Raw genomic sequence first — 72,089 nt, forward strand, 5'->3', positions numbered from 1 at the left:
TGATTGATTCTTTTTTAATTCTTTTATCTCTGTGGTAAAGGTCTCACTGATGTCTTCCATTCTTTTATCAAGCCTACTGAGTGTTCTATGATTGTTGCTTTAAATTTTCCATCAGCCATGTTTCTTTTATCTATTTCACTTAGATCTCTGTCTGTGACACTATCTTGTTCTTTCATTTGGGTAAATTCCCCTGTCTTCTCATTTTGTCTAAGTTTCTGCTTTTTTCTCTGCATTAGAAAAGCCACTTGTGTCTCCTGCTTCTCAGGGTAGTGGGGTTATGAAGAAGATGTCATGTAGTGCCCAAGGCTTGACACTTCAGAGTGTCTCCAGAGTGTGTACTGAGTGGCTTCTACTGTTATATTCTAATTTTTGTATCCTTCAGATCAGTTATCTTCAGAGACTCTCCTTGTGTGCTGTGGGCTGTGTTTGGTGTTTGTCCTAAATGTCATGAGTTTTAACTGATTGCGCTCTTTTCTGCTTGTAAAATGAGACCTGACACCACCTCCACAGGACATGAGGCCCCAAGAAATTCTCTGGTAGGGGACATAGTGTGGGCAGGGGTTTGTGCTGGTCTTCTAGGGACAGGGACCGCTGCAGTGGGACTGAGATTGAGAAAGGCAGTTCTACTGGAACACAGCGGGGTAGGGCTTAATGTAAGGCAATAGGCAGCCAGTGTGCCACTGGGATCTTTTCCACAGTTGACTCTGTGTTTATGCTGAGTAGGGGAGGGAAATGGTGCCAGGCAGTTCCATTTTTTTCCTAAAGACGTTTCTCTGTGAATGCTGCCTGTGAGGGCACACTCCAAGAATGGCAAATAATCTCTTTACCTTGTGCCCCAGATGCTATTCAGATCATTCTTTCAATGTTGTATATCCTCTGGTTGTTTGCCTTTTTCCCAAGAGCAGTGCAGTGCCCTCTAGGTTCTATCCCAGCCAAGCCCACTGAACTTTAAAACTCCAGGCTTTAAGCCTCGCTGGTTGCAAGGAGTCACAAAATTTAGCCCCTCTCATTTTCTAAGCCAATGTCAATGGGGAAGCTTTCTCCTGCATTCCTTCGTGTGCTCCTCTCTCTCTCCCTTTTCTATTTCCATGGCTCCCTCCCCTCTAATGTAGCCAAGATCTTTTTTCCCCCTAAAACAGGTCTCTGTACTTCCTACATTGTTTGACGTGGCTTCTTTTCTCCGTTTAGCTGTGGAGTTTTTTTCTGTCAGTATTCAGGTCAATTTCTGGCTAATTTAAGATGATTTGATAGTTATCTAGTTGCATTCATAGGATTAGGTGATTTTAGGGTCCTTCTATTCCACTGCCAAGTTCTTGTCTTCTATTTTGTATATTTTGGGAACCTCCATACTCTCTTCTACAGTGGCTGCATCAGTTTGCACCCCAACCAACAGTGCACAAGAGTTCCTTTTCCCCACGTTCTACACAATGATATTTCTTGTGTTTTCATTTTAGCCATTCTCACAAGTGTGAGGTAATATCCTATGGTTTCCATTTGCATTTCCTGAATGATTAGTGATGTTATGCATTTTTTCATGTATTTGTTGACCATCTGTATATCTTCTTTGGAGAGTTTTTGCCTTATATAAAGCAATGCTGTAATGTTGGGTGCTTAATTATTTATAATTTTTATATCTTATTGATATGTTGACTTTATCATTTTATAATGACCTTCTTTGTCTTTTTCTTTACATTTTTGTTAAAGCTGTCTTTTCCAGACATAAGGATAGTTACTCATGCTTTTGAGGGATTACCATTCGCTCAATATATCTTGATTCCATTTTTTCACTCTACGTCTGAGTGTATTTTTAGTGCTAAAACGGTCATTTAAAGGCAGCATATTGTTTGATGTTGTTTTTCTTATCCATTTAGATTCAGCCATTCTATGTCTTAGAATTGGAGAATTAATCAGTTTAAATGTTTAAAGTCATTATTGATAGTAAGGACTTACTGTTTCCAGTTTCTTATTTGTTTTCTGGGTATTTTATAGATTTGTTTCTCCTTTCTGATTTCTTTTTCCTGTGTGTGTGTGTGTGTGTGTGTGTGTGTGTGTGTGCGCGCGCGCGCGCGCATGCATGCGTGTTTGTCTTCTAGGTTGAGTATACTTTGACTTCTTTATTGTGTTCTTTTTTGTAACTTTTAATTTTGTAAATAGTTTATTGTCAAGTTGGTTCCATGTAACACCCAGTGCTCATCCCCACAAGTGCCCTCCTTCATGCCCATGACCCCCACTTCCCCTCCCCCCACCCCATTAGCCTTCAGTTTGTTCTCGGCATTCAAAAGTCTCTCATGGTTTGCCTCCTTCCCTCTCCCCCACTATTTTCCCCCTTCTTCTCCCCCATGGTCCTCCTTTAAGTTCCTCCTAATCCTCCTATACGTGCAAACATATGGTATCTGTCCTTCTCTGCCCAACTTATTTCGCTCAGCATAACATCCTCAAATTCCATCCACTTTGCTACAAGTGGCCAGATTTCATTCTTTCTCATTGCCATTCGGTGTTCCATTGTATAGATAAACCACATCTTCTTGATCTATTCATCAGTTAATGGACACTTAGGCTCTTTCCATGTTTTGGCTGTTGTTGAGAGTGCTGCTATGAACACTGGGGTACATGTGCCCCTATGCATCAGCACAACTTTTACAGAATTTTGTCGTTATCATGAGGCTTACATAAAATATTAAACTTGTGAAACGCCTGGGTGGCTCAGTTGGTTAAGCGTTCAACTTGGGCTCAGGTCATGATCTCACGGTTCATGGGTCCGGAGCTCCACGTCGGGCTCTGTGCTGACAGCTCAGAACCTGGACCCTGCTTCAGATTCTGTGTCTTCCTCTCTCTCTGAACTTCCCTTGCTCACGCTGTCTCTCTCTTTCTCAGAAATAAGTAAAACATTAAAAAAAATATTAAACTTGTAATATCCTATTTGAAACTGACAACTTATATTCAATAGAATTTGTAAATTTTACACTTTAATTTATCTTTCCCTCACATTTTAGGTAACTATTGTTATAATTTCCAAGTCTTTTTTTATATTGTGTAATGAGCAACAGATTACTGCAATTATGTTTATTTTTGTTTGATTGATTTTTTAACATTCAACTAAAGTTGTAAATAAATTAGTACCACTCTTACAATATTGAAGAATGTAACTGGGATTATACATTCACTATTACCAATGATATTTACATTGAATTTTTATATATTTATAATGTCAGTTAGTGTTCTTTTCTTTGCACTTAAAGTGATCTCTATATATCATTTGTTGTAGAACAGGTCTGGTGCTAACGAACATCCTCACTTTCTGTTTGTTAGGGAAAGTCTTTATTCCTCTTTTTTTTTTTTTTTTCCCTAAAGGACTACTTTGCCAGACGTGAACATCTTGTTTGACAATTTTTTCCATGTTTTGAATATGTCATCCTATTCTTTACTGCCCTGAAATGTTTCTGCTATGAAATATATCTATATCTATCTATCTATATTTAATTTTTTTAGAGTTTATTTAATTTTGAGGCAGAGAGAGACAGAACATGAGCGGGGGAGGGGAAGAAAGAGAGGGAGACACAGAATCTGAAACAGACTCTGAGCTGCCAGCAAAGGACCCGATGTGGGGCTCCACCCACAAACTGTGAGATCATGACCTGAGCCAAAGTTGGACGCTTAACCATCTGAGCCACCCAGACCGCCGTGCTGTGAAATATATTGATAGTCTTATGGAGATTCATTAGCATGTAACATTTCTTTTTTCCTTCTGCTTTTAAAATTATTTATTTGTCTTTTACTTTTTTTTTTGTCTTTTACTTTTGACAATTAATTATAACGTGTCTAGGTGTAGCCCTATCTGGTTTCAACCAATACGGTTTTCCTTGGGATTCATGGATCCAAATGTCCATTTCCCCCACCCCCAGATTTGGAAATTTTTTAAACATTGCTTTCAACATACCTTGTGTCCCTTTTTCTTTCTTTTCCCTCTCTGGAATAGCCAAAATTTGAATATTGTTTCTCTTGATTATGTTCCACAATTCTCCTAGACATTATTTACTTTTATCTTCTTCTCCTACTGGGTGAATTTCTATGTCCTATCCTCCAGGTTGTTGATTCTTTCTTCTGCATGATAAAGTCTACTTTTGAAACTCTTTAATTCCTCAGGTCAGTTATATTTTTCAATTCTAAGATTTCTATAAGTTCTGTGTGTGCGTGTGGGGAGGGTTTGATGGTTGCTATCTCCTTTTTGAACTTGTTTAATTTATGCATTGTTTTCGTAATTTCATTTAATTGTCTGTATTTTATTGTAGTTCACTAATGGGATTATTCTATAACAGTTCATAGATTCTCCATTTCTTTAGAGTCAGTTATTGGAGTTTTATTAGTGTCATTTGGTAGTGTCATTAATTACCTGACATTTTGTTCCTTGATATCAGAGCATTTGATTAATTGGCCCCTTTTCTAGGCTACATATTTATTTGGCAGAGACAGTTCTCCATCAGCCAGCTTATAGGATGTTTAGTTGTACTTATAAAATCCTTAAGGGGGAGTGCCTGAGGTCTCAGTAAGCTAAGTGTCTGACTTCAGTTCAGGCCACGATCTCATGGTTCATGAGTTCAAGCCCCACACTGGGCTCTGTGATGACAGCTCAGAGCCTGGAGCCTGCTTCAGATTCTTTATCTCCCTGTCTCTTGTCCTTCCCCCACTCACACTCTGTCTCTCTCAAAAATAAATATTTAAAAAATCTTTAGGTAGATGAGGTCTACTATTATGGTATATTTTTGGATTAAGTAACTGAGCTCTGAGAGTGGGAATCTGGGGGTATTCCCCTGGTTAAGAATGGTTGGATAAGGCTTCTGGCTGTGTTTACTACTGAGATGAGGTTGGGTAGGCTATAGGATTGTCTGCATACTCTGATAAGACTTACTAGATAGTAAGGATTGGGTACTATATTTAATAGTAATCAGGGCTATGAATTAGCTTACCTGCCATGACCAGGCAGCAACATGGGACCCAAAGCCTGTACAATTTGTTTGGGGATATGAATCAGGTCAGAGTGTGCACTTAATTGGTTAAGTGAGGACACTGGTTGTGCTCTGCAGAGATGGGAAGCCACAGGTTTTGTTCTCTGTTTAAGTGCTACTGTATGTACAGCTTTTGAATGGGCTATTCAGATTCTTGTATGTTCTTTTTATGTTCCCTGGTTAGACAAGGTAGAGGTTTATTCAGCAATAAACAGAACTATAAATTAAATTCTTTGCCTGGGTACAGCAGGGGAAGTAGCTCTGAATCTTGAAAAGTTCTTTGATGTCTTAACTCAAATTGACCCATACCCTGTGTTCCCTGATCAAAAAGAGCCCCTATTTTTGCTCTGAAAACGACCAGCTTTGCTTGCCCACCTCTTGGTTCATGTGACATTGGGCTGCACAGCTTCCTGGAAATGCACTAGTCCTTCTTGTCAGTGGGGGGTTGAAAGATACCAGTACATGGGACTATGTCACAGACTCCTTGTCTAGGCAGGAGGGGAAGGAGTATTTCTATGCTAATTTCATTTTCCAGTTTTTTTTTTTAACATAGGAGGTGCTGGGAGCTATTCTTAGCCCTGGTTATGAATTAATCTCCATACCTGTACATAGCACAAGAATGTTTCACATCTGGCACTAGCTTTGCTCTGGGGGAAATGGGTTCTGCCTTCCTGCCTCTCCCCTTGAGTGCTTGTGGGCTGCATTACTTCCAGAAGTTGTTTTCAGCATTGCTGGGGCTTAAAGACATTCTCCACTGCAGATAAGGTTGTGATTTAGCTTCTTGCATGGGTATAAGCAAACCAGGTTCTAGGGTGTGCAAAACTCCTCATCTGATGATCCAAATCAGGCATATCCAAACCGTTCAAAGCTCCTTAGTCAGAATGTGCCCCTGACTTGGTTCTGCAGACTAGCAAAGCTACTGGTTAGGATTACTTCTTTGACTACTGCATATATGAACTTGGTCTGCCAAGATCTATGTACTGGTTGTTGTAAACCCCTCTCCTCTCTTCCATCACAATCAGATGCTCACTGCTTGAACCATGCAGATTCTCCTGCAATCCCCATTGTTCAAAATCAGGAGTTTCCACAAAGCAACCCATAATGCTAAGGTGGGCTGGTTTTCCTCCTAGATTCTTTCCCATTGGAGAAGCCAGAGACTCAAGAGAAACTCCTCAGTGTAGTAATATGCTGGCCTGGGAAAGGGACAATATGGTCAATGTGTAGCCAATTCTCTTACTCTTTTAATATAGTCTGTCTTGGTCTCTGGGGTGTAGGAGAGTGCTTCAGTTTGACCCCAGTGATCTCAGATCCTTTTATTATTTTCAAATAATTGTTAGTTGTTCTTCTGGTGAGGGCAGATGAAATCAGGAACAACTTATGTCACCATATTGGTGATATTACTCCTGCTCTAAATTGTTTTGTGGCTACCATGATGATTTCGTGTAACAATTTATATTTATAATAGTCTATTTTAAGTTGATAACAACTTGAGTTTGAATGCATTCTAAAGCCCTACACTTTTGTTCTCCTCCCATGTATTATGTTTTTGATGTCACATTTTACATCTTTTCATCTATCTTATATAATCTTTAACTAATTATTGCAGTTACAGTTATTTGTATTACTTTTGACTTTTAACCTTTATACTAAGTTTATAAGTGATTAATCCATTATATTTATCATATTTATTTTTATCAGTGTGGTGTATACTTTCATGTGTTTTCTTGTTGCTCTTTTGTGTCTCATCTATTCAACTTAAGGAAGTCTCTTTAATATTTTTTTCAAGGCTTATATAAAGGTGATGAACTCTTTAGCTTTTCCTTGTGTGGAAAAACTATTCATCTCTCTTTAAATTCTGAATGATGACTTTCCCAGATTCGTTTTTCTTTTCAGCACTTTTAATATATCATGCTACACTTTCTGACCTGAAAAAATTCTGCTGAAAAAAATTTGCTCATAGTCTTTTGGGGTTTGTTTTGTAAATAAAAATTTCTTTCTCTTTTGCTACTTTTAAGACTTTTTCTTTATATTTAACTTTTGACATTTTAATTATAATCTGTCTTGGTGTGGGTCTCTTTGTGTTCATGTTATTTGGAAATCTCTGGACATTCTATATCTGTATGTTTGTTTCCTTCCTCAAGTTCAGCCATTATTTTTAAAATGATTTTTTACATTTATTTTTGAGAGAGAGAGAGAATCAATGGGGCAAGGCCAGAGAGAGAGGGTGACACAGAATCTGAAGCAGGCTTCAGATCCTGAGCTGTCAGCACAGAGCCCAATGCTGGGCTTGAATTAATGAACCATGAGATCATGACCTGAGCTGAAGTCGGATATTTAACCAACTAAGCCACCCAGGCAACCCAACAGCCGTTATTTCTTTCAATAAATTTTCTGTCTTTTTCTCTCTTCTCCTTCTGGGATTCTTACAATCTGAAGGTTAGTATGTTTGATGTTTTCTTATAAATTTCTAACCTATCTTCACATTTTCTTTCTTTTATGCAGCTCTAATTAGGTGAGCTCTTCTTCCTTGTCTTTCAGTTCATTGATCCTTTCTTGCTTTATCTACATTGCTAATTATTCCCTCCAATATATTAATCAGTTGAGTTATATTCTTTAGGTCTATGACTTCTGTTTGGTACTTTGTTTCTTTCTTTTTATTATTATTATTATTTTTTTTTTTTGGAAATAGAAAGAGCAGGGTAAAGGCAGAGAGAGAGGGAGAGAGAGAATCTTAAGCAAGCTCCATGCCCAGCATAGAGCCTGATGTAGGGATCAGTCTCACCACTGTGAGATTAAGACCGGGCCAAAATCAAGACTCAGGCAGCCAGGTGAAGCGGCAGTGGCGCGCACGACATCGGCCCACTGAAGCGGCGGTGGCAGCGACCCGGTGAAGTGGCGCCGGGGCCCAGTGAAGATGCAGCTGCGCGAGCGAAAAGCTGCCTGCTGAAGAGGCCGCAGCTGGTAAAACGGTTGTGGCGGGGTGAGGCCACGCGGACTCTGCAGACCTGAAGTTGCTACGTTCCCCAACCGCAACGGGTTGTATTGCTGCTCGACCCCCGCGGATCTGAGGCTACGACACTTTCCCCACCCTCGACTCAACTCCCGGCAACGGGGAGGCAACAACTACCGAAACTGTTAATGGCAGAATAACAAAGCCTCTCAAGAGTAATCAGACTAGAGATTCCCTGGATAACACCACCGTCTTTCTCTCACCTCTCCAACCATATTCCACGCTTTAGCTCTTTGAAAAAAGCTTCTTATCCCTTCTGCCTGTTCATTCTATCTCCAATTTTGCCACATCTCCGCCCTATTGTCTCTCTCTTTCTCTAGGCTCTTCAACAAGCAATGCATGCACCCAGCTATTTAACTGTAGCTGAGAAATCTGGTTATATGATTTAAACCGATATTTGTCTATCATTTTTCTTCTTTCTTCCTTTTCTTTTCTTCTTTTTGACTTTTGTATGTATTTTTGTTTTCTATCATTCGCCTTCCTCCTCTGTCTTTTCTCATTACTTTTTAGTTTTCCCTCTCGGTTAGCATGATTCTTGGATTTGTCTGTGTGTTTGTGTCCCTGTGTTCCCTGGGTGTTTGTCTGTCTGTTTTCATCTCCAGGGCTACCTCAGGAAACAAGCCAAAGTACACATGGTGGAGAGTCCCAAATACCACTACGAGTAGGAGAATAAAATAAACAAGGTCTCAACAAGAGAGACCAAGAGATACAATCCAAAGAACACTTTCTGAAAGGATAGGCCCTGGACAGTCAAAGAGTCTTCTTGGGTACAGAGCGCTCACAGGTGCAGAGAGCATTATAAGTCTTTAAAACTAACAAGAGACAGAAAGCGAACCAAAATGACGAAATGAAAGAGCTCTCCTCCAAAGAAATTCCAAGAAGAATTGACAGCTAAAGAACTGCTCAAAACAGATATAAGCAACATAACGGAACAAGATTTTAGAACAATAATCATAAAAAATTTTTTTAATTTTTTTTTATGTTTTTTATTTTATTTCTAGGAGAGAGAGAGACAGCGTGAGCAGGGGAGGGTCAGAGAGAGAGGGAGTCACAGACCGAAAGAGGCTCCAGGCTCTGAGCTGGCAGTCAGCACAGAGCCCGATGCGGGGCTCGAACCCACGAACCGCGAGATCATGACCTAAGCGAAAGTCGGACGCTTAACCGACTAAGCCACCCAGGCGCCCCAGAACAATAATCATAAAATGAATGCCTGGGCTTGAAAAAAGCATAGAGGACATCAAAGAAACTATGGCTACAACCAACATGGAGAACAAAAATAGACATGAGGAATTAAAAAATGTGATAAATGAAATCCATAATAAACTGGAGGTGTCCAATGCATGGCTCAAAGAGGCAGAAAAGAGAATAAGTGATTTAGAAGACACCATTATAGAAACACAAGAAGTTGACAAAAAAAGACACAAACTGATCCAGGAACATAAGAAGAGTTCGAGAGATCACTGATACAGTCAAACGCAACACTATCCGTACCGTAGGAATCCCAGAAGAGGAAGAGAGAGGGAAAGGTGCTGAAGGACTCCTGAAACAAATTATAGCAGAGAACTTCCCCAACCTGGGGAAGGAAGTAAACGTTGACATACAACAGGTGCAGAGTACTCCCCTCAGACGTAATTTGAATCGATCTGCACTACATATCATAGTGAAAATTGCAAAATATATGGATAAAGAGAGAATTTTGAAAGCAGCTAGGGAGAAAAGGCCCTAACATACAAAGGAAACTTATCAGAGTGGTACAGACCTATCTACTGAAGCTTGGAAGATGAGAAAGGAATGGCAAGAAACCGTGAATGTGATGAACAGAAAAAATATGCAGCCAAGAATCCTGTATCCAGCAAGCCTGTCATTCACAATAGAAGGAGAGATAAAAGTCTTTACAAATAAACAGAAATTGAAAGAATTTGTCACCACTAGGGCAGCCCTACAAGAAATCCTGAGGGGGACTCTCTGAGGAAAGTATTGCAAGGGACGGACACACCAGAGACACCACAACAAGCATGAATCCCACAAAGGACAAAATGACTCTAAACCCACATATTTCAATAATAACACTGAACGTAAATGGGCTGAATGCACCAATCGGAAGACATAGGGTAGCAGAATGGATAAAAAAAAAAAATCCATCTATTTGCTGTCTACAAGAAACGCATTTTAGATTGGAAGATACCCTCAGATTAACAGTAAGGGGATGGAGAAATATCTATCATGCTACGGAAAGTCAAAAGAAAGCTGGAGTAGTTATACTTATATCAGAAAAACTGGACTTTAAGTTAAAGACAATAACAAGGGATGAAGAAGGGCATTACATAATAATTATAGGGTCCATCCATCAGGAAGAACTAACAGTCGATGCACTGAATATGGGAGCACCTAAATATTTAAAACAATCACAAACAGAAACAACCCTATAGATAAGAATGTGCTAATAGCAGGGGACTTAAATACTCTGCTTACACGATGGATAGTTACACCAGACAGAAAATCACTAAAGAAACAATGGACTTGAAGGACACAATCGACCAGATGGATCTGACAGATATATTTAGAATTCTGCATCCTGAGGCCAAGGAATTCACTTTATACTCAAGTGCGCATGGCACATACTCCAAGAGAGATCCCATAATGGGACATAAAGCAGACCTCAATAAATATAAAAGAATTGAGATCATACCATGCACACATTCAGATCATGATGCTTTGAAACTTCAAATCAATCACAGGAAGGAGTCTGGAAAACCTCCAAAAACATGGAGGTTAAAGAACACCCTACCAAAGAATGAATGGGCCAATCAGGCAATTAGAGAAGAAATTTTAAAATATATGGATACAAATGAAAATGAAAATACAACAATCCAAACTCCATGGGATTCGACAACGGCAGTCCTAAGAGGAAAGTACATTGCATTCCAGGCCTATTTCAAGAAATTAGAGAAAGCACAGGTGCAACATCTAACAACTCGCCTAAAGGAACTAGAGACAGAGCAACAAGAGCACCCCAAACCCAGTAGAAGAAAAGAAATGGTAAAGATCAGAGCAGAAATAACCAACATAGAGACCAAAGAAAGAATTGAACAGATCCATGAAACCAAGAGTTGGTTTTTTGAAAAAATAAACAAAATTGACAAACCTCTAGCCAGACTTATCAAAAAGAAAAGCGAAAGCACCCAAATAGACAAAATCATGAATGAAAATGGACTTATTACAACCAACCACTCAGAAATACAAGCAATTATCAGGGAATACTATGAAAAATTATATGCCAACAAATTGGACAAATTAGAAGAAATGGACAAATTCTTAAACACACACCCACTACCAAAATTCACACAGGAAGAGATAGAAAATCTGAACAGATCCAGAACTAGTGAAGAAATCGAATCAGTTATCAAAAATCTCCCAGCAAATAAAAGCCCTGAACCTGACGGCTTCCAAGGGCACTTCTAACCAGACATTAAAAACGGAATTAATACCAACTCTTTTCAAGCTATTCCAAAAAATAGAAATTGAAGGAAAACTTCCAGACTCATTTTATGAAGCCAGCATCACTCTGATTCCCAAGCCAGACAGAGACCCAGCAAAAAAAGAGAACTACAGGCCAACATCTTTGATGAATACGGATGCAGAAATCCTCAACAAGAACCTTGCAAATTGAATCCAACAGCACATATAAAGAATTATCCAGCAAGATCAAGTGGGATTCATTCCTGGGTTACAGGGATGGTTCAATATTCGCAAATCATTCAATGGGATACATCATATCAACAAAAGAAAAGATAAGAACCATATGATCCTGTCGATAGATGCAGAAAAAGCATTTGACAAAATACAACATCCCTTCTTAATAAAGGTCATCGAGAAAGTCGGGATAGAAGGAACTTACTTAAACATCATAAAAGCCATCTAGGAGAAGCCCTCAGCTAACATCATCCTCAACGGGGAAAAACTGAGAGCTTTCCCCCTGAGATCAGGAACATGACAGGGATGTTCTCTCTCACCACTGTTGTTTAACATAGTGCTGGAAGTCCTAGCATCAGCCATCACACAACAAAAGGAAATCAAAGCATCAAAATCGTGAAAGAAGAAGTCAAACTTTCACTTTTTCGCAGAGGACATGATACTCTACATAGAAAGCCTGACAGACTCCACCAGAAGCCTACTAGAACTGATCCAAGAATTCAGCCAAGTTGCAGGGTACAAAATCAACGTATAGAAATCGCTTGCATGCTTATACACCAACAATGAAGCAACAGAAAGAGAAATCAAGAAACTGAACCCATTCACAATTGCACAAAAAACCATAAAGTACCTAGGAATAAACCTAACCAAGGATATAAGAGATCTGTATGATGAAAACTATAGAAAATTTAAGAAGGAAATTGAAGAAGACACAAAGAAATGAAAAAAACTCATGGATTGGAAGAATAAATATACATAAAATGTCATTACTACCCAAAGCAATCTACACATTCAATGCAATCCCAATCAAAATTGCACCAGCATACTTCTCCAAACTAGAACAAAGTATCCTAAAATTTGTATGGAACCGTAAAAGACCCCGAATAGCCAAAGTAATACTGAAAAATAAAACTAAAACGGGAGGTATCACCATCTCAGACTTCAGCCTCTACTAAGAAGGTGTCCTCATCAAGAGAGTATGGTATTGACACAAAGACAGGCACATAGACCAGTGGAACAGAATTGAGAACTCAAAAGTGGAGCCAAAAGTATACAGCCAACTAATCTTTGACAAAGCAGCAAAGAGTATCCAATGAAAAAACGACAGCCTCTTTGACAGATGGTGCTGGGAGAACTGGACAGCAACATGCAGAATGAAACTAGATCATTTTCTCACACCATACACAAAAATAAACTGAAAATGGATAAAGGAACTGAACGTGAGACAGGAAACCATCAAAACCCTGGAGGAGAAAGCAGGAAGCAAACTCCTTGACCTCCACTGCAGCAACTTCTTACTTGACACCTCCCCAAAAGCAAAAGAATCAGGAGCAAAAATAAACTGTTGGGACCTCATCAAATTAAAAGCTTCTGCATGGCAAAGGAAACAATCCATAAAACTAATAAGCAACCAATGGAATGGGAAAAGATAGCTGCAAATGACATATCAGATAAAGGGTTAATATCCAAAATCTATAAGGAACTCACCAAATTCCACTCCCCCCAAGAAAAAACAACCCATCAAAGAAATGGGCAGAAAATATGAACAGACACTTCTCCAAAGACGACATCAAGATGGCCAACAGACACATGAAACGATGCTCAGCATCCCTCCTCATCAGGGAAATACAAATCAAAACCACACTGAGATACCACCTCATGCCAGTCAGAGTGGCTAAAATGAGCAAATCAGAAGACTCTAGATGCTGGCGAGGAAGTGGAGAAACGGGCACCCTACTACACTTGGTCGGAATGTAAACTGGTACAGCTCCTCTGGAAAACAGTGTAGAGGTTCCTCAAAATATAACAATGGAAGTCTCCTGTGATGCAGCAATAGCACTGCTAGGAATTTACCCAAGGGATACAGGAGTGCTGATTCATAGAGGCACATGTACCCCAATGTTCATAGCAGCACCCTCAACAATAGCCAAAACATGGAAAAAGCCTAAGTGTCCAGCAACAGAAAAGTGGATCAAGAAGATGTGGTTTATCTATACGATGGACTACTACATGGCAATGAGAAAAAATGAAATTTGGCCATGTGTAGCAACATGGATGGGCCTTGAGGGTGTTATGCTGAGCGAAATAAGTCAGGCAGAGAAAGACAAATACCATGGTTGCATGTATAGGAGGATTACGAGGAACCTAACTGAAGACCAAGGGGGAGAAGAAGGGGGGAAATATTGGGTGAGAGGGAGAGAAGCAAACCATGAAAGACTCTTGAATACTGAGAACAAATTGAGGCCTGATGGGTGTGGGGGGGAGGGGCGACATGGAGGAGGGGAGAGGGAACATGGAGGAGGACACATGTGGGGATGAGCACTGGGTGTTATATGGAAACCAACTTGACAATAAACTATTTGTAAAAAATTTTTAAAATTAAAAAAAAATATTTCCATCGTGTAAGACCCAATTCAGATGGAATTTCTTAGGTCATGGAAATTTACTCCCAGAACATCAGGAAATCTGCTAGCGTATATTTTCTGAATTTTGCTACCCTCTTTCTTTCTATTTAGTATCCAATTTGAAATTCAACTTCTGCAAACCAGCTGTTCTCTTTTCATTTTATCAATTCTGTACATTAAAAATTCTGCACGTATAATTTACTTGGACAACGTAATACCTATATGAAAAATGGAAACCAACTTTCTATTCCAAAAACAAAATTATGGTTAATGATTAAAACACCAGAGAACCAAAATATCTTATTATTCATTGGTGGTAAATTCTGAACTTTAAGAAATTAACTCTTGCAGAGCCTTAGAAGATAATAGTATACTTTTACTTGTAATTACATATTGAATTTATAATTCACTTAAAGACACAGTATTAGGTCTAAAGAGTTAGTATGATACCCAAATTACTTAGTACTCAAAAGACAAATGAGGCTTTAAATTTATATTATAAACACTAATGTTACTTTTATGATGGGTTATATTCCTGGAAAATGTGCAAAAGAATGTAAGGGGAAATTGATTTTCCCATAGCAGTAATTTTATTGTAAAGAAGTTAAATTTTCAAATAGGAGCATTATGCTTAAGATTTTTATAGAAATTACTACATACTACATAAGAATAATCTCTTTAATTTTTGATATGTGTTGTATCTTTACTCTGTGCTAGTATTTAAAGCTTTCTAAAGGTAAACAGCATAACCAATTATGCACAAACTGCATTTAAGGTAATAGATTATTGCACAATGTTATTATATCTCTAAAAATATCTATCTTCTTTTTACTGAAACTATCAGGCTAAAGAGTCTTTTATCAGGGTTATAAGATCCAGAATGTTATCTAATCAGATTTTGACAAGTATCTTGCACAGATGTGGAGGCAAATAGGTAAAACATTTTATGATAACTTTTTAAAAAGCTGATTCAAGGAGATATATTTTCCTGTCCTATTTGTCTTGGATGATATCTCTGTAATAAGCATACAGATAAATGTTAAGATTGTTGTTCATTGTAATGCCTTAAACCAAACTCACTGATTTATTGAGCTGTTATCTCATAAGATCAAACATTTACCTTTCCACCAGCATTAAACAAGGCATCCCAGCATTCTAAATTCAAGAACATTCGTTCCTTATTTTAATGTCATGTTTTTCTCTCTCCCTACAATAGGGATTCATATGTCAAAAAAAGCTCAAAAATTCCACTTTTATGGTAGCCAAATGAAAGATACATAAATTAATTAGACCACAAATCCTTGCTTGTAGTCAACAACTTCAAAGTAGGTGTTAGTATTTTGAACTGAGATATCTTTTCTCCATAGACAGCAGAATGTATAATTCCAAATAATTTCCTTTCCAAATCATGTCTTTAGAGTGGGACTGTCTAGACAATCATTCTGATAATGCCTCCACTAACTCCAAACATATCTGGAAACCTTTAATCAGTGCTTTCAGATGAAGGTTAATAAAATAAAAGAACACCAGTTTCATTGGGGCACCTGGGTGGCTCAGTTGGTTGAGCATATGACTTCACTCAGGTTGTGATCTCACGGTTCATGAGTTCTAGCCTTGTGTTTAGCTCTGTACAGGCAGTGTGAAGCCTGGAGCTTACTTCAAATTCTGTGTCTCCCTCTCTCTCTGCCTCTCTCCCCTACTCTCTGTCTGTATCTCTCTCTCTTTCTCTCCCTCTCTCAAAAATAAACATTAAAAAAGGAAACCAGTTTCATTAATCTATAATCACAGAACTCTCTTCCTTCTTAGAAACCTTGTCCTTCTTTCTTTTAATTTCTCTTTTTTAAGTTTTCCCTCCTTCTTCTTCCTTAGCCAGTCTGTTCAAATGGATATTCTGAAGATAATCATGTTCCTTCTCCTCCTTGCATGCAAATAAAGACTGTGTTATTTAAATTACAGGCATAAATGATGAGAATGAGGTATTGAGCTTCATACATGCCAACCTGAGAAGCTGAGGATTGCTTATATTGAAATCCTCCATAATGGCTCTGAAATAATTGACATAACAACCAGAAAAATAAAGATAAGGAGATTTCCAGAAAGAGTACATATATTTCTCTCCCATTCATTTACAATGTGATACTATTTTCTCTTTCTAATGAAATTCTGTGAGCCCTACTCACAGAACTTTCTTAATAAACACAAATTTGTTCAGTGTTGTATAGTAATGTGTAAGAAGAAAGATATTCCAAAAAAGTCCCCCCAAATCTGAATTTCACAAGATGTTCATCTTTGAGCTTTTATTTTTTTGCCCATCCCCTTCATAACAACATTTTTATAGATATGTCCACTAAGGCAAGGGGATAAAAGAAATTTTGCACAGTGAAATAAACCATCAACAAAACAAATTAAAACAAACTACTGAATGGGAGAAGACATTTGCAAATGATATATCCAATAATATCCAACATATATAAGGAATTTCTACATATTACAACTTTATAACCTTCTTCTTTCATCTGTTTATGAGTTTTATATAACCTACATTAAACCCTAAAATATATTTAGTAGGAAATAATGAGCTATTTGTGTCTTTTATATCTCTGATCATTAAGACTGTAGATTCAGACAGTATTAGAACAACCTATCTGTTTATCATTTGATACTTTGTAGCTTGAAGCCTGATATGCCATCCCAATAGCCCAGAGTTTTCAGATACTCTCAAGCAAATTATGTAGAAATGGTCTTGGTCTCATGAAGCTTAGCTTTGGTCTGTGTCTTCACCTTTAATGCCAAGTTTAATATTGACCTAGTAAAAGTAGCAACACAAATAGAAGGAATAACTTAAGTATATATGTGTATCAAGAAAAATTTTTGGCTCACCACTGTTTATCCTCAGGCAAGTTTTTCACCTCTCTGAGGTTCTATTTATTTGCTTGTATTGGAAATTTCCACAAGTTTATTAGAAGGGCCAGATGAGGGGACCCTGGGTGGCTCAATTGGTTAAGAATCCGATTTTGGCTCAGGTCATGACCTCGTGGTTTGTGGGTTTGAATACCATGTTGAGCTCTGTGCTGACAGCTGGGCACCTGGAGCCTACTTCAAATTCTGTGTTGCCTTCTCTCTCTGTCCTTCTCCAATTCACACTCTGTCTCTCAAAAATGAATAAACATCAAAAATTTTTAAAAAGGACCAGATGAGAGGCTATATTGTTAAAGTACCCATGAAATTCTGGTAACCCAGACTACAATAGTTATCCAATGCATTTTTAGTGAGTAAGCAAATTTCTATGCCCATTATTCAGTAATAGGTTTGTGGTTCTGAAATTTATGCACACATTGCTTAAATTGTTATCCCCTCTTTACCTGTGCATTTATTTATCTCTTAAAAAGATTGAAGAATTTTACTCTCACAAATAAAATTATTCATATAAAAGAAATTTACTTTTACATCTTGGAAAAGATTCATGTATTTATTGTATCTTATTAACAACATATTTACTGAAGAAATGTTTAAGATAAAATATACAATCTCCATTTGGTTGAAAACATCTGTAAACATCTAGATTTCTTAAGAAAGTATCTTGAATTTCAAAGAGGAAACAGGCAAACTCTATCTTTCCTTCCTCTCCCACATTTCTTACACTCTGCCTCCAGGATTATATCCCTGGGACCACAACTATCACACAAGAAAATTTCCATTGTTCACTAATTTCCATTAAACAAATTGTCTGGCTGGTCATTCTGGCCTTTGGATAAAGCTAGGAAACATAGTTAAAGTCACAACTGAAGAATTATTTTATTTTTAGCTAATCATTGATGAACCACTCTCCCTGCTCATAAGGCGGGAACGGGTCACAGAGTTGCCATGGCGAGATAGTTGGTCACGAAACTCTGAGGCCATGAAATAATAGAGAATTGGATCCAAAAGACAACAGAGACTTGCAAGGCATAGACAAAAGGGGTGGAAATACAGTGTGCTTTTTACAATGGGACAACTGCTAATGATGGTTTCCTTCACCATCGTGTAAAAAAAAAAGTTAATATGATAAGGAGTGAAGCAGATGAAAAAGACTGCAGCACACATAAAAACCATCCGCAGTGCTTTCTGCCTCTCACTGATTCCTTGGAAAGCCATTGGTGGCTGCCTCAAGGATATAGTAGTTTTCCAGGTACACCATGCGATGATAACTACTGGGACCACAAATCCTGCAAGTTCAGCAACTGTAATCATTCCAACCAAAGCCACTGTATTCATTTTCTTGTAACCAAGATCAGCAAAACAGGACTGATTGTTGTTGGATGAGTAGGTGCTTCTCAGAAGGGGAAATGGTAAGCAGGCAGTTCCCACGATGATCCATATGGCAGCACTGATGCCTACGTCATACCTACGCTTCCAGTCTCTGGCCCTAAAGGGCTGGAGGAGAAAGAAACATCTCTGAAGGCTGATGCATGTCAAGAAACAAATGCTGGCATACATGTTGAGATACTTCAGGTAGAAGCACAGCAAGCAAAGGGCCTTTGGGAAAGGCCAGTGGTGGCTGATGTAATAGTAAATCCGGAGAGGTAAGGACAGCACGTGAGCGAGATCAGCCACAGAGAGATTGATCATGAAAATGATGGCTTTATTTTTCTTGCTGATGAAGCGGCACAGAACCCACAAGGCTGCAGTATTGGTCAAAAGACCAGGGATGAATATGAGGATGTAGGTAGTTGCATAAAGGGAGTTCTGAAATGTCACATTAATAGCACTGCAGTCAGTCTCAGCATTGCTGGTACTGTTGCTACCCATCTTGAATATTTCAGTATATTCATCAAGGTAAGCCGTGGAGTTAAAATCCCTGCATAATCAAAGAAAAAAAAAGAATATAATGACTAACAAGTTCTATAGCCAACACCCAGATTCTTTTATACTTAAAGAAAACAGAATATTAGAATTAGAAAAAAGAAAAACCTTGTTTACAGATGAAAGAGCAGATGTTCAAGGAAGATATATTAGTTGTCCAAGGTCATCTAATGAATCAGTTTGAAAACGTTTCAACTGTCCCCAAACTGCCCTCTGAGATTGTCTAAATTGTGTCTTGCAGGCAAGGACATCCTAAAATGTTTAGTCTCATAGTCTTACCGCCACAAAAAAAAAAAAAAAAAAAAAAAAAGTATGGTATTTCATTTTGTTTCTTTTTTATCAAATTTTTTCTTGCCCCAAGGCCTGGTTAAAGTGAATAGTGCTTACTCATTTACAATTGCAATGATAGAAATTATGGGACACCTGGGTGGCTTAGTTGGTTAAGCGTCTGACTTCAGCTCAGGTCATGATCTCACAGTTAGTGAGTTTGCGCCCTGCATGGGCTCTGTGATGACAGCTCAGAGCCCAGAGCCTGCTTTGGATTCTGTGTCTTCCTCTCTCTCTGCCCTCCCCCTCTCATGCTCTTTCTCTTTCTCTCTCTCTCTAAGAAATAAATAAACATTAAAATTTTATATTTAAAAAATCCAACCTCACCTCACCTTTTATGTCCTCTTTCTTCTCTTTTGTCTACCACCTGGGCCATTGGGTTTTGACTTCCTACCTTGGTACTCCAGCACTTGGAAAATGGCCCTGCCTCTCAAGCCTGCATTGATAAGGCTGGCTAAGTTTCAAGACTTGAGAAAACTACTTCCTTATTATTCTATCACAATATCATAGGTGGTTCTTATAATTTCTTTCTCTCTCTCTCTCTCTCTCGTCTAAGGTTATATTTCAATTTACATAAAAAATATCATTAATGCATGAATTTAGAAGCTGAACTAGGAATTCTCCTTGTGTGATATGGAATTTTCTGCTTAAGAATTTTGTACTGGTATAACATCGTGGACATGGCAAATTATCCAACAGTCCCAGTAAACATTGATTAGGGAACCAGAAACTTAGGCCACAAAAATCATTTTTTGGAAACAATATGAAACTTAATACTTTTTTCACTCAAATAGTCTCCATAAAAATTTTTAAAAATTGAATTTTCCTTAATCTTATTTTACATTTCAGTGAGGTTTTTATTATGTATTATACATAGAACATGGGGAATGTAAAGTCATCTTTAGGACTTCTCAAGGTCTGGTCATGGATTTATGCAAGCTGCCTGAAAATAATAAGAAAGCAACAACTTCATTATTTTACTTTAACATTCTTTTAGAACTTTATATTGGAAAGAACCTTTAAAATTATTTTATTCTGCCTTAACATAATACATGTAGAAGAAATAAGACCAAGAGAGAAGTTTATTAGAGATACAAAGCTACTAAACAGAAGATCTAGGACTTCAAATGGTAGTACAAGGAGCCTAATACTTATACACACCCTTCCATTCATTTGTTTCCCTCTCCAAAAAAAAAAAAAAAAATTACAAACACAGCTTCTGTTCATATTGCAAGAATGTTTGCTGAGATTAGAGCTACAAGTGGAAGAAATAAAGGAGTGAGGTTTTTCCTTAGGTGGAATAGCACTTTTGTTGTTTTAATTGTTTCTATTTTGTTTTAAGTAAGTTTACAAAACAAAGGAGAGGTTTGCTTTCAGATTCTCCTCATAAGTAGCAGAATCACTTTCTATATCATTTTAAGTCTTATTCCAGACAATAGAAATGTGAATTAAAAACAGAACCCCAGGGGCACCTGAGTGACTCAGTCAGTTAAGCAAGGGATTTTGGCTTAGGGCATGATATCATGGTTCATGAGTTAGGGCCCTGCATCGGGGCCTGTATCGACAGCTCAGAGAGAGCTTGGAGCCTGCTTCAGATTCTGTGTCTCCCTCTCTCTCTGTCCCTCCTCTGTTCACACTCTGTCTCTCTCTCAAAAACAAACATTAAAACAATTATAAATAAATAAATAAATAAATAAATAAATAAATAAAAGCAGAACCCCAAATGATTAATCCACATATAAAAGAGAGTCAAAATTCTGAGCTACCATTACTCTACTATTACTTTCACTTTCCCTCCCTTAATATTTTTCCTCCCTACTTGTCCTGTGATATGTCCTGAAATGTCATGCAGTCATCTTGCTTATGTATGTATTACTTTGAACAGAAGGTAGAAGGACGTTCACAGGTGAAAAGAGGAAATAATTAGCATGATGTGACTATCAGCATTGCACCCCAGAATCTGCTATGCAATTTTTCACACGCATTATTCAATTTCATTTTCACAGCCATCATAAGAGGTAAGTACTATTATTACTCTGCAGATGAGAGATAAGGTAATCGAAATTCAGAAAGATGCAGTAAATTTTCTGAGGTAACAAACTTAGTAAATCGTAAAAATTGGACACACTATTATGTCTTACTTTCTCCAAAGTCTATGCTATTTCCACTACACCACTTGCTTCTCTCTGCTTAGGAGGGACGACTTAATAGAATGGGGTTTATGACATTCTGGAGGGCACATTATAGAAGAACCTTTCTAATCCTATAGTAAGACCTCATAATCTTATAACACTAAGATTACTTTAATTAGGCTAATAAGATATAACTAAACACCTGTCTCCACACATAACACCTATCTATCCTCAACATCCACTTTGACTTCATTATTAGCAATGTTTCTACTACTATCTATTATCCATACAAAAACTGTGAGAAAGCAAGGGAAGATGCATAAAGTGAATTACAGTTCCAAGAACTGAGAATATCTCACACCCACCCAAATCACACTTCCACTTTTTTACTTTATAGACATGGCTGTTTGTTACTGCTTCACTGGTGTAGAAAGTTTCACTTACTAAAGGGCGATGTTCCACTGTGTTAAATAACAGAGACCTATTAAGCCAGAACAGCAAACTAGAGATCAAGTTCACACCATCTTTTTTTATCCTGTGGGTTTTTATGTGTTTGTAATTCAGTTTAATGTGAGCTTAGAGATTTGCGTGTTCTGCTTTCCAAAACCTCTTGACTAGACTGAAGGGAAGATAGGGTGGTTTGGGCCCAAATCTGGTGACAATTAAATGTAAAATATCCATGGTGGCGTGAAGCTGGGGTATTTGTTTTCAGAAGGACAAAAATATAAGCTCTCTCAGGGAACATTTAGCTTTCTGTGGACAATCTGTGACATTTATGAAATTTAAGAAAGGAGAACAACCTAAGAAAACACCAACAGAAAAATGCTGAATAGAAGGGCTAAAACTGGAGTATGTTCCTTCTCTCTATCTCTGTTCTTGCCACTGTCTCTGTTTCTCTTTGGTTCTAGCTCTGTTGTTGACTATTTCTAGTTGGCTTGTGCCACCTCTGTTGCCAATTTTTCTCCTCTGCAACCTAGACATATCTTTGATTCCTGTCTAAGAAAAATGTGTAAGATTGGTAATTCAATCTTGAGTCTGAACTCCCCCGCTCAGTAAGTGCCATGACTCTCCTCCCAGACACTCAAGCTGAAAAGTAGTGATTTATCCAACCCCTATAACTATACTCCCTCCATATCCAATCATAAAATTGGTGATTCTCCCTTATAAAAATCTGTACAATCCATCTACATTTCCACTGTTGCCCTCCTAATCTACATCACTGTTATCTTTCTTCTTGACTATTGAAACAGGTTGATTTAGCAGACTTCCTACACTTCAGTTTCACCCCCTGTAGTCCATTCTCCATACTGTGTCTAACACTAATATTAATTTTGGCTACCATTTATTGAGACCTACCATTTATTTGCAGGCTAAGCACTCTTCACATATTATCTCATTAATCCTCATAGCAGCCCTATGATTATTTCCATATTACTGATGAGGAAACTGAGACCAAAAGAAGTTAAATAAGTTGCACCAAAGTCACAAAACTTGCACAGTATAGAGGTAAGATATTAGAATTGGAACCTATGCTTGTTTCCATACTCTCTTACCTTTGTCGTGGCACTCACTAACCCCTTCTAACTCTTTCTATACTGTGGTCCAAATAACCTTCTTTGACATATGTCATTCTACTCCATAAAATTCTTTGCTGGCTTTCTATTGTATGAAAGCCAAACTTCTCATCATGGCCTAAAGGCCATAGCTAATATGTCTCCTGTGCCCATAAACGTCACTTAAATACATTCTTTTCTTTATTCTCTATATTTTAACTACACTGAGATGAATTCAGTTTCTAGAACAAGCAAAGCTTTTTTTTTTTTTCTTCCTGACAGCACCCTCTACATATATTTCCTCTGTCTGGAATTATTTCCCTCCAGACCGTCATGTCTGATTCCCTTTTAATCTCAGTTTTCATATCAGAGAGATCTTCACTGCCATTACTATCTAGGTAATCCTGCACATCGTTATATACTCTTAAACGCTCTGTTCCTTCTCTTCATAGCATCAGCATTTGTAATTTAAAGGTTCATTTACTTGTCTATTGGGTTTTTCACCCACTATGCCATTAGTTTCATTAGGATCATAACAAGATCTGTTATGTTAATCACCATATAATCAGAGCAGCCTATTACTTAGTATGTACTCAGAGAGAAGTTATATAATTGGATTGAAATGTAGATAATAGTTTAAAATCTCTATTTGGACCCCTCAAGCAAAAAAGCAATCTCAGATATGTCAACTAATACATTTCTGCTGCCTGCTATTTCCCTATGATGTTTTCTGATTTGGGTTGTTATCATCAACATTCCTTGTACCTATCCTTTTCAGAAAATATATACCTATAGAAGCTTGAGAGAAAAGCAAAACAATTAATTTGAAAATTACAAGTGGTCAGACATATCCTATGGGTAGAAATCAGTACCACCCAAGTTCTCAGAGTATCATTGAGAGTACTATCTGGACCTCAGAAAGAAGCTAGTCTTTGTGGTCTACTTCTACAAGGATCACAACCATTTGTTTTTCTAGACTGTCATTATGCAAAGGGTAAAACTGCCTCATCTCATCAGCAAATAACTTCCCACCCACCTATGCATAGGAACCGAAAGAAGAGTGAGAAGGATGCGTCTGCAATCCCCAAAGCACACATTAAAAGTAAACATAAAGGGAAAATAACTATTTTTCTATAGGTTTTTGAGGACTCTGGTTGCCTTAATCAATATATATTTAATTAGCGCACTCTTATAAACTCTGCTAGGTTCTGTGGAAAATACAGAATTATCTGCCATAATCTCTGTCCCTGAAAAGCTTCTTGTCTGGTGGGGGAAATATTTTTAAAATCTCTAACTTCGTAATCAGTGCATCACAAGAACTGTTGCAAATTACATAGGTGATAACAAATCCTCATGTTATCATAGCATCATCCCTGTGAATTAAGTGAGACAGATACTAGTTATACCCCTACCATAGTGTTTAACTGACAATGAGATGAATTCAAGAACAATTAAACATCCTGTTCAAGGTCACAGGGTAAGAATATGGCAAAAGTGAGACCAGAAGTCAGACTTATAGGCCTCTTACTCAATGCTTTTTCTACCATATTAGGCTGCTTCTTTTTTTTTTTTTTTAATTTTTTTTTACAAATAGTTTATTGTCAAATTAGTTTCTACATAACACTCAGTGCTCATCCCCAAAGTGCCCTCCTCCATGCCCATCCCCCCCTCTCCCCCACATCCATCAGTCCTCAGTTTTTGTCAGCATTCAAGAGTCTCTCATGGTTTGCCTCTCTCCCTTTCCCCCACCATTTCCGCCCTTCTTCTCCCCCTTGTTCCTCTGTCAAGTTCCTCCTAATCCTCCTATACGTGCAAACATATGATATTTGTCCTTCTCTGCCTGACTTATTTCGCTCAGCATAACACCCTCAAGGTCCATCCATGTGGCTACACATGGCCAGATTTCATTGTTTCTCATTGCCATGTAGTATTCCATGGTATAGATAAACCACATCTTCTTGATCCATTCATCTGTTGATGGACACTTAGGCTCTTTCCATGTTTTAGCTATTGTGGAGAGTGCTGCTATGAACATTGGGGTACATGTGCTCCTATGCCTCAGCATTTCTGTATCCCTTGGGTAAATTCCTAGCAGTGCTATTGCTGGGTCATAAGGGAGTTCTATTGTTAGTTTCCTGAGGAACCTCCACACTGTTTTCCAGAGGGGCTGTACCAGTTTACATTCCCACCAACAGTGTAGGAGGGTTAGGCTGCTTCTTTTGAATTCAGAGAGATAGAGCACCTCAATCTAGAAGAGATAGCACTTGTGCCATGCATCTACATTTTCTTACTGATCTCTGTAGGGACAGGGTTGGAGAGAAAAATAGAGATGGTAGCTGAGGAAGAGATAAAGTTAACATACTTTGCCTGATTTATACATATTTCACTTATAACCCAATACCATTTTAAAGCTTTCGTAAAGTTTCATTTCTTCAAGAAAGCCTGCACTGGGTATTACCAATACCATTCATCTGGGATTCAGAAATTTATAACTTCATACAGCAAATTAAATTTCTGCTATGTGCATATCAATATGCTAATTGCTAAGAATGATAGATTGAGGTATAAAATTTCAGAGAAATATAATGCATGACTGTTGTCCTCAAAATGCTTATAGTCATTTAAGAGAGATAAACATAAGAATAACTAACCATAATAGATTTTTGAAACATACCATGAGAGCGATAACAAAGAAGTTTCTGTGAAAGTAGACACAAATCCTGCACAGAAGAGGAGGGTTGGATGTTCAACTTAAAGATAAGTCCATTGTCAACAAGCAGTTTGATTGGGCAGGGTACAGGAGAAGAAAGGATGGGGGGAGAATTCCAGCAATGAATAAATAGAATTCAAACATCCCAAAGTATAAAAATAAATAACATACGTAGCAATAATAGGTGTTCTAGTCCAGCTGGAAAACAGTGAGATGATGGGGAAGGTGGAATGAGAGGTGAGAATGGGTGAAGGGAGTAGAAGAGAAAATAGACTAAAAAGGTAAATGCAACCCAATCATGGAGAGTTTTAGGGGAAATCATTAGGATTATGGGAAAATAGTCATATTACCATACTGACGTTTTAAAATAATCACTCTGGCAAAAGAAATGGATTGGCAAGATAGACCATGAGAGACAGGAAATAAGTATCAGTTGGGAGTTTGTAGAGTGACCAATAGTTTGGTTTGCCTAAAACAGGATTTCTTGAGAGATAGGATTTTCAGTGCCAAAACTATAAAAGGGCAAGCAAACAGTATAGTTGGTCACCCTACTAGTGCAACAGTTGAGGTAGAAAAAACAACATCTCTGAACTTGGTATGGCAGGAATATTAGAATTTCAAGTAAAAATAAGTTATGGAATTGAACAGTTTGGTCACTGAGGAATCAAAGATAAATTCAGTTATAGAATGTGTGAAATTTTATAAAAAGATATCACAACTTTGCACTTTTCAGATTAGTAGCTCATAGCATTCATCTCTCCAGACAATCTAAGTCAATTCACCTCTTCTTTATCCCAGGAAATTTATACTCTCTGGCTAGCCTCTTCAATTCTTGACTCTCCAACATTACAATTATTAAGTTTCACTGCGAACTGTACCATACTAGCATATATCATACACTCCCAGAGACCTTAATTATTTAAATCCCTCCATTTCTGATGGCCAACCTAGCACCCTCCCTTATCTTACTTCCTCCCTTACTCAGACTAGATTAAATGGTCAAACCAACTACTCTTACACAAGAAACCTCAACTTCCTTGTTCATCATTCTCTTGCTGTACCAGTCTGGCAACATCTTAATTGCAGATCAAGTCCACAATCCATGTTCTTTTTTACTATCCAATCTGCTTAATGATCCTATTAAAATACTAAGATCTATTTGGAATGCAAAAACTAGAAATTTATGACTCCAGCCTAAGACTTTTTGCCTCAGCCTTTCTTTGAACACCAGTGATTATTATCTTCTTTCATTTCCATGGTGGCCATTCAACACCTTCACAACTCTAATAAAGTTTCTTCTTCTCTCCTACTCTCCCATGCTCCACCTTTCTCATCAGAGTCTTTTTTAAGGGTTTTATTTAAATTCCAGTTAGTTAACAAAGTGTAATATTAGTTTCAGGTGCACAGTAGTGATTCAACACTGCCATACAATACCCAGTTTGTTTCTTGTTTTCCCTCTCTCTTTAGTTCCCTTTGCTCATTTGTTTCTTAAATTCTACATATGAGTGAAAACATAAAGTATTTGTCTTTCTGTGACTGACTTATTTTACTTCGCATTATACTCTCTAGCTCCATTCATGCCATTGCAAATGGCAAGATTTCATTCTTTATTTTATGGCTGAAAAATATTCCAAATATTCCATTCCATATATATACTACTTATTTATCCATTCATGAGTCGATGAACATTTGGGCTGTTTCCATAATTTGGCCGTGGTAGATAATGTTGTTGTAAATATCTGGGAGCACATATCCCTTTGAATTAGTGTTTTTGTATTCTTTGGATAAATATCTAGTAATGCAATTGCTGGGTCATAAGGTAGTTCTATTTTTAACTTTTTGAGAAGCCTCCATATCATTTTCCAGAGCGGTTTCACCAGTTTGCATTCCCACCAACTGTTCAGTAGAGGCTTAACTTCTTAAATTATAGACAAAGTTGAGGTTTTTGGGTAAGAAGCAACTCAGTTTTATCTACTGTCTCCTCTCAACACATACAATCTTATATACAGCTGCATCTTTCTTACTTCCCAACACAGCTACTTTTCCTGTTGCTCAAGATGAATTCCCATGGTCTTAATTTATTTTAGGGGAGCCTGGATGGCTCAGTAAAACAGTAAAACATCTGTAAATGTTTCAGTAAAACATCTGACTTGGGGTCAGGTCATAATCTCATGGTTTGTGAGTTTGAGCTCTGTGCTGACAACTCAGAGCCTTGTTTCGGACTCTGTGTTTCCCTCTCTCGATACCCTTTGCCCCCTGACTCTAACTCAAAAGTAAATAAACATTAAAAATTTAATTCATTTTATATCTTTCAGGATCCTCTTCATTAATTGTTCCCATCTACTCTAGATCATCATGCTTTCTTCCACTCTCAGTTAGATCTTTGTCATCAAGTCTCGCCAACCCCTAAAATAATTCTTATCATGCGTATGCATTTTATTTTAGCTCCTTGTTAATTTTTTAAATATTTTAATTAAAATTAAAAAAATAAAAATAACAAGGGGTGCCTGGTGGCTCAGTCAGTAAAGCGTCAGGCTTCGGCTCAGGTCATGATCTCACAGTGTGTGGGTTTGAACCCCGAATCGGGCTCTGTGCTGACACCTCAGAGCCTGGTGGTTGCTTCAAATTCTGTGTCTCCCTCTCTCTCTGCTCCTCTCCCGCTCATGCTCTCTCTCTCTCAAAAATAAATAAACATTAAAAAAATAATTTTAAATCTTTTAAGATAAACTCACAATAGTTGTTTACACTGATTGTTTACTTTTCCTCACTTTATATTCATTCCTTATGCAGTATATGCCCTCAGAACCTCACAGAAACTGCTATATCAAAAGTGACAAGTGACCATCATGTTGCTAAATCATGCAGGGCTTCTTTGCTGTCCTTGATACAGTCTGACCACTTCCATCTTTTTGCAAACTTCTCTTCCTTTGGCCTCCAAACAACAATTTCTTAATTCCCTCAACTATTTGTTCATTTATACTGACTTTCCTTCATGTCTTCTTTCATTTTTCACATCCTTCAACTGTTTCCTTTCCCTGGGCCTGCCTCTTCTATTCTTATTCATCATCTTCATGCTGAGTAATATCACCTACTTTTATGGCTTAAGTTACCACCCATATTCTGATGACTTTCATATCCCTATGTCTTGGCCTGGCCTCTTCTAAGATATTAAACCCATTTTGTCCAGCGTCCAGGTGAAAATTCACATATGAATGTCTCTCAGGCATCTCAAAATGAATATGTCCAAAATAAAAGTCATCATATTCCCTTACCTTTTACTTATACACCACTATCTATCATAATTCTTAGAACAATCCTAGACTCTTTCTTCTCTCTCTTTCAACCAACCAAGTTTTCTCTCCCTCCCTCTCTTTCACACTTTCTCTTCTCTTTCTGGATTATTGAAACACCATTAACTTATCTACCTCCCCCAAAGACTCCCCTGTTAAAAACTATTATCTAGTATTATCTACTCTGCTATCAAAATGATGTATCAAAAATGCAAATTGGGGCTACCATATCACCATAGGAATTGCTTTAATAATTTACTCATTGCATTATATTAAATGTTTCCGTTTATGTTTCTGTATTTTTAACTAAACCACGAGCATTTTGAAGGCAAAGACCACATCTTAATCATTTTTAAATCACCAGAATCTAGCAGAATGTTTGGCACATAGTCATTCAGTAAATATTTTTAACTGAAAAAAACATTCTTCTTCATAACAACTCTCATATTGTCTAACTATGAATCTCTCCACACTGGGTTGTAAAAATAAGTTTCTTTATCTTTATCTTTCCAACTCTAGAACAAGGCTAACCATAAAGCACTATTAAAAACAATTGCTGTTACCTGACCTATGTAGGGATTATTCCCAAGGGCTTAATCTCGTGGTTTTATGATCAACTCGGCTAACCAAAACCACACTGACAATAAATTCCAGGTAAATTATAACCTGTGAAAATGCCACATCCTCAGCATATACTTCAACCCTTAGCTCTGTAGTTCTGAACCACTTAGAAATAAGAACAGAATTTTCAGTGCCTCCAATACCAGCCTTATAGAAGTAAATGCCTCTTGATTACTCCAGTATGCAGTGCTCCTTCTGCCCAGGGTACATGCTGCTTACATCAAAAGCCAGAACTATGATGAGAGATGCCTCTTCTCTTGAAAGAGGGGTCTAATGATAGAAGTTAAACCCTAAATGGAAATTTCTTACTGGATCTTATCTCAGAGGTCAATATTTTACTCTCTCTCGACTCTCATCTTCCTCATGCACTGGTAAACCCTATTCTGACTTCCTCCATTGTACATTTATAATACCCTTATATAGACTTATAACCTGCACAATAAGAATATAGTATCTCTGAGGGAAGACTCTGTATCATAGACTTTACATTGTTCACTTTGCTTAGCAGAGGGTTAGGCATGCAATAAGTTTATACACATTGGTTTGTAAAGACAACAGTACGGAGAATAGGCACAGTCAGAGTCTCCTCTAATACTGAGTATATCGTCAAGGCAAGGAAAATAAGGTTGGAGTCTAATAAATATGAATATCTAAGAACTCCAAAGCATGCAATTGTAGATTTTTACTTAAAAGCCAACAGGTATCCCAAAAGCTTAAGTAAGAATATGGTCATTAAACATTCTCTTTAAGAGAAGAAAAAGAAATGTTCTGTTGTCTCAGAACATAATGGTATGTCGCATCTTTAAATATATATAATTCAATGGAGCTAAGTCCAAATATTTAAGAGGTACCAATAACATCTAACCAAAGGTAGTTTTGATTCCCAACCATCTCAATGCTGTGGTTTCACAATGGTACAGCCAATGTAACTTATAGTATTATGTCATCAGAATTTGTACCAGACTTCTAAGTTTTAGTGAAATGCTAAATCCAAGAAGTCTTCACATACACCCTGTCAGTCACTATCCAAGTGCTATTTGTATGTTACCTTTAATCCTTGTAAGAGTTCTGAGTTAATTGTAATTATATCTTTTTTACAGATCAGAAAATGGTGGCTCAACATGATTAAGTTTATTTAAGTCACAGATATTATGATTTCAGTTGTAAAAAGTTATTTATAAGCAAAGAAAGCTAAAATTATTATACAACTTTTTTCACAAACCAAAAATATTTTCAAGTGGAATTTCTATGAATAAAATTGTTCATCAAATATATAAGGCTATTATTCTCAATTCTAGTTCTAGTGCTTTTTTTTTTTTTGTATCTATGCATATATGGCAAATGCCAGCCCACCAAGTGTAAGGGTAGGACTGCATCAAAACCAGGGACATTTATGAAGTTTTTCCTATGAACCCAAACCATAATAGACCTGTGAATAGAGTACTAGAACAATTTGTTTATAACAGTAGTGATTTGATTGTGATTATATTTGTTGTAGGTTGGAAAAGACTTAAAAGCAGTGGGATATATTGAAAAAAGAGTACTGGATTTGGAGCTAAGACATTTGGATTCTAGTAACTATTCAAATGTTCTTTTTTTTTATTTTTAGAGGGGCTTGGAGGCTCAGTTAGTTAGCATCTGACTTCGGCTCAGATCTCACTTCGGCTCAGGTCATGATCTCACGGTTTGTGGGTTTGAGCCCCGGGTAAGACTCTGTGCTGATAGCTTGCTCAGAGCCTGGAACCTGCTTCGGATTGTGTGTCTCCTTCTCTCTCTGTCCCTCCTCCACCCACACTCTGTCTCTGTCTCTCAAAAATAAATAAATGTAAAAATAATTTAAACAAATGTTTTCTTTTTATTAATTTTTTTAACATTTATTTACTTCTGAGAGACAGTGTGAGCAGGGGAGGGACAGAGAAAGAGGGAGTCACATAATTCGAAGCATGCTCCAGGCTCTGAGCTGTCATGACCTAATACCTATATATCAGAAATGATCTTATTTACCTGAATACATAAAGTTAGCATGTAGCAGAGTGAGAAGAATGAAACCAAGGCTTCCAGTACCAAGGTGACTGCTCTTCCTGTACAACTCTACAAATCTTGACTGTATCAGACTTCCTCCTCTTTTCATCCCTCATCACTAAGTCACTAATACTGTTAAATGAAGATATTTATCAAATTTGTTTTTCTTATTTTCTTTGAAAATATGGCCAGTATGCGAGGTTGTCATCTTTGGAGGAGAAGGGAGGATTAAATAGGGAAAGGTTTCTGAATAGGGGAAAACATTTACAAGCTACTTGGAAACCTAACTAGCTTTGTCTTACTGTACGTTTACCTTCTTTAAACCTTGAAAGTCTCACACATAAGACAGTCTGACCCACATGACCATGGTGTCCTTTGTTCAATCACTCACCAGTCTGACCCACATTACTGTCGTGTCCTTTGTTCAATCACCGCAATCACAGATGAAGAAGAATAACTGGAATTTGGAACTCTGTTATTTTCTGAATTGATTAGAATCAACTCTAGATCACCCACTTGACATCAGAAACACTAAGGTTTGTATATATCCTGTAAGTATACAGGATACATTGGAAGAAATGAAAATTATTTTTCTCTGAAATTAATTGAAGTAACTAGACTATTCACAAACAAAATCTTTAATGTTTAAATTTAACGGTCATGCAAGCATATTTATTATATTTTTAATTATTTGGGAAAGATACCTAACTAGATACTTTTTTTTTTTTGCAGTTGGAGCAGTATTTTGGAGGTAGTAGGAATAGCGTTCTTTGGGCAGAACTGAAATCATATCTTAACTCAGTTATCTGCAGTTGGAGCAGTATTTTGGAGGTAGTAGGAATAGCGTTCTTTGGGCAGAACTGAAATCATATCTTAACTCAGTTATCAGCTGACTAGCCTGAAATGACTTAATTCATATCTGTGGGCTTCAATTTCCTCATTTATAAAAGTAAGATCATAGTCTCTGCAACATAGATTGTTGTGAAGATTAAATGGAAAATTTACATGAAGTGACCTATTTTCATGTCTGGTACACAGTAGACATTAAATAAATGTTAGTTCATTTCCCCTTTACTTGTATAGAAAGTAATCTCCATGGGTTTTTGGTTATATCCTGTACTTCTGTTGGTTTAGAAAACCTCCTAGAGTATATAGTTGTGAGAGATGGCTAGCAGAGCTAAAAAGTAAAAATTCTTAAAGTAGAAGGCTGGAAAGCATTGTTATTAGAAAAAATAATATTATTTACTATAGTAAATATATTTGGAAATAAAAACCATTGTTCTTATAATACAAACTGTTGAAAATACAGATCTACACAATTTTCGTAGCTGTTGAGCATGTAGTACTTAGAAAATGTGAATGTAATGGGGTAAGTTTTTCCTAGGAGTCCAGGGTCTGTTCCTAGGGACAGAAGTCCATAATAACCTTGTAGTGACATTTTTATGTGTCTCAAAGGGCATTTTGGTTTTAAAAGCTGGAATAATACTGATTGGGTGACAATATCATTGTGGAAGTCATATTTCAGAACTATTTCCCTTGTTTGTTGTTTGTGTTTTTCATTAAAAAAGAAATTAATTACAAAAAAATTTGCCTGTGATCTAAAAGTTGAAATTATCATGATAACATTATTCTGAATGAAATATAATGGCCCTTGACAGAGTTTACAGGGTTACATTTATTATATAGATTATATTTTCAGAAGGTCTCCTCTAGTTAAATTTTCATGTTTTGGCCCTATTATTTACCGCTTAATGATATATCACTATTCTCAAGAACCTAGGAGCCTAGAGTCAAATCATTGCATTGTTATGAAGGAAAGTAAAGGCCATCTGTTCTAAGCTCTCCCCTTTATTATAAGTGAGAATATTGAGGCCTACAGATGACACAATTTGCCCAAGACCACACAGTGAGTCATTGGCGGAACTTGAGTCAGGACCAAGACTTTTTTGATTATGTGTTTATTGATTCACCTACTTCATTACTCTGCCTGTAATGCATGCAAACAAATACTAAATAAAAACTTCCTGCAAAATAATTTGACCTGGATGTAAGTATACTTCTTGACTAAAAGATTTAAATAAAGCACAGACTCTCTGCCAGTCATTGTCCTGGCAGACAGGACCTCTTAGAGTGTTTTTCCAACAGACACCTCTGTCCTCTTTTCTTGAGCTGTGACTGAAGGGTATAGACTGCCTTGCCTATTAAGATATCAGTTGAGTTACCCCAAACAAAACTAGCCATGAAGAGCCATCCCAAATCACCCAGAAGTATGATCACTCATTTTTCAGTATTTATGCTCCACCACTGCCAGGGTTTGAGCAGTCTGTACAACAAGATTTAACAACTTTTCCAGTTGAGCTCCAATAGGAACTGCTTTTAACCAAAGAAGGACCTGTGCTCAACAAGAATCATTGCAAAGACGATTACCTTGAATGTATTACCTGATTCTTGGTTCAGGCCTTCTCCCACCTCAGTTTACCAGCATATCACCTATTTCAGCAGCGCATAATTTTACTGTATCACAATTGTTAAATGATAAACCAGTCAATTAGTAATAATGGCAGTAACACCCTCTATCCTTTAAACAATCAAAATAAAAATGTTCCCACTGACAGGACTTAGGGACTCAAACTACTCCCACACCAAAAGCACAACAAATCTTATTATTCTATTCAGAATGATCCTGCTACCAAATAGTATGGCACAATCCACCTTTAAGGACTCCCCAATAGAAGTTTCTTTTTGACTCAGTCATCTTGGCTCAGAACCAGAGAAGTTGCTAGTACTGAGAGTAATAAGAACAATAATCACTTAAAGGATAGGTGCACCTCCTTTGGATTACTCTATCCAGAAGGGCTAAACTCAACAAAGCAACTTTTAAGGGATTAAGAAACATCCATGAACACACTATGAAATCATTTGTCTTTACTTTTACATTTATCTGAAATCAAATGTCTTTATTTCACTGGCTCGCAGTTTCCCCATCTTTATTGTGAAAGATTTGAATCATTAAAATCTCTTTCAACTCAAAGTCTATGATCTGACTTTCTTTCCTTCATTAAAGAACTTGCTATTTCTGTATACGTGCAAACTAAACTTACCAAAGCCAGGAGCTTATACACTAAACTTTTCTTTCATTATGAAATTAGATAAATTATACAGAACAAATATTCAAATACTCTTTTTTTTTAGTTTAAAATGCCAAGTTGTCTCAATGACTCTCACTGAACACAGTTTTCTCAACACTTTGTGTTCTCTTCCCTGGTTGATGGAGAAACACACAGCCCTCAGCAAAGAATGAGATGCATCACATACTCCATTCTCCTTGAATAATGGTAGAGTACAGATAGCATTACCCCTGACTTTGTATTCTAGTCACGCTCAAGGGCAAGCACTATTGATCCTGCTGTAAGAAATTTGAAATGAGAAACAGTGGCCATTTTCACGTTGGACACTGGTCCCACATCTGTCTCTATCTTTGATCTTAATGCCCCCACCAAACTTCCCACATGGAACAACCAATTCCAAGATACTAGGCTGTAACTTACCCTGGAGGCTTGTCGGAATTAACACTCCTGTTTCTTTGCAGGGAGCTGGGAGTGAAAAAGCCTAACTCTGGGTGACACAGATCCTGCTGATAACTGAAAAATTTGTTGTTGAAAGAGGAAGTTGAGTTCATTTGGTGTCTCACCACAGAAACCTTATTTGCACAGACTAAAGGTAAGTCCCTTGAGCAGATGACGGTACTTAAGTTTTATTTCATTTTTATTTCATTTGAAGAGAGAAATTCAAAGAATATGGAGCCAAAGTCTGTGCAAAATCAAACAATAACTGCATACAGCCTTCCTTACTGTTCCTCATCCTATCTCCCTCCACCACAACTCACATGTCTATATGTCTCATTAAAATCTCCATGGAAAGATAGGATTCTGAGGCAAAATCTGAAGAGAGTTTACTTTAGAACAAGAAAGCTGCAACCCCTTCAAGCCTGAGAACATAAGGTGAAAAAACCTCAAGAACAGCAGTAGAACTACTTTTGCTTAAAAGATTCACTCCACATGGAGTGCTCTTCAATAACTTAATGTATAGTTAGTTATTTGTTCATGATTTATCCTTTCTGTATACTGCAAGCTGACTGAAGGCAGAGATTTTATGTCTGGCTCATCTCTGTATTCCCAAGTAGTCTAGAACAAAGCACTTTTATGTTTGTTGAATGAATAAGTGAGGAAATGAATGAAAAGAAACCTAAATCTTCAAATAACACATGACTAAATAAATTTTAAAAATGTTGATTGTAGTTTCCTTCTAGTGTGCTAAGATTTTGGTCTTTATGTATAAAGTTTATGGGACCTTATGAATATGAAAAAAAAGAAAAATATATACTTGGGGATTATAGTGTCAACCAAGTCTGAGAGCAGGTCTGAAAATACAAGGCTTACAAAGTGTACAAACTTCTGTGGGCATGTAAGGGAACCACATTCAGAAACCAGGGCCAAGAGCTGCAGAGAGCCTTCTGGGTAATAACCATTGCAAAGTGGAAAAAAGTAAGTATAGTGGGTTAGGTCGAACAGTAGCATTTTCCTTTATGGCTAAAACTAATAAGAAGAAAGTAGATGACAACATTTTTGTGGGAGGGCAACCTAGATCTACAACAAGCTCTCCTTATAAAACCAGAACCATTCAAAAACTAGATGAAGCCATGTCTAATACTCAGAGATCTTTAATACAAATTTTAACGGGATCAAGAGTTGGGAAAGGCATACTTTTATCACTAGAAACTATGAAATTGAACTGATTTATAAAAGACCATGACTTGTGAGGACTGACAAAGGGAAAGGATCCCCATCCTGGCTGAGGTATATCAAGTGAAACATGTTTGGTCTTCCAATCCCCTTCTTAATTCTGACTCCATATATTTATCCAGCTTGAATCTGTTGTTAATTTAGTTTTCTGACTTGACATCATACTAAAAGGAGAATACACTGACAGTCAATACACATTATGGTCCATTTGGCAGTTCTGTTCCTCACTATAAATTGTTCAATTGGATTTCTGGTTTTAAAAAAAAAATTGAGTTTGGGCAGTGTGAGCAAATTTTCCTAGGGTATTAGTATTTTTCTGGACAAAATATTCCAGATATGATGAGCTTTAAAGCTAAACCCTGAGACAGAGGGAGAAAAATAATCCTTTCCTGATAATTAGCTATTTTCCCTATCTCCCACGTTCTTTTCACAGAAAAGAAACAAAAACAAAAACAAAACTTAACATTGCTAAGAATGCTTGCAGCTTACCTCATTTTCTTTGGCATGCAAGTGTTCTCTTTTTTAATTGGCCTTAAAAAGGGAAGAAAAAGTTGCTCAAAAGTCAGTGACTCAGTTCAGGTAAAAACAATTTCAACTCAGGGTAAAATTTTGATTTTAAATCTTAAATTAAAAAAAGTAAATCTATGAATTAACCAAAAAGCTGATAACTTCAATTAACTTTTAGAAGAGAGTTTTTTGGTTATTTAATATGACTTATTGTGTAAGAATCAGTATCACTTCAAACAAAGTAATATTCAGTGATAAGAGTCTAAAAAAAATAGTACAGATGTCCTATTTTGCCCATAGTTCTTATCTCCTCTCGTCTCTGTATGTATCCCTTCTAAGTTTACTTTAGCAGAAGGATCATATCTTCCCTAGACTAGGATAAATTTATGAGGTGGTACATTAAAGGTTTTTGGTTGTTCTTTAATAGTATGAACAGGTTAGGTGTGATAACTATTGTTATTGTTATTGTGTTCTCCTTACAAACACAGCATATTGTTAATGTTTAGTATTAGGAAGAACTAAATATTTCCTAAGTAATTGGTTTGATTTTATTTTCTTGGATATTCATAATTGGGTCACACACGTCTCTTTTTATATAGTCTGCTGAAAAACCTGGAACTAATCTATAGTGTACTGGTAGCAAGTTTGGAGATCTTTTCATGTTGTTGTTGTTTTTTTTAATTATCTTCTTTCATGGCCTTATTTTTATGTCTTTTCCCAGTTTTTTCTTCATTATTTTGCATCACCTCATACTTATTTTTTTTAAATTTTTTAATGTTTTATTTATTTCTGAGAGATAGAGACACAGTGTGAGCAGGGGAGGGCCAGAAAGAGAGGGAGATACAGAATCTGAAGCAGGCTCCAGGCTCTGAGCTAGCTGTCAGCACAGAGCCCGACGCGGTGCTTGAACCCACAAGCTGTGAGATCATGACTTGAGCCGAAGTTGGACGCTTAACTGACTGAGCCACCCAGGTGCCCCACCTCATACTTATTTATATATTGTTTTAGTATGCAGCATTTTGAATTATTTTCAATCCTTTTTGGAACAATAGTGGAACAAAAAAGTTTTTTTTTTTTTTTTAAAGAGTGAACTACAGGGGCACCTGGGTGGCTTAGTCGGTTAAGCGTCCGACTTTCGCTTAGGTCATGATCTCGCGGTTCGTGGGTTCGAGCCCCGCGTCAGGCTCTGTGCTGACTGCCAGCTTGGAGCCTGGAGCCTGTTTCAGAGTCTGTGACTCCCTCTCTCTCTGACCCTCCCCTGTTCATGCTGTCTCTCTCTCTCTCTCCTAGAAATAAATAAAACATTAAAAAAAAAAAAAGAGTGAACTACTGATAGATGAGTGGATAAAGATGTAGTGGCTAGGGGAAAAAAGATGTAGTGTATGAAAAAAATAAATAAAATAAAAATTTAAGAAAAGAGTGAACTGTGATTTCAATTCCTTTTGTATTACAATTAGTGAATATTAATTGCTTTAGATAAACATTTTTCAACAGTTTCTCATCTATGGAGAGAGAATAACAGAAGATACCAGAGTAGGGGGACCACAAGCTCACCTCATCCTATGGATGCAATTAAGAAATACTCACATCAGTGTAAATAACCCAGAAAATGACCCAAAGATTGGCAAAAAAATTCCACAAAAGGTAGAGAAAAGGCCACATTCAAGAAGTTAGAAAGGGTGAAGATGTGTTTTGGGAGTGAAATGGACTATGGCAATCCATGCTCAGGAGGGAGCTGGTGGCACAGAGAATGTTAAGAAACACACTATCACACTGGGTATGCTGAATGGGGAAGACAAATCCCCCAAACATTTGGCTTTCAAAGCAAGAAGGTGAAAGGGGCCAAATTTCATGAGTTCTTACAACCAGCAGGACTTAAAGCCTAGGACTTTAAAACTCATCAGGGTTAGTTCTGGGAGAGCCTGGAGGGCATTGGGAAGGAGAATTCCCACACTTAAAGAGAGAGCACAACAAACAAAGATAGAGCCTGGAAGCAGAGTTTGAAAAATGTTGGGGCAGATAAGAAGGAGAGTAATTTATTCATCTCAAAATGTGGCCCAGGAAGACAGGATCATGGGATGATGGCTCCAGGAACAAAGGAGCTGGTAGATGACATTTCCTTCCTCTACACCTCAGCATAAACCCTAAAAGAACAAATTCAGTACCAACATTTTCTACCTAACTTGCTTACACCAATCTCTGTTCCTCCATCCTTCAGTAGATCTTCCCTTCCCATTACTTCTGCCTCAATCTAAGTTCTGTAGGTTCCCCTCCCCAGGAAACATGTGCAAAGCCCCAACTTCTCTCGTTATCCATGAATTTTGTGAACTCAGTTCTGTCAACAGTGGCAGTAGCAGGTCTCATTTTGCTAACAGACTGATACACACATTGTTAAAATGTGCTCCACCCAGGCGAGGACAAAACACTGCCCGCAATAGGCAAAGAGAGGTTCTACAGACAAGTGGACTGAAGGAAAAATGACTAGAACTTAACAGGAGAAGACATGCAGCATACATAGGAGACATTTCCTAAGGCACCACATCCTGGGGAACAGGGGACGCTGCACTGCAGGGCACTATATTACCTCTTTTTTTCTTTTTAAATAAAACCATTATCTTCAATGTGAAGGGATGTAGCTGACCTTCTTAACATAGAGAAGCAGAAAAAGAGATTTAGACAAAATGAGGAACAGAAGAATATCACCCAAGTGAAACAACAGGACAAAACCACAGCAAGAGACCTAAGTGAAACAGATATAAATAATATGCATGTTAGAAAATTTGAAGCAGTTACCATAAAGATTCCACTGGGCTTGAGAAAATACTGTAAGACATCAATGAGACCCATAATAAGGAGATAAAAGAAATCAATCACAAATTAAGGACAAAATAAATTAAATTAAAATTACACTTGATGGAATAAATAGCAGGTGAGATGAAGCAAAGGATGAATTAATGACCTGGAAGACAGAGTAATAGAAAGTAATCAAGCTGAAAAAAATGAGAGAAAAATTACACGAAATGAGAAAGGACTAAGGGAACCCAGTGACTCTACCAAACATAATAACATTGGCGTTATAGAGATCCCAGAAGAAGAGGTAGAAGGTTTGAAGAAATAATAGGTGAAAATTTTCCTAATATGGGAAATTCAGGAGGCACAAATATCCCCCCCCCAAATCAAACCAAGAAGGTCCAGAACAAGACACTTAGTAATTAAAATGCAAAAGAAAAAAAACCTAATGATAAAAAATTTAAAACCAGCAAGAGAAGGGCAGACAGTTACATACATTGGGAACCCCGTAAGGCTATGACATATTTTTGTCAGCAGAAGCTTTTCAGGCCAGAAGAGAGTGGCATGATATATTCAAAGTGCTGAAAGGGAAGAATCCACATACAAGAATACTCTATCCAGCAAAGTTATCATTCAGAATAGAAAGAGGGATAAAAAGTTTCTAAAACAAACAAATAAAAATAAAACAAACAAATAAAAATTTAAAAAACTGAAGGAGTTTATGACCAATAAACCATCCCTACAAAAAATAATAAAGAGACTCTAAGTAGAAAGTAAAGATTATAAGTGAAAGCATGAAAAGTAAAAAACACCCAAACAGTAAAAATAAATATTTCTGTGAAAATCAAATTATTTGTAAAATATGACACCATCTAACTAAAACATGGATGTAGAGAGAGGGGTAAAGAATGGGTTCAAACTTAAGCAACCATCAACTTCATATAGACTGCTATAAGAAAAAAAATCCTAAATGGTAACCACCAATCAAAAAAACAGATATGCAAACGAACCAGTTATGCAAAGAATAAAAAGAAAGGAACCCAAGTATACCACTGGAGACAGCCAAAAAATCATGAAAGAGCTAAAGGAAGAAAAAGTCATAGAAAATTAAAAAAAAAAACCCACAAAGTAACAAAATATAAATAAACACATATACATCAATAATTATTTTGAATGTAACATAGGAAATGGTGGCAGAATAGGAGGACCCTAAGTTCACCTTATCTCATTAATACAACTAGATAACTGTCAAATCGTCCTATATACTCTATAAATTGACTTGAATACTGGCAGAACAAACTCAACAACTGAAGGTGGAGAAGAGGCCACATCAAAAATGTTAGAAACTATGGAGACACAGTTTCGGAAAAAAATGCATCCTGCAGTTGGGAAGGAACCACAGTAATGGATAAGGGGAAGAGACAGACTACTACACAGGGAACCACATGGGACAAATGAACCTCCATAGCAATTGGTTTGGAAAGTGAGAAAGCCAGAATTTCAAGAATTCTGGCAATCAGGGGAGCTTAAACCCTGGAAGTTTAAAGGTCAGCAAGCTTGACCTAATAGAGCCCAGTGGGCATTGTGGTGCTCTTGGTGAGAAGGCAGGCAAACAACTTGGAATCAGTGACCTGAAGAAAATCTGGGGCACACATTGGGGAAAGTATTCATTCATCTTGGAGCATGTCCCAGAGAGACAGTGTCCATCGACAGACACCTTTGGGAAAAAAGGAAAGGCCAGTACCATTTCCCTCCCCCACCCCTTATCATAAGCACAGGGCAACATGTGAGAACTACCACAGTGCCCATACTGGGTGCTAACTTGCTTACACCAAGCCCCACCCCTTAGTTCCAGCAGAATTGCTATTCCCAGTCATGCTTGCCTCAGTACCAGCACAGTAAGCCTACTCCCTCAGAAGACCAACATAAACGCCTGCACACATTGCATTTCCTGACGCAGATTTGTAGAGCATTGTTTACAAAAGTGGCAGTGGGGACAGGTTTTATTTCACAGAGAAAACGTTTCTCCGTGAAGAGAAACACACCATATTCAAGCCAAGCACAAAACACTGGTCACAACAGGCAAAGACAGCCTTTGCAGATGACTGGCCTGAAGGATAAAGCAGCCAAGACAAAACAGCAGAGCACAAACAACACATATTGGGGATACTACCAGAAACACCAGGCCCTGAGGAACAGAAAATACTACCTGTCAGGGTACTACAAGACCTCTTATTCATAAGGCATTTACCCTCAAGAACAGAGAGGTAGCTGAATTTCTTAATACACAGAAACAGGCACAGAGACTTACCAAAAAATGAGAATACAGAGAAATTAATCCCAAATGATGAACAAGACAAGGCAATTGTCAGATATCTAAGTGAAACAGATATAAGTGACAAACCTGATAAATAATTTAAAGTGATGATCACAAGGATATTTAGTGGACTTGAGAAAAAGTTGGAAGACATCAGCGAGACACTTAACACAGATAATGAATAACAGCAGAGATAAAGGGCTCAATAAATGAAATGGGAAACACTCTTCAGGGAATGATCAGCAGGATGGAAGAAGCAGAGGAATGAATTTATGACCTAGAAGACAGTGTAATGGAAAGTAATCAAGCTCAACAAAAAAGAGAAAGAGGAATTATGCAACATGAGAATAGACTTAGGGAACTTGGTAACTCTATATACATATACTATTTGTGTTAAAGGGATCTCAGAAGAAAAAGAGAAAAAAATGGAGCAGAAAATTATTTGAAGAAATAATAGCTGAAAACTTTCCTAATCTGGGGAAGGGCACAAATATCCAGATCCTGGAGGAACAAAGTACCCTCATCAAAATCAACAAAACCATATCAATACAAAATATATTGTAATTCAGTTGACAAAATATAATGATAACCAAAAAATAAAGCAGAAAGACAAACAAGCAAAAATGACAGTAACTTAGAAGGGAAAACCCAAATGTCTTACAGGAAATTTTTATAAGAAATTTTCCAAGCCAGAAAGTAATAGTATGATATATTCAAAGAGCTGAATGGAGAAAATATGCAGGCAAGAATACTCTATACACTATCACTCAGAGTAGAAGGAGAGATAAAGAGTTTCCCAAGAAAATAAAAACTAAAGAAGTTCTTGACCACAAACTAGCCCTTCAAGAAATATTAAAGGGGATACTTTCAATGGAAAGACCAAAAGTAGTAGCATAAAGGAAAGAAATAAAAAACAGTGAAAATGGATATTTCTGTCAAAAATTAGTCAAGAAACACAAAATCATAAGATGTAAAATATGACAATATATGCCCTAACATGAGGAGGAGAGAAGTACAAAAAGGTTTCAAACTTCAATGACTATCAACTTCAGAGAAACTGCTATCTGCAGATGATGATTTATACAAAGCTAGTAATAACCATATATTAAAAACTGCAAATAAACAAGCAATGAATAAAGACAAAGGAATCAAAAAAATCACTAAACACAATCAGGAAAACATGATACAGAAAGACAAGAAAGAATCAAAGAAAATTCTCAGAAACAATCACAAAACAAATGATAAAATGAAAATAAATACATATCTATCAATAATTACTTTGAATGCAAATGCAATAAATGTTCAAATCAAAAGATAGGATGACCTAATGGATAAGAAACAAGACTCATCTATACGCTATCTATAAAAGACACATTTTAGACCTAAAGACACCTGCAAATTGAAAGTGAGGGGATGAAGAATCATTTGTCATGCAAATCATTACTAAAAGAAAGCCAGGGTAGCAATGCTTACACAGACAAAATAGATGTTAAAACAAAGACTGTAACAGGAGACAAAGAAGGGCATTATATATTAATAATGGAGACAATCCAGAAAGAGGATATAACAATTGTAAATATTTATGGGTCCAACATAGGAACACTCAAATACATAAAACAGTTCATAACAAACATAAAGGAACTAATAAATAATAATACAATAATAGTAAGAGACTTGAACCCCCTCCCACTTAATTAATGGGCATGTTATCTAAACAAAATAAGGAAACAATGACCTTGAACGACATTTTAGACCAGCTGGATTTAACACATATATTCAGAACATTCCACATTAGAACAGCAGAATACACATTCTTTTCAAAAGTACATGGAACAGTCTCCAGAATAGATTACATTTAGCCCACACAACAAATCTCAAAAAATTAAGGAAGATTAAAGTGACACTATACATCGTTTCTGAATACAATGCTATGAAAATCAAAGTCAACCTCAAAAGTATGGAAAGACTATATATATAAACGTTCAATAACATGATACTAAACAACAAATGGGTCAGTGAGGAAATAAAAGGAAAAACAAAAAATTAAGTTGAAACAAATAAAGCACAATAGTCCAAAACGTCTCTGATGCAGCAAAAGCAGTTCCAATAGGGAAATTTATAAAACAAGCCTACAGCCAAAAGAAAAACAAATCTCAAATAAACAATCTAACCTTACACCTAAAAGAGCTATAAAAAGAAAAATAACAACAACAACAAAAACCCATAAAATGAGCAGATAAAGGACACAATAAAGATTAGAGCAGAAATAAATGATATAGAAACTAAGAAAACAATGAACAGATCAATGAAACCAGGAACTGGCTATTTGAAAATTAATAAAATTATTAAAACTCTAGCCAAGCCTATCAATACAAAAAGAGAAAGAACTCTAATAAATAAAATTGCAAATGAGAGAGGAGAAATAATGACCAATACTACAGAAATACAATTATAAGACTATTATTATGTAAAAGTATGTGCCAATAAATTGGACAATCCAGAAGAAATGGATAAATTCCTAGAAACATATAAACTACCAAAATTTAAACAGGAAGAAATAGAGTATTTGAACAGAATGATAATCAACAAAGAAAGTGAATACGTAATCAAAAAACTCCCAACAAGTAAAAGTTCAGGACCTGATGGCTACACAGGTAAATTCTACCAAACATTTAAGAAAGAATTAATGCCTATTCTTTCAAACTATTCCAAAATAAATAAATAAATAAATGAAAAGGAAAAGAAATTCCAAATTCATTCTATGAGGCCATTATTACCCTGATACCAAAACCAGATAAAGGTACCACAAGAAAAGGGAACTACTGGCCAATATCCATGATGAACATAGATGCAAATATCCTCAAGAAAAAAATGCTGTCAAACCGAATTGAACAATACATCACAAAAATCATTCATCTCGATCTAGTGGGACATATTTAAGGTTACAAAAATTGTTCAATATTAGTAAATCAATTAACATGATACATTGCATCAATAACAAAAATGATAAAAATCACATGATCATTTCAAGAAATGCAGAAAAAAATTGAAAAGGGCCAATATCTATTCATAATAAAACCCTCAACAAAGTAGGTTTAAAGGGAACATACGTAAACACATTAAAGGCCATCTATGAAAAACCCACATATCACACTGTCCTTAATGGGGAAAAACTAAGAGCTTTTCTCCTTAGGTCAAGAACAATAGAAAATTATCCATGCTCACCATTTATGTTCAGCATAGTAGAGGAAGTACTAGCCACAGAAATCAAATAAGAAAAAAAATGGAAGCCATCCAAATCAGTAAGGAAGAGGTGAAACTTTCACTCTTTCTACATGATATATTGTATACGAAAACCCAAAATATTTTACCAAAATACTTCTAGATCTGAAAAACAAATTCAGTACCATCACAAGATACAATATCAATGTACAGAAATCTGCTTATATCTGTACATGAATAATGAACTAGCAGAAAGAGATATTTAAAAAACAAGATGTTTTGGTAAGAATGTCGAGAAAAAGAAACTCCTGTGGACTGTTGGTGGGAATGCAAATTGGTGCAGCCACTGGAAAATAGTATAGAGGTTCCTCAAAAAGTTAATAATAGAACTACCCTCTAACTTAGCAATCGCATTAGGGTATTTATCCCCAAAATACAAAACCACTAATTCAAAGGGATACATAGACCCCTATGTTTATAGCAACAGTATTTACAAAATTTAAATTGTTAAAGCCACCCAAATGTCCATCAATAGATGAAAGGATGAAGATGTAGTATATATACAATAATACATTATTCAGCAAAATAAAGAATAAAATCTTGCCATTTGCAACAAGATGAGGAGAGAGAGAGAGACAGAGACAGAGACAGACAGAGAGAGAGAATAATGCTAAGTAAAATTAGTCTATCTGAAAAATGGAAAATGAGAGAGAAAAAAATCAAGAAACAGTCTTAACTATAGAGAACAAACTGGAGGTTACAAGAAGAGAAATGGGTGGGTGGGTGGTTAAAATAGGAGATAGGGATCAAACAGTACAGTTAGAATGATGAGCACTGAGTAATGTAGAGAATTGTTGAGTCACTATATTTGACACCTGAAACTAATGTGACAAATTATATTAACTATATTGGAATTAAAATAAAACTTTATAAAAAAAAAAAAAAACAGAGGGAATAACTCTGAGACAGTGGCCATCAATGGCCAGCATAGAGAGCCTAGTCTGAATGAAGAGCAAAAAGAAAGAAATGAAAAACCATACTTTCCCATTTCTGATTTTATATTCCAGAGTATTCTTCTGCAGAGTATTCATGCACTTTTTTGGGAATGAATCATACAAGAAGTATTTAAAGAACTACAGTAATGAACAATGTTTTTTTCTCTTTTTTTTTCCTTTTTCTTTTGAATAGTTTATTGTCAAGTTGGTTTCCATATAACACCCAGTGCTCATCCCCACAAGTACCCTCCTCCATGTCCATCACGCCCCTCCCGCTCTCCCCACCCCATCTACCTTCAGTTTGTTCTCAGCATTCAAGAGTCTCTCATGATTTGCCTCCCTCCTTCTCCCTCACTATTTTTCCCCTTCTGCCCCAACATGGTCCTTCGTTAAGTTCCTACTAATCCTCCTGTATGTGCAAACATATGGTAACTGTACTTCACTGCCTGACTTATTTCACTCAGAATAACACCCTTAAGTTCCATCCATGTTGCTACACATGGCCAGATTTCATTGTTTCTCATTGCCATATAGTATTTCATCGTACAGATAAAACACATCGTCTTGATCCATTCATCTGTTGATGGACACTTAGGCTCTTTCCATGTTTTAGCTATTGTGGAGAGTGCTGCTATGAACATTGGGGTCCATGTGCTCCTATGCATCAGCATTTCTGTATCCCTTGGGTAAATTCCTAGCAGTGCTATTGCTGGGTCATAGGGGAGTTCTATTGTTAGTTTCCTGAGGAACCTCCACACTGTTTTCCAGAGGGGCTGTACCAGTTTACATTCCCACCAACAGTGTAGGAGGGTGCCCGTTTCTCCACATCCTCGCCAGCATCTAGAGTCCTCTGATTTGCTCTTTTAGCCACTTTGACTGGCGTGAGGTGGTATCTCAGTGTGGTTTTGATTTGTATTTCCCTGATGACGAGGGATTCTGAGCATCGTTTCATATGTTGGTTGGCCATCTGGATGTCCTCTTTGGATGGATATCTTCTGTCCATTTCTTCACTGGGTGGTTTGTTTTTTGGGTGTGGAGTTTGGTGAGCTCCTTATAGATTTTTGATACTAGCCCTTTATCTGATATGTCATTTGCAACTATTTTTTCCCGTTCCTTCTGTTGTCTATTACTTTTATGGATTGCTTCCCTTGCCGTGCAGAAGCTTTTAATCTTGATGAGGTCCCAATAGTTCATTTTTGCTCTTGATTCCCATGCCTTTGGGGATGTGTCAAGTAAGAAATTTCTGCGGTTGAGGTCAAGGAGGTTGTTTCCGGCTTTCTTCTCTAGGGTTTTGATGGTTTCCTGTCTCACATTCAGGTCCTTTATCCATTTTGAGTTTGCTTTTGTGTATGGTGTAGAAAATGATCTAGTTTCATTCATCTGCATATTGCTGTCCAGTTCTCCCAGCACCAACTGATAAAGAGGCTGTCTGTTTTCCATTGGATATTCTTTCCTGCTTTGTCAAAGATTAGTTGCCTGTATACTTTTGGGTACAATTCTGAGTTCTCTATTCTATTCCATCGGTCAATGTGTCTGTTTTTGAGTCAATACAATACTATCTTGATGATGACAGCTTTGTAGTATAGGCTAAAGTCTGGGATGGTAATACCTCCCGTTTTGATTTTCTTCTTCAATATTACTTTGGCTATTCGGGTCTTTTGTGGTTCCATACAATTTTAGGATAGTTTGGTCTAGTTTTGAGAAGAATGCTCGTGCAATTTTGATTGGGATTGCATTGAATGTGTAGATTGCTTTGGGTAGTAATGACATTTTAACTATATTTATTCTTCCAATCCATCAGCATGGGATGTTTTTCCATTTCTTTGTGTCTTCTTCAATTCCCTTCATAAGTTTTCTATAGTTTTCATCATACAAATCTCTTATATCCTTGGTTAGGTTTTTTCCTAGGTATTTTATGTTTTTCTTGTGCAATTGTGAATGGGATCACAATTTCTCTTTCTGTTGCTTCATTGTTGGTGTATAAAAATGCAACCGATTTCTGTACGTTGATTTTGTACCCTGCAACTTGGCTGAATTCTTGGATCAGTTCTAGTAGGCTTCTGGTGGAGTCTGTCGGGGTTTCCAGTTCAAGTATCATGTCGTCTGCGAAAAGTGAATGTTTGACTTCCTCTTTGCCAATTCTGATGCCTTTGATTTCCTTTTGTTGTCTGATGGCTGATGCTAGGACTTCCAGCACTATGTGAAGCAACAGTGGACATCCCTGTCGTGTTCCTGATCTCAGGGGGAAAGCTCTCAGTTTTTCCCCGTTGAGGATGATGTTAGCTGAGGGCTTCTCATAGACGGATTTTATGATGTTTAAGTTACTTCTATCCTGACTTTCTCGACGGTCTTTATTAAGAAGGGATGCTGTAATTTGTCAAATGCTTTTTCTCCATCTATCGATAGGATCGTATGGTTTTTATCTTTTCTTTTGTTGTTGTGATGTATCTCATTGATTGATTTGCGAATACTGAACCAGACCTGTAACCCAAGAATGAATCCCACATGATCTTGGTGGATAATTCTTTTAATGTGCTGTTGGATTCGATTTGCAAGTATCTTGTTGAGGGTTTTTGCATCCTTATTCATCAATGCTATTGGCCTGTAGTTCTCTTTTTTTCCTGGATCTCTGTCTGGCTTGGGAATCAGAGTGATAGTGGCTTCATAAAATGAGTCCGGGAGTTTTCCTTCGATTTCTATTTTTTTGGAATAGCTTGAGAAGAATTGGTATTAATTCTGTTTTAAACGTCTGGTAGAATTCCCCAGGGAAACCATCAGGTCCAGGGCTCTTATTTGTTGGGAGATTTTTGATAACTGATTCGACTTCTTCACTAGTTAAGGGTCTGTTCAGATTTTCTGTCTCTTCCCATATGAATTTTGGTAGTGAGTGTGTGTTTAGGAATTTTTCCATTTCTTCTAAGTTGTCCAATTTGTTAGCATATAGTTTTTCATAGTATTCTCTGATAATTGCCTGTATTTCTGAGGGATTGGTTGTAATCAGTCCATTTTGTTTCATGATTTTGTCTATTTGGGTGCTCTCTCTTTTCTTTTTGAGAAGCCTGGGTAGAGGTTTGTCAATTTTGTTTATTTTTTCAAAAACCAACTCTTGGTCTCATGGATCTGTTCAATTGTTTCTTTGGTCTCTATGTTGGTTATTTCTGCTCTGATTTTTACTATTCCTCTTCTTCTACTGGGTTTAGGGTGCTCTTATTACCCTGCCTCTAGTTCCTTTAGATGAGCTGTTAGATTTTGCACTTCCGTTTTTTCTAATTTCTTGAAATAGGCCTGGAGAGCAATGTACTTTCCTCTTAGGACTGCCTTTGCCGCATCCCATAGAGTTTGGATTGTTGTGTTTTCATTTTCATTTATTTCCATATATTTTAAAATTTCTTCTCTAATTGCCTGATTGGCCCATTCATTCTTTAGTAGGATATTCTTTAACCTCCATGTTTTTGGAGGTTTTCCAGACTTCTTCCTGGGATTGATTTCAAGGTTCAAAGCATTATGATCTGAAAGTATGCATGATATGATCTCAATTCTTTTATATTTATTGAGGGCTGCTTTAGGTCCCAGTATGGGATCTATCTTGGAGAATGTGCCATGCGCACTTGAAAAGAAAGTGAATTACTTGGCCTCAGGATGTAAAGTTCTAAATATATCTGTCAGATCCATCTGGTCCAAAGTGTCTTTCAAGTCCATTATTTCTTTAGTGATTTTCTGTCTGGTTGATTTATCCATTGCTGTAAGCGGATTATTAAAGTCCCCTACTATTAGCACATTCTTATCTATAAGCTTGTTTCTGTTTGTGATCAATTGTTTTAAATATTTAGGTGCTCCCATATTGGGTACATAGACATTTATAATTGTTAGTTCTTCCTGATGGATAGACTCTGTAATTATTATATAATGTCCTTCTTCATCCCTTGCTACTGTCTTTAAAGTCCAGTTTGTCTGATATAAGTATAGCTACTCCAACTTTCTTTTGACTTCCCGTAGCATGGTATATATTTCTCCATCCTCTCAATTTTAATCTGAAGGTATCTTCCAGTCTAAAATGTGTTTCTTATAGAGAGCAAATAATGGATTTTGTTTTTTTATCCATTCTGCTACACTATGTCTTTTGAATGGAGCATTCAGCCCATTTACATTCAGTGTTATTAATGAGATATGTGGGTTTAGAATCTTTGTGTCCTTTGTGGAGTTCATGCTTGTGGTGGTGTCTCTGGTATCTCTGTTCCTTGCAACCTTTCCTTCAGAGCGTCCCCCTCAGGATTTCTTGTAGGGCTGGTTTAGTGGTGACAAATTCTTTCAGTTTTTGTTTCCCTGCTTCCCTGTAGCCTGGGCTGAGTGGAGGTTGGGGGAAGTGTCGCAGCTCAGATCCGCCAGGGTCAAGCAGCAATACAACCCGGGTGCATTTGGGGAACATAGCAACTTCAGGTCCTCAGAGTCCGTGTCGCCACAGCTCGCCACTGCAGCTTCAGGGAGCCACCCTCGCGCACCACTGCTGCTTCAACCGGCGCCGGTACCATTTCACCGGGTCGCCGCCGCTGCTTCAGCAGGCCGCTGCCACTGCCTCTTCACCCGTCGCCGGGACCGCCTCCATAGACGTTGCTGCCAGTTCACTGGGCCACCGCCCCACCATGGATGATGCCGGGCGTGCGACTCTTCAGTTTTTCCTGGCGCTTTCTGGGACCAGGGCACCTAGTTTAAAGTCAGCACCCCAGCCAGAACTAAAGAACACTGTCTTTCCAAGTTGAGGTTTTTTCTCTGTTCTCCAGGGACGGTTCTTTTTTTTTTTATTTATTTTTTAATGTTTTATTTATTTCTAGGAGAGAGAGAGAGACAGCGTGAGCAGGGGAGGGTCAGAGAGAGAGGGAGTCACAGACTGAAACAGGCTCCGGGCTCTGAGCTGGCAGTCAGCACAGAGCCCGATGCGGGGCTCGAACCCACGAACCGCGAGATCATGACCCAAGCGAAAGTCGGACGCTTAACCGACTAAGCCACCCAGGCGCCCCTCCAGGGACGGTTCTATGAGCAATCTCAGCTTTTCTTTCCTTTCCCCTGGACTTTTGGCACCTCGCAACCACTCGCCTGTTAATCACTCACCTCAATTGCACTCAAGCTGGATTCCCTCCCCTCCCTCCGTCTCTGGGTCCTGTCCCACTTTTATATTCTCCAGTTCACACTCAAACTCTTATGAGGTTTCCTTCCCAGTGTACTCTGTCTATTTCTCTTCCCAAACTCCTGTGTCTCATGTCCTACAACTTCAGGCCTCCTCTGTTTGAGAGATGAGTGCAGGCATAATTTATGGAGCTTCCTACTTCTCTGCCATCTTGCCTCCCTCCAGCATACCTTCTTAATAAAGACCGTGGAGAAAGTCGGGATAGAAGGAACTTAAACATCATAAAATCCATCTATGAGAACCCCTCTGCTAACATCATCCTCAACGGGGAAAAACTGAGAGCTTTCCCCCTGAGATCAGGAACACGACAGGGATATCCACTCTCACCACTCTTCACATAGTGCTGGAAGTCCTAGCATCAGCCATCAGACAACAAAAGGAAATCAAAGGCATCAGAATTGGCCCAAAGGAAGTCAAACATTCACTTTTCGCAGACGACATGATACTCTACATAGAAACCCCGACAGACTCCACCAGAAGCCTACTAGAACTGATCCAAGAATTCAGCCAAGTTGCAGGGTACAAAACCAACGTAGAGAAATCGGTTGCATTCTTATACACCAACAGTGAAGCAACGGAAAGAGAAATCAAGAAGCTGATCCCATTCACAATTGCACAAAAAACCGTAAAATACCTAGGAAAAAACCTAACCAAGGATACAAGAGATCTGTATGATGAGATCTATAGAAAACTTATGAAGGAAATTGAAGAAGATAGAAAGAAATGGAAAAACATCCCATGCTGATGGATTGGAAGAATAAATATAGTTAAAATGAGCAATGTTTTTTGATGCTGAGTGGAAAGGGTGGGATTCAGAAGCATAAAATATGCCATCTATTTTCTAAACTCCACAGTGTGGGAGAAAACTTGATCACTCATAAAATGATTACAAAGCATCACATAATAAATAACATTATTAAATTTTGTAGATGGTGAGATGAGTTCACTACGAGCTGAATTTGTTTAGGAAGGTTGCCTGGTCCTTGCTCAATAGACAAGTGTGGTTTAAGTGGTTCCCAAGGGGTGGATCAAATCTCACTGGAGGTATGAAAAGTTATTTTTGGTGGCATTAGGATTCGGTTTTTATATATTTTCAAGTTACACATTTGTTTTAAGGCGTAAAATGTAATAAATTTAGCACTTCATGTCTATCATTTAATCGATATTATTATTTAAGAGGAGGCTGAATTAGGTAATTGAGTTTTTAAAACTCTCAGTAAAGGAGCACCTGGATGGCTCAGTCGGTTAAACCTCTGACTTTGGCTCAGATCATGATCTCAACGTTTCATGGATTTGAGCCTCCCGTCAGGCTCTGTGCTGACAGTTGGCTCAGAGCCTGGAGCCTGCTTCAGATTCTTTATCTCCCTCTCTTTCTAACCCTCCCCTGCTCTCTCTCTCTCTCTCTCTCAGAAATAAATAAAATAAACTTTAAAAAATAAATAAAGAAAACTGTGAGTAAATTGCAGCATGGAGAGCTTAATCAACATTCCTAAAATCATATGATTGAGAAAGGCAAGATTCAGACCCAAGACTCTCTGACTCCACAACCATGTTTTATTTAGCACTCCATCAAAGGTTTCTTTGACAAAAGAGTGAAGAATGGATTGTAGGACGTGGAAAAACAAGTGGTGGAGAACCCAAGTGAAGGGTATACCAGTAATTTAAATTTCAGGTAATAAGAACGTAGATTAGGGCAGTGACAATAAGAATGAAGATAGAGGTCGTTTCGAAAGAATTTCTGAAAAGAACACTTAAAAATATAATCAGTAAAACGAAAGAGGAAATAAATCTTCATGAGAAGGAATAAATCAATGTATGAAAAGATTTATTTATATTTCAAGTTTCAATTTAAATTCCAGTTAGTTAATATATAGTGTAATATTGGCTTCATGTGTAGTATTGAGTGACATATCACTTACATAGATCACTCAGTACTCATCATAACTTCCCTCCTTAATACCCATAACCCTACCCACTTCACCTCCCACAACCCTCAGTTTGTTCTATATAATTAACAGTCTGTTTTATAGTTAGTTTCTTTTTCCCCATGTTCTTTCCCCATGCTCATGTTTTGTTTCTTAAGTCATGCATATAAGTAAAACCTAAGGTATTTGTCTTTCTCTGACTGGCTTTGCTTAGCTTAATCCTCTCTAGCTCCATCCATGCTATTGCAAATGGCAAGATTTCATTCATTCTTTTTTGTTTAATGTTTTATTTATTTCTGAGAGAGAGAGAGAGAGACAGCGTGACCAGGGGAGGGTAAGAAAGAGAGGGAGACTCAGAATCTGAAGCAGGCTCCTGGCTCTGAGCTGTGAGCACAAAGCCCAATGTGGGGCTCAAACCCATGAACCGTGAGATTATGACCTGAGCTGAAGTCGGACGCTTAACCGACTGAGCCATCCAGGGGCCCCAAGATTTCATTCTTTCTGATGGCTGAGTAATATTCCATTGTGTGTGTGTATATGTGTGTGTGTGTGTATTAAACTTAGCATAATACCCTCTAGTTCCATCCATGTTGTTGCAAATGGAAAGATTTCATTCTTTTTGATCAGCAAGTAATATTCTCTTCTATATATACCACATCTTCTGTATTCACTCATCAGTCAGTGGACATTTGGGCTCTTTCCATATTTGGCTGTTGTTGATAATGCTGGTATAAACATCAGGGTGCACATACCACTTCAATTCAGTATTTTTGTATTCTTTGGGTAAATACCTAGTAATGCAATTGCTGGGTCATAGAATGGTTATATTTTTAATTTTTTGAGGAACCTCCCTATTGTTTTCCAGAGTGACTGCACCAGTTTGAATTATGAAAAACAGTGTAAGATGGATCCCCTTTGTATACATCCTTGCCAACACCTGTTGCTTCTTGCATTGCAAATTTTAGCCATCCTGACAGTTATGAGATAATATACCATTGTAGCTTTGATTTGTATTTTCCTGATGATGAGTTATATTGAGCATCTTTTCATGTGTCTCTTAGCTATCTGTCTGTCTGTTTTTTTTTTTTTAATGTCTATTCATGTCTTCTGCTCAATTCTTACCTGGATTGATTTGGGAGTGGGTGGTGTTCAGTTGTATTAGTTCTTTATGTATTATGGATACTAGCCCTTTATCAGATATGCCATGTGCAAATATCTTCTCCCTGTCTGTAGGTTGTGTTTTAATTTGTTAATTGTTTCTTTTGTTGTGCAGAAGCTTTTTATCCTGATGAAGTCTCATACTTCCTCTTTTCATAAGTTTCTCTTCCCTCAGGACATGTGTCTGGTAACAAGTTGCTGCTGCTGAGGTCAAAGAGGTTGCTGCCTGTGTTCTCCTCTAGGATTTTTATGGTTTCAAGTCTTACATTAGGTCTTTCATCAATTTTGGATTTATTTTGTGTATGGTGTCAGAAAATGGTCCAGATTAATTCTTTGGCAGGTCGCTGTTCAGTTTTCTCAACATCACTTGTTGAATAGACTTTTATTCGAATGAGTATTCTTTAATGTTTTATCAAATATTAGTTGACAATATAGTTGTGGGTCCATTTCTTGGGTTTCTATTCTGTTCCACTGATATGTGTGCCTATTTTTGTGCCAGTACCCTACTCTCTTTACAGATGTGTAATATGATTTGAAGCCTAGAACTTTGTGCTGCCTCCAGCCTTGCTTTTCTTTTTCAAGATTGCTTTTTCTATGTGGGGTCTTTTTTAGTTCAATACATATTTTTAGATTACTTGTTATAGTTCTGTGATAAATGCTGGTGATGTTTTGATAGGGATTGCATTAAATGTGTAGATTGTTTTGAGTAGTATAGACATTTTAACTATATTCATTCTTCCAATCCATGATCATGCCATGTCTTTCCTTTTTTTTTTTATTTTTTTGGTGTGTTATCTTCAACTACTTTCATCAGTATTTTATACTTTTCAGAGTAAATGTCTTTTAACTCTTTGGTTAAGTTTATTCTCAGGTATCTTATGGTTTTGGGGACAATTGTAAATGGGATTGACTTCTTGATTTCTCTTTCTTTATTAAAAAACATTTTTTAAATGTTTTTATTTATTTCTGATATATAGAGAGAGGCAGCATGAGCAGGGGAGGGTCAGAGAGAGAGGGAGACACGGAATCAGAAACAGCCTCCAGGCTCTGAGCTGGCTGTCATCACAGAGCCCGACGTGGGGCTCAAACCCATGAACCATGAGATCATGACCTGAGCTGAAGTTGGCCACCCAACCAACTAAGCCACCCAAGCCTCCCCTTGATTTCCTTTTCTGCTGCATAATTATTTGTGTATAGAAATGCAACGGATTTCTGTTCGTCAATTTTGTATCCTGAGGCATTGGTGAATTAGTGTACCAGTTAATAGTAATATTTTGGTGGAGCCTTTTTGGTTTTCTATATAGAGTATCCTGTAGTCCACAAATAGTGAAATTTTTGTTTCTTCCTTGCTGTTTTAGGTGCCTTTTTTTTTTTTTTTCATTATCTGATTGCTGAGGCTGGGACTTCCGGTACTATATTAAATAACAGTGGTGAAAATGGACATCCCTGTCTTCTTCCTGGTGGTAAAAACAGTGCTTTCAGTTTTTCTCCTTTAGGATTATATTAGCTGTGGATTTTCACATATGGCCTGCATGTTCTCGCTCAACCTACTTAGTTGATGGCTTGTATCATGAAAGGATGTTATACTTTGTCAAATGTTTTTTTTTTTTTATTTTTTGTATCTATTGAAAGGGTCATATGGTTCTTATCCTTTCTTTTATTAATATGGTGCATCATATTGATTGGTTTGGGATATCCACACTTACAGCCCAGGAATAAATCCAACTGATTGTGGTGATTAATTCTTTTAAGGTACTGTAGGATTTGATTTGCTAGAAATTTTTGAGAACTTTTCATCAATTTTCATTAGAGATATTGGCTTGTTCTTCTGTTTTTCAATATACTCTTCATCTGGTTTTGGAATCAGAGCAATGCTGGCTTCATAGAATGTGTATGGAAGTTTTCTTTCCATTTCTTTTTTTAAATATAGTTTGAGAAGTATACGTATTAAGTCTTCTTTAAATGTTTGGTAGAATTCCCATGTGAAGCCATCTGGCACAGGGCTTTTGTTTGTTGGGAGATTTTTGATTACTGATTCAATTTCTTTGCTGGTTATCAGTCTGTTCAAGTTCTCTGTTTTTTCCTGTTTCAGTTTTCGTAGTTTATGTGTTTTTAGGAATTTATCCATTCCTTTCAGATTGCCAAATTTGTTGGCATATAATTTTTCATAAGACTCTCTTATAATTGCTTGTAATTCAATGGTGTTGATTGTGATTTTCCCTATTCTTTTGTGATTTTATTTAATCGGTCCTTTGTCTTTAGTTTTTGATAAGTCTACCTGGGGGTGTATCAATTTTATTAATTATTTCAAACAACAAGCTCCTGGATTAATTCGTCTGTTCTACTGTTTGGGGGTTGTTTGTTTGTTTGTTTCTATATCATTTATTTCTATTATAATCTTTATTATTTCTCTTCTCCTGCTTGCTGTGACCCTTTTGTTTCTTAATAGAATGTTCTTTAACTTTCATGTGTTTATGTTCTTTCCAAATTTTTTCTTGTGGTTGACAATGTTTCTTAGCCTTTTGGTTAGAAAGTAAGCATGATATGATCTCAATCATTTGTACTTGTTGAGGCTAGTATGTGACCTATTCTGGAGAATGTTCCGTGAACACTCAAGAAGAATGTGTATTCTGCTGTTTTAGGAAGAAATAGTTTGAATACGTCTGCTAAGTCTATCTGGTCTAGTGTTTCTAGCCATTGTTTCCTAGCTCATTTTCTGCTTAAATGATGTGTGCATTGATATAAGTAGGGCGTTAATGTCCCCAAATGTTATTGTACTTTATCCATTGGTTCCTTTATGCTTGTTATTAAGTGTTTTATATATTTGGTTGCGCCCATGTTGAGGATATCAATATTTACAATAATTAAATTTTGTTGGATAACCCCTTGTTTATAATATAGTGCCCTTCTTCATATCTTGTTATAGTCATAGGTTTAATATCTAGTTTTTCTGATATAAGAATGGCTACTTTGGCTTCTTTTTGATGTCTATTTGCATGATAAATCTTTCTCCATCCCTCACTTTCAAACTTTATGCATTGTTAGGTAGAAAATGAGTCTTTTGTAGGGAGCATATAGATGGGTCTTATTTTTTCTTTAACTTTTTATCCATTCTGACACTGTATGTCTTTTAGTTGGAGTGTATTTATTTATATTCAGGGTATTTCTTGATACATATATATTTACTGCCATTTTATTACTTTCTATGTACCTTTATAGTCTTTGTCACTTTTTGTCATTTTTTCTTATTGAAATGTTCCTCTTTAATATCTCTTGCAGGACTGATTCAGTGGTCACAAAATCCCTTAGTTTTTGTTTCTCTGGGAAACTCTTTATCTCTCTTTCAATTCTGAATAATAGCCTTGTTGGATAAAATATTCTTGGCTTCAAATTTTTCCCACTCAGCACATTGAATATAACATTCCACTCACTTATGCCAAGTTTCCTTGGAGAGATATGTTGTTAACCTATTCATCTTCCCTTGTAAGTTAGAGACTACTTTTTTCTTGCTGATTTTAGGATATTTTTTAACTTTATATTTTTCTAATTTAATTACAATATGTCTTCTTGTTGGCTTGCTTTTGTTGACTTTGACAGGAGTTTTCTATGCCTCCTGAATTTGGATGTCTGTTTATTTTCCCAGATTAGAGAACTTCTTAGCTATAATTCCCCTCAATAAACTTTTTGCACCCTTTGATCTCTTCTTATTCTGCTATTCTTATGATATGAATGTTATTGCTTTTGATGAAGTCACTGGGTTCCCTAGGTTTTTTTTTTTTTTTTTTTTTTTTCTTGGAGAGAGAGAGAGAGACAGCATGAGCAGGGGAGGGTCAGAGAGAGAGGGAGATACAGAAACTGAAACAGGATCCAGGCTCTGAGCTGGCAGTCAGCACAGAGCCCGACGCGGGGCTCGAACCCACGAACCGCGAGATCATGACCTAAGCGAAAGTCGGACGCTTAGCCGACTAAGCCACCCAGGCGCCCCTCCCTAGGTTTATTTTTGAGGTCTAAGATTTTTCTTTCCTTCTTTTGTTCAGTTTCATTATTTTTTTAAATAATTCTATTTCTATATCACTTATTCATTCCTCTACTTCTTTCTCCCTTGTGGTCATACATCCAGTTGGTTCTGAATCTCAGTTATTGTATTTTTCATTTTGGCTTTATTGGGTTTTTAAAAATTTTTTTTAATGTTTTATTTATTTCTGAGAGAGAGAGAGAGACAGCGTGAGCAGGGGAAGGTCAGAGAGAGGGGGAGATACAGAACCTGAAACAGGATCCAGGCTCTGAGCTGGCAGTCAGCACAGAGCCTGACACAGAGCTTGAACCCACAGACCGTGAGATCATTACCTGAGCCGAAGTCAGATGCTTAACAGACTGAGCCACCCAGGCGCCCCTGGCTTTATTGGTTTTTAGCTCTTTTATCTCTGTGGTAAAGGTCACGCTTACCCTTCTATGCTTTTCTCAAGCCCAGCTAGTATTATTTATGATTGGTTCTTTAAATTATGAATCAGGCTTATTACTTATATCTGTTTCAATTAGATCACTGGCTGTAAACTTTTCTTACTGTTTCTTTTAAGAAAAATTCCTCCATCTTGTCGTTTTGTTTTCTTCTCTGTGTTAGAAAAGCCTGTTATATTTCTTGTTCCTGAGAATGGTGACTTTGTAAAGAAGAGGTCATATAATGTCCAGGGCCTAGAACTGAAAGAGGTGTCTCTTATGTGTGCTGCATGCACTCTACTGCTGTATTTTGGGTGCTTTATCCCTCAGGTCAGTCATCTGCAGAGTTTCGCCTTACCTGCAATGGGGAGTGTTTGGATATGGACCAGAGTGTGGTAAGTTTTATGGATATGGACCAGAGTGTGTTCTGCTTTGCTTGTTAAAAGAGATATGATGCTGTCTCCACTAGAACTGAAACTTTGTAGAACTCTATGGTCAGAAGATGTGGTAAATACTGAGGTTTGCGCTGGTCTTCTGGGGTAAGGGGCTTGTTCATCTAGTCCTAAAGCACACTTGTCTGGAAAAAACAGTATCAGTAGAGGGCATGGTGCATGACTTGGTGTAATCAGGTTAGGCAGCCAGTGTTGACACTGTGCTGTTTACTGAAATTGGCTTATGCTGAGGGGGAGGGGAGGGAAATGGTGCCAGTCTGCTCGTTGTCCCTTCAGAGGAGTCTGTCCTTGCTGTTCTCAGAGAAGCACTTTCAGAGAGGCCAATAATTTTCCCTCATGCATTACAGGTGTTTTTCAGACTGATGATTTCACATTGTCTGTCCTTGGGTTGCATGCCTGCCTAGAGCAGTACAGTACATTTTGGGCTCTATCCTAGTTGCGCCTATTGACTTTTATTTTATTTATTTATTTATTTATTTATTTATTTATTTATTGTTGTAATAGTTTACTGTCAAGTTGGTTTCCATATAACACCCAGTGTTTATCCCCACAAGTACCCTCATCAATAGAGGAGGAACTACTGACTTTTAAAACCCCATACTTTTTAAGAAAGGTAAGGGATTAGAGCCAAGATGGCAGAGAACTAAGGAGTTCTGTACTTCCCGCCTGCATCTCTCAAACAAAGAAGGGCTGAAGCCAAAGAACTCTGGACCCCAAGAGTCTGGGAGGAGTGGAGACGGAGTCTACTAAGAAGACAGCCTCGCAGGTGTGTGATTGCAAACTGGGAAAGATAAATACAGACCAGAACATGGAGACATAGAAGGGAGGGTGCCCCTTCTGCAGAGAGAAAAAGAAGAGAAAGAGCAGCTGGGAAGTGTAAGACTGTATCTGCACAAGAGAATAACGTCGGCCCAAGACAGAGAGGGATTTTATCATCCCATCTCTAACTGCAGAGCTTTCAGAGAGAAATCCCACTTCTAACAGCAGAGGTTTCTTTGTACTGGGTGCTCCAGTCCCAGAAATTCCCCCCGGGATAGACGGTATGCAAGGGACTCAGTAGGCATCAGGAGGAACCAGTTCTTTTCTCAGTCCCCTGCTCTGTCCCTTGCTCAGAATTGCCTTCGCTCCCTGCATTACATTTCTTGTGGCATCATTAATAAGCACAGAGTGAGAACTTGAAACCCAGCTGGGTGTGGACATAGGAGATGGCCCACATTGGTTGTGCCCATGGCACAGTGAGACAAGATCCAAAGGAGTGATTTGGGACACCTGGTTTGAGGAGAAGGGACTGGGAGTCGCCAATTTTCTACCCACAACCATGAAGGCAGGACCCCATGCATCAACCCTTGGGACCCGCATAGAGGTGGGACCCGTCAACACTAAACCATGCCGATCTGTGCTGAATCGCTGCTTTTTTACAGGAGATGGATAGATGCTGCAGAAACTGACGGCTCCTCCACCGAGACCAACAGTGCTGCATTGCCATGATTAACTCTAGATCAATTCTTGCTATTCAGATATATTCTCACTTTTCACATTCTTATCTCTCTCCTCCACTGGGCTGGTTTTGCTGCGTATAGATTTGATTAAAGAGACATATTTAATCAATTATTTTCATGCATGTGCTACAACTCCTTCTTCACCTTCCTTTCTCTCTCTCTCTGAAATAATCAGACTATAGTTTCACTGAGTAACATTATCTTTGTTTCTTTCTACTTACCTCCTACCATATTCTCCTTTTTCTCTCTCTGGCTTAAGCCTTTTAGTCTCTCTGCTTGGTCAATGTTCAGTTTCTTTATCCACACCCCTGTAATTTATCTCTTTGTATATGCCCTTCCATCAGCACTGCCTCCACCCTTCTCTTTATTTGTAGGTGGGATTTCTGATTTTATGCTTTCAGTCTGTCCTTTGTCTTTTTTTGTTATTGTTGGTTTGCTTGTCTGTTTGATTTGTTTGTGTGTTTGCGTGTTTTGGTTCCCTGTGTGTTTGTGTGTCTGTTTTCCTTTCGAGGGCTACCTCAAGGAACATAACAAAGTACAAGTGGTGGAGAGTCCAAAATATCACTATGAGTAGGTAAATAAAAAAATCCAAACTCACAACAAGAGAGACCAAGGTAAACTATTAACAGAACATATCTTGAACAGCCAGGCCCTGGACAGTCTATGAGCCTCTTTTAATATAGCATTACTCACAGGTGCAGAGCACATAAAAAAAAAAAAATTTAAACTTATAAGAGATGAAACGGAAGGACTCCCCTCAAAAGAAATTCCAGGAATAAGTGACAGCTAAAGAACTGGTCAAAACAGATATAAGCAACATAACTGACCAAGAATTTAGAATAACAGTCATAGAATTAATCGTTGGACTTGGAAAAGGCATAGAAGACAACAAGACGCTATTTCTACAAAAACTATGGATCTCAAAAATAGTTATGATGAATTTAAAAATGCTATAAAGGAGGTGCATAATAAAATGGAGGTGACCACTGCAAGGATTGAAGAGGAAGAGAGGAGAATAAGTGAATTAGAAGATACAATTATAGAAAAAGAGGAAGCCAAAAAAAGAGAGAGAAATTGATCCAGGAGCATGAATGGACAATTTGAAAAATGAGGGATGCAATCATTCAGAGCAATATCTTTTTCATAGGAATTGCAGAAGAAGAAGAAAAAAAGAGAAAGCGGCTGAAGGGGTACTTGAACAAATCATAGCCAAGAACTACACCAATATGGGGAAGGAAACAGACATTGAAATTCAAGAGACACAGAGAACTCCCCTCAGATGCAACTTGAATTAATCTTCTACACGACATATCACAGAGAAACTAGCAAAATACAAGATAAAGAAAACTCTGAAAGCAGCTAGGAATAAACGGTCCCTAACATACAAAGGGAGACACATCAGAGTAGTAGCAGCAGACCTATCTACTAAAACTTGGAAGGCCAGAAAGGGATGGTAGGGAATTTTAAATGTGATGAACAGGAAAAATATGCAGCCAAGAATCCTTTATCCAGCAAGCCTGTCATTCAGAGAAAAAAGAGAGATAAAGGGTTTCACAAACAAACAAAAATTGAAGGAATTCATCACACTAACCCAGGCCTATAAGAGATCCTAAGGGAGACTCTATGAAGAAAATGTTTCAAGGAACACAAGGTACTAGAGACACCATTACAAACATGAATCTTACAGAGAACACAATGACTCTAAACCCATATTTTTCAATAATAACACAGAATGTAAATGGACTAAATGCTCTAATCCAAAGATATAGGGTATCAGAATGGATTAAAATACAAGAGACTGAATGCTGTCTACAAGAGACTCATATTAGACCTGAGAACACCTTCAGACTGAAAGTGAGGGGATGGAGAAATATTTATTATGCTACTGGATGTAAAACAAAAACAAAAACAAGCTGGAGTAGCCATATTTATATCGGGCAAACTAGACTTTGAAGAAAAGGCAGTAACAAGAGATGAAGAAGGGCATTTTATAATAATTACAGGGTTCATCCATCAGGAAGAGCTAACAATTATAAATGTCTATGCATCAAATTTGAAGCACCCAAATACATAAAACAATTAATCACAAACATAAATATTCTTATTAATAAGAATGTGCTAATCGCATAGGACTTTAATACTAGATTAAAGCAATGGATAGATCAACTAAACAGATAATTACTAAAGAAATTATGGACCTGAATAACACATTGGACCAGATGCACATGACAAATATATTTAGAACTCTACATCTTGAAGCTACAGAATTCACATTCTGCTCTAGTGCACATGGTACATTCTCCTAGATAAATCACATACGGGGTCAAAAACCAGTCCTCAATAAATATAAATAATTGTGATCATACCATGTACACTCTGATATCACAATGCTATGAAACTTGAAATCAACCATAGGAAAAAGTCTGGGAAACCTCCAAAAACATGGAGGTTAAAGAACACCTTACTAAAGAACAAATGGGTAAGCTGGGAAATTAGAGGAGAAATTTAAAAAAATATATGGAAACAAATATCAATGAAAATACAACAATCCACTCTTTGGGATGCAGCAAAAGCGGTCCTAAGAAGAAAATACATTGCAATCCGGGCCTATGTCAAGAAACTAGAAAAAGTGCAAATTCAAAATCTAACAGCACACCTAAAGGAACTAGAAGCAGAGCAGCAAGAACACTCCAAAACCATCAGAAGAAAAGAAATAATAAAGATCAGGGCAGAAATAAACAATATAGAATTAAAAAAAAACCAAACAGATCAATGAAACCAATAATTGTTTTTCTGAAAATAAGAAAAATTGATAAACCTCTACCAGGCTTCTCAAAAAGAAAATAGAGAGCACCCAAATAGACAAAATCATGAATGAAAATGGATTTATTACAACCAATCTCTCAAAAGTACAAGCAATGCTCAGGGAATACTATGAAAAATTATATGCCAACAAACTGGGCAATCTAGAACTAATGGACAAATTCTTATACACACACACACACTACTAAAACTCAAATGGGAAGAGATAAAAAATCTGAACAGACCCATAACTAGTGACGAAATTGAATCAGTTATCAAAAATCTCCCAACAAATAAGAGCCCTGGGCCAGATGGCTTCCCTGGGGAATTCTACCAGACATTTAAATCAGAGTTAATACCCATTGTTCTCAAGCTACTGAAAAAAAAAATCAAAATGGAAGAAAAACTTCCAGACTCATTCTATGAAGCCAGCATCACTTTGATTCCCTAGACAGAGACCCAGCAAAAAAAAAAAAAAAAAAAAAAAAAAAAGAGAGAGAACTACAGGCCAATATCCTTGATGAATACGGATGCAAAAATCCTCAACAAGATACTGGCAAATCGAATCCAACAGCACATAAAAAGACTTATCCATCATGATCAAGTGGGATTCATTTCTGACTTCCAGGGCTGGCTCAATATTCACAAATATTCACAGTAACAAAAGAAAAGATAAGAAACTTATGATCCTGTCAATAGATGCAGAAAAAACTTTTGACAAAATATAGCATCTTTTCTTAATAAAAACCCTTGAGAAAGTCTGGATACAAGGAATTTAGTTAAACATTATAAAAGCCATTTGTGAAAAGCCCACATCTAATATCATCCTCAATGAGGAAAAACAGAGAGCTTTCCCCTGGAGATCAGGAACACAACAGGGAAGTCCACTCTCACCACTGTTATTTAACATTGAGCTGGATGTGCTACAATCAGCAATCAAACAACAAAAGGATATAAAAGGCATCAGAATTGGTAAAGATGAAGTCAAACTTTCACTTTTTGCAGAAGACATGATACTCTACATGGAAAACCCAACATACTCGACCAGAAGCCTACTAGAACCGATCCATGAAGTCGGCAAAATCGCAGGGTACAAAATCAATGTGCAGATATTGGTTGCATTTTTATACACCAATAACTAAGCAACAGACAGAGAAATCAAGAAACTTATCCCATTCTCTATTGCATCAAATGCCATAAAATACCTAGGAATAAACCTAACGAAAAACCTAAAAGATCTGTATGCTGAAAACTATAGAAAACTTATGAAGGAAATTGAAGAAGACACAAAGAAATGGAAAAACATTCCATGATCATGATTCAGAAGAATAAATATTGTGATAATGTCAATACTACCTAAAGCAACCTACAGATTCAAGGCAATCCCAATAAAAATTGCACCAGCTTTTTTCTCAGAGCTACAACAAACAATTCCAATCTTTGTATGGAACCACAAAAGACCCCGGATAGCCACAGTAATATTGAAGAAGAAAACCAAACTGGGAGGCAGCACAATCCCAGACTTTAGCCTCTACTGCAAAGCTGTCATCATCAAGACAGTATGGTATTGGCACAAAAACAGACACATAGACCAATGGAATACAATAGAATAGAGAACTCAGAATTGGACCCATAAATGTATGGCCAACTAATCTTTGACAAAGTGGGAAAGAGTATCCAATGGAACAAAGCAGCCTCTTTAACAGATGGTCCTGGGAGAACTGGACAGCAACATGCAGAAGAATGAAACTAGATCACTTTCTTACACCATACACAAAAATAAACTCAAAATGGATGAAGGACCTGAATGTGAGACAGGAAACCATCAAAACCCTAGAAGAGAAACCAGGAAACAACCTCCCTGACCTCAACTGTAGCAATTAATTACTTGACACATCCCCAAAGGCAAGGGAATCAAGAGCAAACATGAACTCTTGGGACCTCCTCAATATAAAAGGCTTCTGCATGGCAAAGGAAATAATCAACAAAACTAATAAGCAGCATACGGAGTGGGAAAAGATAGTTGCGAATGTCATATTGGATAAAGGACTAGTATCCAAAATCTGTAAGGAACTCACCAAACCCCACACCAGATAAACAAATTATCCAGTGAAGAAATGGGCAGAAGACATGAACAGACACTTCTCCAATGAGGACATCCAGATGGCCAACAGACCCATGAAACGATGCTCAGCATCCCTTCTCATCAGGGAAATACAAATCAAAACCACACTGAGATACCACCTCACACCAGTCAGAGTGGCTAAAATGAGCAAATCAGAGAACTCTAGATGCTGGCGAGGATGTGGAGAAGCGGGCACCCTCCTACACTGTTGGTGGTAATGTAAAGTGGTGCAGCCTCTCTGGAGAACAGTGTGGTGATTCCTCAAAAATTAAAAATAGTGCTCCCCTCTGACTCTCCAATAGCACTGTTAGGAATTTGCCCAAGAGATATGGGAGTGCTGATGCATAGTGGCACATGTACCCCAATGTTTATTGCAGCACTTTTAACAATACCCAAATCATGGAAAGAGCTTAAATGTCCATCGACTGATGAATGGATCAAGAAGGTGTGGTTTATTTATACAATGGAATACTACATGGCAATGAGAAAGAATGAAATCTGGCCATTGCAGCAAAGTGGAGGGAACTCGAAGGTATTATGCTAAGTGAAATAAGTCAGGCAGAGAAAGACAGATACCACATGTTTTCACTCATATGTGGAACAGGAGAAACTTAACAGAGGAGCATAGATAAAGGGAAGGGGAAAAATAGTAAAAGAGATGGAGGGAGACAAACGGCTATAGATTCTTATATACTGAGAACAAACTGAGAGTTGATGGGAGAGGAGGAGAGGGGGAAATGGGTGATGGGCATGGATGAAGGCATGTGTTGGGATGAACACTGGGTGTTATAGGGAAACCAATTTGACAATAAACTATATTTAAAAAATAAGAAAAAAAAACATACTTTAGTAACCTGGTGTGGTGGAGACATGTACTGGTTCTCTTGAAAAGGGTCTTGCTGCACTAGGCCTGATGTATGTTTGACCCAGAAGTGTAGTCACACCAGAGTGCCTGTTTGGAACAAGCGGACTATACAGCCAGTGTCCCTGTTAGCTATACTTTTGGAGAGTTTTGGTGGAGCTAAATGGGTCCTGCTTGTTCTTTTGTCTCCAGAGAGGCAATGCCACCTCTCACAGATGTGTTCCAAAAAGAATGAACACTATTTCCTTGTGCCACTTAAGTTTTCCTCAGATTTCTCAGTCAACCCCAGGGTTGTATACCTGTCTCTGCTCCAGGAGTAAGAGAGAGTCCTCACGTCTTTATATTAGCCCAACCTGGGGACATCTTAAACTCCAGTCTCTGAGCCCCATTAGTAGCAAAAACACAAAAATCAGCCACTTTTGTTTTCTCATCCAGTGGCTTTGGGGAAGTATTATTCTTGTGCTTATCCCTGTGTGCTCTACTCCCTTTCAGCTTTCTCCATGACCAGAGTTCCCTTCCCTCCACAGCACTCACAACCCGTTTCTCCCCCAAACCATGTTTCCACCCTTCCTTCCTACCTTCCTCAAAGTGGCATCTTCTTTCCTTATACTTGCGCAATTTTCTCTATCAATCCTCAGGTCAATTTCTTGAGTATTCAGAATGATTTGATCATCACCTAACCGTATTAGAGGGATGAGGCAAGTCTATGGTCCTCCTACTATGCCACCATCTCAGCTTCCTGAAGGGTTAATTTTTGCATATTTTAAAATTATGGAAAAAGTAAAACTTTTTTTGAGTCATACACTAAAGTATCTTTCTTCAATTAAAAAAATACTTGGTAGCTGGAAGTTGAGTTTATTTTCTTCAAATAATCTTGAAAGCTTGTTTTGTAGACAAGGATCAGTACAGGGCAACTTCTTGAGATTTCCTGTGAGAAACCTGCAGTCCTGAAAATGGAAATCGTTAGTCTCACAAGATGTGAATTTCTAAAGAAATGTATTTCAGATAATTTCCATAAGAAGAGATTTTCCTCAACTAAATAACTGACCGGTAAGGATTACATGTTCTTGAATTAATGTGAATGATGAGTCTTCTGAAAATTCAAGGTGGTCTGTTTGGTTTCTATAGAGTCAAAGCCATGAACAATTGGCAAGAAGACAAGTATTGAAGCAAGGGTATATCTTGAATACGTTTCTTATTTCAGGCTCCTTCCCTTGAGACTTACTAACTTCATATCACTAGGACTGATAACTGGAAAAATGATAACTGTATTTGTGTCCCACTTTCCTATGCTGACCTTTTTGTTCAGCTTTCTCTTCAAGGATATACTTTTCCAGACCTTCTGGGTTCCTGTTGTCACAAAAGAATGTCATCTGAGGGGTAGATCCTTACTACTAAAACAAGTATTTTGTTTTAAATGGGCATTGCAAATACAAAAGTATGCATTATAAGTGTCTAGAATTTCAATCATTGAAAACAAGCAAAGGATTTTTCAGAAATCTCAGATTTTTTGGTCTCAGATCTCTTATAAGGATTCCAAAGAATCCTTCAATATTCACCGTATTATATTTATATAAATTATTTATATATTCACCATATTCATATTTATATGAATTATATATAATTCATATAATACATATTAACTATATTAGATATTAAAAACTGATGTTTTAAAATATTTATTAATACATTTAAAATAAAATCATTATATGCTAATATAATAGCATATACCCATGAGATATAATTAATTTAACAAACACAGTGGGAAGAGTGACATTGCTTTACATTTTTTACAACTTCTTTAATGTCTGGTTTAATAGAAGACAGATGGTTTCTCATATATGTTTTTTCATTTAATCTGTTGTGATATATTGATTTAGTTGCAATATAGGAGAAACATTTTGATCTTATATGGGCATGTAGACTAAAAAAAGAAGAGCACTTTAGTTACATTTTTTCATATTTCACATTGTACATATTTTTTATTGATGCAACACTAAAACTAGGCCATCAGTAGCTTTTTACAACATAATTGAAATCTGGATTCTGACAATATATCAAGGAATTTTTCCTACTCTATTTCAGTAAAATTCAATGACTTATAATGCAGTTTGAATGTATCTTTTAGCCACACAGTATTTGTAACAACATGCATTGGTATTTTGGAAAATATTGGCTTGCTGAGTTATACAGCTGTTAATATGATTCAGTATGCAGGATCAAAAATACATCTCATTTGTTACTACCATCACTGGTTTCATCAGAAAATCCATAACCAATAGGAAGCTTTCAAGCACAGTGATGGTTGCGAATTGTCCAAAGTTCTAATTTTTACTTGAAAACTCAAATTTTAACATTGGCAACAAGTTCTTGTCAACTGTTTTTCCTTGAAGTGACATATTCACTTTGATCATTTCCAAGAAATGTCTACCAAATACCCAAATTTGAATAGCCATAGTTTTCTTTCATCATTCTTTCAAGTAAAAATTGGTGTTCAATGAAAAAAAGTGTCTAGTTCAACACAAAGCTTAAATAGTTTTACAAGTGCTTTTCTTTGAGCCAACCATTATACTTCAGTGTGTAGCAGAAGTATTTTATATATACTTCCCTTTTTTCACACAGAATATTAAATATAAAAAATATCTGTAATCAAGGGTCAAGAACTAATAAAATTAATCAATTAGTATAAATATTAGTATATATATATTTGGGTTTTTTTCTACATTAATCCCCTATTATCTGTGTTTTTGCTTCCCATGGTTTCAAATACCTGCTATTAATTGTGGTCTGGAAGCAGATGATCCTCCTTCTGACATATTGTCAAAATGTCAGTAAAGAGCCTAAAGCTATACCACAATGCTTGTGTTATTTACCTCACTTCATTTATTATGTAGGCATTTTATCATCTCATGTCATCATAAGAAGAAGGGTGAGTACAGCACAATGTATGTTTTGAGAGAAAGAGATGATATTCACATGGCTTTTATTATAGTAATTGTTTTAATTATTTCATTTTATTATTAGTTTTTGTTATAAAAATTTCACTGTGCCTAATTTATAAATTAAACTTCGTTATAAGTATATATGTAGAGGAAAAAGCAGTAATATATAGTGTTTGCTACTATGTATAGTTTCAGATGTCCTCTGGGGATCTTGGAACATATCCCCCATGGGTAAGACAGGACGACTGTGCTTCATCAAGGACATTCTAAAGTGAAACTACTCTTTTACCCATAAATGTCTGACAGTAAAGAATACTAGTATACTTTGAAAAAATCACCTTGATTTGTATTAAGTCACCAGAAGTTTTATCCTCCATGGCTTTTGTACCATCAAGGCAAATATCAATACAGTGTAAGAGGCAAATAATATCTTAGTATTGTTTTTAAAGTAGTTATGACCTTGAGGTCTTACTAGAAGCGTCTCAGGGCCCCCAGGGATCAGCAGATCAATATTGAGACTCCTTGTATCAAATCATGTTTCTAATAGATCGTTGAAAAATTGAATCAAGGGGCACCTGAGTGGCTCAGTCGGTTAAGCATCCGGCTTCGGCTCAGGTCATGATCTCCAGGTTCATGGGTTCAAGCCCCACGTCGGGCTCTGTGCTGACAGCTAGCTCAGAGCCTGGAGCCTGTCTTTGGATTCTGTGTCTCCCTCTTTCTCTGACCCTCCCCTGTTCATGCTATCTCTCTCTCACTCTCAAAAATAAATAAAACATTGATTTTTTAAGAAAAATTCAATTAAAACATTGCACCAAATACCTATAGACACAGCTACATAACATTTCGTGCTGAGAGCCAACTTGTACTATGTCATATTGTTCTAACATTAACATGGAAGTGACATATTTTCTGTAGAACTCTTTGGGCTGATTTTAAATGTACTTTTGGTATGCTCTTACCTTTGTCCTGTGTCATTATTTTTCCTTATTCATGTCAACTCAAAGCAGTTCCAAATTAGCTAATATGAGTCAAGCATTTACTAATTGCAAGACCCTGTGCTAAGTTATGCTTGGGTAGACTCAGTGATAAATAAGTCCTTGCTTTTAAGGAATTTAAAATCTAATTTTCAAAGTTGGAAACATACAGACGGGGGCGCCTGTGTGTCTCAGTCGGTTAAGCAACTTCAGCTCAGGTCAGATCTCATGGTTTGTGGGTTTGAGCCCCACATTAGGCTCTGTGCTGACAGCTGAGAGCCTGGAGCCTGTTTCAGATTCTGTGTCTCCCTTTCTCTCTGCCCCTCCCCCACTCATGCTCTGTCTCAAAAATAAACATTAAAAATCTTTAAGAAAAAGAAACATACAGACAGTATCCAATATACAGTTGTTCCACTGACAATTTTTCAATCTTATGATGGCCCAAAAATGATATGCATTTAGTAGAAATTGTATTTTGAATTTCGATCTTTTCTTGGGCTACCAATATATTGTATGGTATTATCTTATAATACTGGGCAGTAGCAGTGGGCTGCAGCTTGAAGTCAGCCACGTGATCACAAGGGTATACAACTGATACACTTACATCTGTTCTGTATTCATACATCCATTCTGTTTTCCCTTTCAGTACAGTATTCAATAAATTATATGGTATATTCAATATATTATTAAAAAGTATGCTTTGTGTTAGATGATTTTCCCCAACTATAAGTTAATTTAAGTGCTCTGAACATGTTTCAGGTAGACTAGGGTAAACTCTGATATTCATCAGTTAGGTACATTAAATATATTTTTGACCTATGATATTTTCAACTTACAATACATTTATCATGGACATAGCCTCACTGAAAGCCAAAGAAGACCTGCATATACTTAGTTCTGAAACATAATGAGGACTGATATCAAACTGCCCATTTTCCCCTTTCAGAGGCAATCACTATATTTATATTCTTATCTATGCTTCTACAAATATTCTATGCACATATATGTATATCCTTTCTTATATTTAATACAATAAAACAGTGAACTATATACACTGATTTATATCTTGACCTTTTACTTAAAATATCTTAGATGTAATTCCTTATCACTAAAAATAAATTTATTATTTTTGATACTTTTTAACTAATATTTAATAATTTATTTATTTATTATCTATTTGTGAACATTTAGGTGGTTAATAATTTTGGTTTTGCTATTGAAAATTGTGCTGTAAGAATAGGAAAATTTCAACATATGAATAAATAAAACAATATAGAAAAGTGGTCTGGACTTGAATTCTACTTTCTACCTGTGTGAACCTAGGCAAGTTTCTTAACTTCTCTGAGGGTGTTTATTCATCTAAATATCAGCACAAGTTAATGTATATTAAGTGCTTATTATGGTAGTGCCATATATTTAGTAAAACTTTGTGGGGTTTTTTTTTACTTTTTTTAAATTTTTTTAATTTTTTTAATTTTTTTTTACAAATA

At 37.1% G+C, this 72,089-nt stretch overlaps 1 protein-coding gene across 1 annotated transcript; it reads right to left on the bottom strand.

Moving 5' to 3' along the window:
• Positions 1-17,881: 17,881 nt before the first annotated feature.
• On the bottom strand, positions 17,882-35,287 carry P2RY10 (P2Y receptor family member 10). The gene is made up of 2 exons (XM_039225400.1): positions 35,157-35,287; positions 17,882-18,948 (listed from the first exon to the last, which is right to left on the bottom strand). Exons 1-2 carry the CDS (start codon positions 35,285-35,287, stop codon positions 17,913-17,915), a joined length of 1,167 nt encoding a protein of 388 aa, XP_039081331.1. The 3' UTR covers positions 17,882-17,912.
• Between the last annotated feature and the right edge of the window lie 36,802 nt (positions 35,288-72,089).

Source organism: Hyaena hyaena, unplaced genomic scaffold, assembly GCF_003009895.1.
Source record: "Hyaena hyaena isolate Hyena2069 unplaced genomic scaffold, ASM300989v1 scaffold_2120, whole genome shotgun sequence".
Lineage (NCBI taxonomy): Eukaryota > Metazoa > Chordata > Mammalia > Carnivora > Hyaenidae > Hyaena > Hyaena hyaena.

What these genes read in the sequence shown, in the direction of transcription:
- P2RY10 (XM_039225400.1), bottom strand. Translation starts at nt 35,287, where the DNA reads ATGAACTCAACTTCCTCTTTCAACAACAAATTTTTCAGTTATCAGCAG. An exon ending in AATTCCGACAAGCCTCCAGG is followed by an intron (nt 18,949 to 35,156) that starts GTAAGTTACAGC and finishes TTGATTATGCAG; the next exon opens with GGATTTTAACTCCACGGCTT.